This window comes from Cupressus sempervirens, chromosome 6 (assembly GCF_028749045.1).
Source record: "Cupressus sempervirens isolate cs-2001-9-10 chromosome 6, ASM2874904v1, whole genome shotgun sequence".
Lineage (NCBI taxonomy): Eukaryota > Viridiplantae > Streptophyta > Pinopsida > Cupressales > Cupressaceae > Cupressus > Cupressus sempervirens.
In genome coordinates, this window is record NC_143123.1 from 431,398,955 (window position 1) to 431,471,043 (window position 72,089).

Below are 72,089 nucleotides of genomic sequence, written 5' to 3' on the forward strand. Positions count from 1 at the left end.
CTTTTATGTCCATCAATATGTTGATAGCTATAATCACAGCCATTCAGAAGAAGAAATCATAGCCATAATCACAACCATTAATAAAAGTCGTAATCACAGCCATTGAGAAGAAGAAATTATAGCTGTAATCACAACCATTAATAAAAGCCATAATCACAGCCGTTAATAAGTGGTGAGAAGAAGAAATATGACTACTTGATTCTGCTTCAAAAAAGTTATAATCACAACCATTAATAAGCGGTGAGAAAAAGAAATATGACTACCTTATTTTGCTTCAAAATGTCTTTACCCTATTCAAAATATCTTCTTCTCAAAAAAATTGAAGATATATTAGATACCTCAATTCCTACGATTTTCACCTCCATCAAGTCATATGGTAAAAGATAGAAATCATCACCCAAAATACAAATCAAGTCACAGATACCAATATTTTATGGTTGTTTTTTTATTGCTTTGATGGGTTTTTCTATCTAGGATTTTTACTATCTTTAGAGATTTACATTTTGTTGGTTTGCTATCTCTACTATCTTTATGCTTTTTTTAAATATATTGGTTGTATTTCTTCTTTTGCACCTGTGCCTGTTCTGTACCCTCTATGAGCCCTCCATCAATGAGTTAATTGGAGGTTACAAGATTCAAGACATGATATATGCCATACGGGCTCCCGTTTTTCACCTTGGAGTATTAGCGCGGATGATATGTATATTTATTTTGCTCATAATCAATGGATCTCAGACTCTACTCTAGTCTATCAACAAATTTCCTTTGGGTGATGATGCCAGTCAAAGCAGTGTTCGCTTTGATTCCTCCAATTATGCATTGGTCGTAGGTGGTTTGTGGGAGAGTAGAGGGAAAAAAATAGTTTGACTTCTTTAGTTTGACATGTTCATGTGACATCATCAACTGGCCGCACATCAGGTTGGATCCACCAACTTGTGCAGTTTCCAACATTAATGATTCAGTGATAACTACCATAGTTATTCAATGAGAAGTACTTACTAATGACAATTACATTTTGACGATAAATATCAATTATAGTTTTACAGTTTCTAATGATCACTTTAGGTTGACAACTGTAGTTCCCCATTTTAACCCTTGATAGACTTGCACTCTATCATCAATTTTCAACTACAACTACAGATTGAAATTAAATACTTGTGGCTGACAAGTCGAGTTCTCCATTTTAACCCTTCAACTACTTGTAGTGTGTCATCATTTTTCCACAAAATTAGATATATTGCTACTGAAAAAATCTTATAAATGGTAAATCTATCATTAGCTCTTCACACACAATAGCCTCACAGAAATCGAGCACACAAGTTAGTGAATTTGTTCTTTCTTTTTAATATTCTGAATACGTTTTGTTCAAATGTATCATTTTACAGCAGTTCCTTTCAACAATCAAATAATCTATTTATTTTATTTTCTGCTCTGTTATATATGTATATAACTTAATATGTCTTATCGTATAAGTTGATTTGCTAATTTATTCTATTCTTCTTCGTTTACAATTCTTCTTCCAAATAAAATTCAAAGCAAAACTGATGAGAATATGGATTGCGTGCTTGAATCAATTTGCCCATTGTTCTCTTTACAACTTTTTTTTTTGCCAACATTTTTGCCATATTAGATTTACATTTTTTTGGTTTATCTATTTTCTATTTTTTTTAACTATAAAAAATAATATAATTTTTTAATCATTACGTGTTATCTTTACAAATTACTTGTAATATATTATTGAAAAGTATTTTTACTCATATAAGATATACATACAAAATTAATTTAAAATTAATTAAAATTTTTACTTTACAAAAAACTTTTAATATATTATAAGACCAACTTAGATATTAGGCAGATTTATCTTTTGCCATTTTAGATTTATGTTTTTATGGTTTTTCTATTTTTCTGTTTTTAATTGGTGTAAAAAATGTTATAATTTTGTAATCATTAGGCATTATCTTTTCAAATTTTTATGTATTTATTAATTGAAAATTAACTTTCAGTCATATAAGATATACGTAGAAAATAAATTTAAGATTATTTTTAATTTTTACTTTATAAAAAACTTTTAATATAATTTATTTAGTTTGTTAATTCTTAGCTTTATTTAACATCTATTTATCTTCAATGGTTTAGGATTTCTTAAATTATAATATAATATTATTTAATCACTATTTTTTTTTTAATACTATTGAATTTGTTAATTTAATATAAATATTTTATTCAAATAAATCACATGCATAGAATCACAATATCTTCACGACTAATACTATATTGTTTTCTTTCAAATTGTAGGTATCTAATATATTGGTCAAACAATGCATTTGACTACTTTAAAGGTCATTATCCAGGTACTTTATATCGATTGTCTTTCTTCAATAATATTTTTAGTTATTATTATAATAAATAAATTTCTTACATTGTATTCTATTTTTGTGTCATAATATAGAGATTTGAATTGTGAAATTGATAGTTTACATGATATAAATTTCAATTATATTCATAGGTTAGATATACAATGGACTTGTGCTGCAATGAAAAAAATACAAATATCAGATACAAAAGACACTGTACATGGGTCACCTCCATCAAGTCCTATGATTTCCATAGGTTCAAATGGGTACATAGAAAAACCTATTGAAAATGTAATGAAAAACATGTGTGGCCATTTCACAGAGATGGTAACTGATATTGAGAACCTAGCAATGCATATACATGATGTTGAGGAGATAAATGTCAACGTATCCAGAGAAATGGCATCCTTCATCCGAAAAGCAGCTTGCAAAATACAAAGCATTGAAGTATTTGTCAAAGAGAGCTATTATGATTTAGTGAACATTCAAATATTACGTGAAGACTTCTTAAATTACTTGAACATGTAGATATTGTAATAGGGTTCTTTGTGTTCGTGTAGTTACAAAAATCACAACTAAATAAATTGTTCAACTCTTAAATGTTATGTCATGATTTCTTACATCACTTGAACAAGTAGATATTAACACCAAGGCTTCTTTGAATTCATGTACTACAAAAGCTACCAATAAATAAATTGTTGATAATGTTTGTCACACCAGATCAATGTAAATTTACTTTTATATTATTATTCATTATTTCTATATGAGTATTACTTAATCAATTAAAAAGTAAATGTGTCTCTCATAAGTAAGCATCTATTCTACAAATACAAACACATATTCAAATAGATAGATGAATTACTTAGTCATGAATTATATAGAAGTATATACTTAATTATATTTTAATCATCCGTATTAAAATATACTTTGTTTTTTATTATTATATTTTTTCAATATCAGTTATGGGATGTCCAAAATGAAATTTTGAATTAGAAGACCAATGTAGACTATATATAAGAGAATACCAAAAAGAGTATCGTAGAAACTATCGTAGACAAAGAAGAGAACAACAAACATGCTCTCAAAGAGAAAAGCAAAAAAGAAAATGCAATCAAGTTGATAGAGAACGATATGCTTAAAAAGAAGAAGAATCCAAGTGTAAATCATTTCGAAGTTGACAATAGTGAGGATACAAGTCTACAGAGAAATGTTCATCAAATGATACCTACACAAATTGCTAATTCTCAAGGTCAAGAAAGACAAGAGGATCATGCTGAACCAAATGAGACTGCCCATCCTCACTTGAATGAAACTATTCAGTTTAATGATGAACATGAAAATTCAATCTCCATAGACTATGTTCCAGAAACACATCAATAGGGAAATTTATTACAAATGAATTTAGGTGTTCAGTGTAGTGTCCACAATGTACACAATTGTAATGGTTCAGTTCAATTTGATTTCAAAAGATTCCAAATGCAGTTTAGATCTCAATTGGATAGTTTTAGAACCCCAAAGATGTGCTATATATATATATATATTGGAATCAAAGTATCTTGAAGTTCTGAAGGTCCTATATGCAATAGATGTAACAAGAAAGAGGAATTCATAGATTTTCATGTTCAAACAATATGGATCCTGGGCCACAAGTAGAGATTTTATCAAAATTGACACAAGTAAAGGAAATGTTGATTGCATGTGTAAGCCCAATACTACAAGTGACCATGCAATAGGTGGTCAATATAAATGCAAAGGTCACACCATAAGTTTTCCTCAGAATGTACAAGTAGTTTAAAAAATATTGTCACACACAATAGAAAATTTTCTCATTATTATTGTTAGAGGAAGGAATCAACGTGGCACAGATTATAATTTCACTATCAATAGAGATTGTGTTTACAAAGCACTAAAATATAAAATAGAGCATGCCAAATTTTATTCAGATGTTATTATTGATGAAAATGCTCTCAATGACCTACCAAGGAATATAGATGAAAATGTATTTTTTAGATTAACTACAGTACAAATGGAATTTGACTTAGATACCAATGAAGTCACATATGTCGATCTTATATTGGAGATTGATGAAGGTAATACAATAGAGCATACTACATCAATGGCTTCAAAACCACCAAATGCCCAAAGAGAAATGGAATTAGTTCAAATGTGGGTTAATAACCCTGATGCAAAACCAACAACATTGATTGATCGGCCTGGTATTGGTGCTTCTCCTATCAATGAGTATGTAACATCAGGTTTACTAGACATGACATTTCCTACACTATTCCCTGATGGAAGATGTGATTGGCTAGAACCACAAATGAGGCATGTGCATCTACATGAAATTGTCAAGCATTTATTATGGTATAGGGATCATAGGTTTGGTAAACATCCATGATTTATATATTTTATGATGAACATGATAACGAGACACCGAGCACAAAATTCATCTGTAATGTTTGTGAAAAGAAATATCCAAGACATGCCCATTACTATCAATGAGCTACGTGAGCATATCGAACTAATGCCACAATCTCATTTAGCTGATAAGTTGATGCGGTTTGGAACAACATTAAGGGGAACATGGTCATACTAGACTAAATGTCACGTAGAATTGATAGACATGCTTCACCAAATTAGCACTTCAACAATATTTTTCACATTAAGTGCAATAGATATGCAATGACCTGACCTACATGCTCTCATGTTCGGAACATGCCCAACCAATATGCGAGAAGCTCAAAATTGGAGAAAACAAAATATCAACTATCCTCATATAGTTGCACATTACATGCATTTAAGACATACAATATTCATAAAATAAATTTTAGAAAATGGAATGAATGTCAAAGACTTTTGGTGTAGGTATGAATGACAACATAGAGGTTCTCCACATGTGCATAGATTTTTATAGATCAATGGTGCTCCCAATATGGACATTATTGATTGCTCAAATGAGGAGGAATGAAGAACATTTGAGCAATATTTTCATCACATTATTCATGCATGGAATCCTAGAAAAGATCCACATCAAAGAAATATGCAAGTGTTCTCATATTGGTTTTTTGTGAAATGTCTTTTTATTATGTAACATATTGTTTCAAAACTATATTTATATAATGAACATATGTCAAATATCTTTATTTTCTTGTAGGCATTCCAAAATTTTGAGCAACATCCGTGTCTAAAAAATACAACACAACTTACCAATATGGATATTGATAATGACTATGAATAAATACTAAATTGTGTTGAGTGTCACACAGTTTCTAGAGAGGGTGCATGTCTACGCAAAAAACAAGGAAAGATGGTTTGTAGGTAACTATTATAGTTATTGATATTTGTATCGTCTAACATATTATTTATTTAATGAAATAATTAATCATTCGTCCCTCTTATAATGTTTTTAGATATCATGCTCCTTGGCCATTGAATCTTATTAGATCTAAATTATACGAAGACATAAGAACAGGTGAAAAATAAAATGAGCCAACAAGAAATGATGATAGAGTGAACTCACATAATCATCACATATTGCAATTATGCAGAGAAAATATAGATTGGCAACTTGTTTTGTCCAAACATGCAATCATAATTACATAGAAAAGTATGCATCAAAAGATGAGAAGAGCTTTGAAACATACCACCAGATGTTGATGCATCTTTCAAACATGGAAAACCTTGATGATTTAGCTGCACATGCATATAGAAGGCTTCTAACAAAAACTGTCATAGAAAGGGACATTTGAGCTCAAGAAACATGTCACATGTTGTTAGAGCTTCCACTCATGGAGAGTAGTAGAAGATTTGTCAATCTAAATGTCTTACATGAAGTGTTCAAATCTATAACTTTGAATAATGAGAAGAACAATGATGACAATACAAAATGTTTCATTGATGGATATAAACAAAGGCCTCTTTCTATGGAAGGCATTGCACTAATTGATGTAGCAAAATCATGGATATATAATTCTAAAAGAAAAAGAGAAAATAAATGGGAGCCAAGAGAAAAAGTAACTATAGTTAGAATTTTTCCAAGATTTACATCCATACCTCCACATTCTTCACTAAAATGGGCAAAATTCTATTTTACATAGTTATTACTATACAAACCATTTTGTGACATAGAAGGGGATATTGGTGTGAATATTGACTCCATAATAGAAAAGTGGGACTCATTCAGTTATAATGCTTACTATTCAATTATAACGAGTCATACTATTCAAACAAAGGGCTCTTGGTGGGCCCTTACATATATTTCAAACATATCTTACTTTTGATTGTTTAATGACGAGATGCAAACATACATGTGTTTGACTTCATATACATACGGGAAACATGTATCATATATGATTTTATACAATGCAAAATGATGACTTAGAATTATAAGATTTTGCCCACCTTGTTTGCGTACAACATTTTTACTTTTTTTTGCCAACATCAAACTACAAATTGTTTCATCCGTTTTTAGGCTTATGTATGAATAACAACTTAAAGTCCTTCCTAAATAGAAAAAAATCGAATTAGCCAATTCATGTGTCTCGTGAGTATTTGCACATTTATCTTCCCTTGATGATGGTAGTGTCAAATGGATTTGTCTTATTTTGGAGATCATTGAATCATGTATCAATTAAATGCTTTTCTAATTTTTTTTAGGCATGATAATGAGCCAGTCAAATTAACTTATTGTATTTGTCGTAGCCTCATACTATTGTAATCAGTTCAACATATCTAGTGATTAATAATTTACATCTCAACCAATTAGATCTAAATTTTTTTTCTTCTAATTTTAAGTTTTGATTTTTGGATTGTTTATATATGAGTTTTTTAACATCTAAATTTCTTTAAAATATTTTACTTGAACTTGATTGGCTCTTATATTTGGGGTCTTATAAGAGCGATTTTTTTGGAAGCACTAACCAAAATTTTAGCATTCACTTACAAAAATAACATTATATAAAAAAAATAGTTGTAGGTTTGTAAATATTAATTTTATCACCAATCATTCTAGTATTTGATTATATTAAATTTTAAATACTTTAATTTGTGAAAGATGACAATTAACTAATGTATATATTAAAATATAGTATTTGTGAAAAAAGGTATAATAATAAATGAAAAGGTAAAAATCTAATTAAAATAATCATATCTTTCTTAAAATACTTTGTTATTAGACTAAAATCTAGTACAATTATTTTATAATTATCTAGGGCCAAAATTTCTAAATCTTAATACTATTTATTTTATAAATGTTTAGTTATCTATAGTAAAAATAAAATATTAATGTATTAATATATCAATATATTAAAATACAATTAAATAGTTATAATAGTATCATTGTATTTATGTGAAATTTAGATTTTTATATTAAAATTTTATCTAAAATATATATCAAATATTAATCAATTAGTAATAAAATTATATTTAATATTATCAATTTTTTATTTCAATATTCTAATTAATTAAAACTATTATAATCTACGGCAAATACAAGCCACTACATAGCTCTTTATTATCTAATGACATATTTGCATCTCGTTTACACTTCTTCCTATGCTCATTTTTATTTTACATGTAGCCAGGAATCTCCAACAACTTGCTGGTTACTTATGCATTTGTTTTATTTAATAAAATGCTAAATTTCTTTTTCCTGGGTTGAAAACTGGGTAGCCAACATGCCATAGCTCAAATCTATTTTTTTGGGTTTAAGACTGGGCAGCCAACATGCCATAGCTTAAACCATCAACAAATCCTGGGACATCTGGTAATTCTTTTGTAAGTAGATTTTGAGTTCACCTAATTATGATGAGTACACTAGTTGATATTTTGCTTGAATCAACTATAAACCTACAATTTATCATATTATTTCTGAATAGAGTATACACCTGTCAGACTTCTCTTCTCTTAACCCAAAACCTATAATACCATTCTTGCATTAACCCGATACCATAGTGTTGTTCTATCTTGTGATGGTATAAACCCTATACCTCATCTTGTCAAGTATATTCAGTTGGTCTTTGTGTCTGTTATTGCTGAGTTGAATTTGATTTAATGAGTAGTGTAACATGAATAAGTCACATTAACGAGGTGTGGTGGTGCAAAAATAATGAACACTTTGTTTAACGTTCTAAATGCAATATGCTCAATTTGGAGTTGTGGAAGGAGGGGCCATAGGCGTCACAAAATATGAAGACTGGTAAAAATACATTTCAAAGAAACTATAAAACCTGTATGGTATTAAAGAGAATCTCTTGCAAGAAATAGAAGCATCTTAGAGATCCAATTTTCCTTATCTTGATTTACATATGTGGAAGGAGTTCAAGGGTTTGACTTGATGAAATATTTTACTAAAACTGATTTCAATTTCTTCTAATAGTTGCCTTTAAGGCAGAAGTTTTTTTTGTTATTTTCCATCCAGCTCTCTTATAAATGGGTTCTGTAGAGCCAGTTTGAGGCAAAATCCTATTTATTGTAAAGAAATAAAACCATTTTACTCTTACATAGAGCACTACAGCATGTAAATGGTATTAATGTCATTCCAAGGTCCTTTACAATGTATTATGCAAACACCTATAAGCATCCCATATCTGTACACTTTCTAGTTTCTACATAGAACAAACTCACAATAACTAACACAAAAATAATAATAATGGCTTAATAGCTCACCATATTACAAAGTGTAAGCTTTATTTTTCACCAAATATATATCGTGCCAAAGATCAAACTTGTCTTACATTTGTTCTTATTTTGCACGATAGTTATTTTAAATGTTTTAACCTACAAGATCAGGCAAGTAGAGTTCAGTATTCTTATATCTATGTTACCAGATTCGCCTCTAGCCCTGGCAATGTCTGGTTCGATTCACTGCATATTCTGGTCCTTTATCAAATTTGCTGGAGTGGGACCAAATTCATCGCAAGTTTTCAGAAAGGGATCCGTGCCAAATTTACCAGAATTTACAGTGACTTTGACTAAATGCATCAGAGCCAGGCCGACTTTGGTATAAAAAAATGCTTTTGACTTTTTATATGTTTTTTGTTCAATTTAGTCTATATGAAGATGAATATGAAAAAATGAGATTATTTTGGTATGTAAATAAAGTGCCAACTGCCAAGGTCTTATTCCTGTCTATTATTCTCTCACTCTCTTTCCAATTTGATTGTCATACTTCGTTCTATTTGCCAATGACCTATATATATATAAAACTATATAACTATCTGGTTGTGATTAATGTTTTCACCATCTCATTTTCATTGACAGACTTTTTATTTTGGCTGCTGCATTTTGTATTCCTGTCGAATCAGTCTGCATTTGCTTGAGCATGCAACCATCTGCATGTGTATAGTGTTGGCTCTGTAACAGAGGATTAATAGTACTTGAAAAGCATCTAGTGTTTCAGTTCACCCTTAAAGAATTTAGAGTACTTTGATATTCTTCCATTTGCATTATGTTGGAGCAGCCATAACTTGGACTGGAGTCATAAAGCCCAAGGCACATTCATTTCATGAAAAGATCTATGTTCTATGTTAATTTTTGTAAGTGATGAATCTTATAGATCTAAAATGAGATTTGTGGTGATGCATTTTTTATTTTTAATATATATGCTATGTTGCTTTGCTATTAATGTAGTGGTGTATGAACTTATCTGATGCATATGTGTGTACGTGTGCACGCACCTACATTATTTTGTATGGACGAACCCAAAACTACCTCCAATCCCAAATCTTGAACCCAAATCCGGACTCGAATCCGAACTGGCAACTTAGTCTTTTTATATATATTTAAAACATGACTTGGTGTTGTTGGCTACTCTATGAAGACATGAAAATAGACACATCTAGAAATATGCATCATTATTGACTCATATAATGCAAAATGCTGACTTAGAAGTTTGGTTAATGAGAAATTCTGTGGCAATTATCATAATCTAGTATAAATATTGGTTCCATTTTGCAATCAAGAATAAAAAAGTACAAGACTTTTGCATACTTTGTACCATTTTGTTTATAAAAGGTATCTTAAATTCTTTTGCCAACATTGAACTGTAATTTTGGTTGTTTCATCTATTTATTTAATGTCCTTGCAATTTTTTAGGCTAATCTATACATTATATTTTAGAGGCTGCAGGAAAAAATCTAAATTTCTAAATTTCTATTATGCTGATGGATTTATTAAGATTAGATTGAATATTTTGTGTTGCTAAACCGCTCTTTTCATCAAGATTATTTTATTATTATTATCAAGAGCAATACTAGGGTGCTCACCCCAAGGAACAAAGGCCCAAGAAAAGTGTCCCCTTTTGAATGATGTCATGTCCCCAATTTTTTGGTGACAGTTCGATTTAATTAATTTAATTAATCTGGTTGTCCAAGGACGACTAATTAGTTATTTTAATTAAATAAATAAATATTAAAAGATGACCTTGTATTTAATAAAGTGACTTGGAAAATATTTAATAAAGTCACTTGAGGGATAAGATCGAAAATGTTCTAGAAGTCTCTGGAAAGGATGGAGAGAAAAGAATAAATAGGCACCCCGGGGCTCCATTCGAATCAGGCAGTTGTTTTATCTCTTTGATTTCAGATTGTGATTTAATCACAGGTGCATTGTGGAACCTAGGGTTTCTGCAATTGTCATAGTTGGCCATTGAGAACGATAATTCTCAATTGGTACGCAATTTTGAGGGTGTGAAATATCACCTGAATTATTGCAGATTGGAGGTGACATCACAGTCATTTCATCAGGACGAAATCTGTGGCCTAAGGCCAATTTTGAGGATCGTTGATCATTGGGAGATTAGTTAGAGTGGAATTAATTGCCGTCTACACAAATCATCGCAGAACTGGAGAAATTCGAAAGAAGCTGGAAGCACATTTTTATTCATAACTTCTTACTGCGAGGGAGTCTGAATTTATGTCTGAGAGGGGTTATACATTAACCCTCGGCAGTCCAAATCATACCAAGTTCGGCACCCAATACCAAGCAGATTATTCGCTGAACAGGCCGTACAGGTTAGAGCCGTACTAAGGTTCATGGTCACAAATTTGTTTATTTTCCACAGAACTGATTGAGAGTTTCAATTTAAGCTTTAAAGGACTATCTAATATCCCTAGGCGGTTCAGTCCATACTAGTTTGGGCGCTGTTTTTGGAAGTCTGTAAATTATATTAAAATTGCACAGGACTGTACGGGTACAGTAGTGTGGACGGGTTGAGAGGAGCAGGTCAGAATAGATCAGAGGTCTTAATCTGACCATTATACAGTTCATATTAAGACACAGGGACTTAGCATGCAGTCTGAAGTTTAAGAGGAACAGAATTGTGCGGGAGCAACCCATCCTTCATAACTGATCCAAATTCCATGCAATTTGGGGCTTCGTCTTCCTTGACACCAAGCGGATTCAGTTCATGTCAGATTAGGCATTGCTTGAAGGTTGCGAATTATTACAGCAGTATTGGTAGGTGGGTCAAGAACATCTTGAAGATTCACTTCAGATTCATCGGCACTAATGGCAAGGATTATGATGGCCAAGTCCAAGCCTGTTCCAGCTGGGAATTAAATATTGACTAGAGTATTCATGTACAGGTCTATTTGACTTTAGAATTTCCTCAGCAATTGGGCAGCGCGGACATTCTCAGGTTCTTATGTTTGCATATCAATTTTTAAGATTAGGCCAAGGACATAATTGAGTAATCATTAATTGTAATAAACAGACATATGAAGGAGGAGTGATTTAAATAATAGATGTTTCAGTATTCAGCATTATGGCAAATTTTTAGGTTTACAGCTATATCTTTACATTTCTCACCAACTATTTGTAAATTTGTCTTAGTTAGTATAGTACGTTTGGGGCACCATCTATTAAATAGTGTTAGTTCTGTAAACAATTTCCGACAATCAGGAAATTACTTCCAGCAGTAGTATTCAGTACATGCCCAGTTTTGACAAATTGTTTTAAGACTAAGCATTGGGTTTTAAGTGACCTTATTAGTCAGGGTCATTTCAGTGGTATCAGAGCCTGTTTGCAAACTATTTGACGAATTGCCACAGTACATTGTTGGGATTTAGCGACCTTTAAAGCTAGGGTCATTTCAGTGGTATCAGAGCGGTTTTCTTGCCATCCTGTGGGGTGAGAACCGAATTACATGGGTGATCAGCGCTTTACTTCAAACAAGATGGACAGGTACAGCACAAAGTCTCCAAGGACACAATCTCGGACAAGTAATAGACAGAGTATTCAGAGTCGGAAATGTGGAAAGGAGGACTATTCAGGTATTCAGGATGAGCTCAGAAAGATCAAACATAACATGTCTGAATTGTTGGTTAAACACCACCGTATGCTTGACAGGCTGTCCGTCCCAGCTAAGGTGAATAAATCAACCGGATTTCGTTTTGGCAAATCTTCTCACAAAGCATTGACTGATACAATGAGAGATGTTACGAGGAACCTTAATGAGGAGTTCGAGAAACAGGTGTGCAATCAGCTAGAGGTTTCAGTTCAGCCTCAGGAAGAAGCGGTGAAGGACATTATGCTGATGGATAGTAACTGTCAACTTGACACTCAAGTTGAGACAGTTGAATACGAGCTTTCCAAGGGTGATGTCTCAGGTACTCAAGGTAGTTTGGTTCCGACAGTCAATGATTACAGTGAAGTAAGTTCAGATGATGATAAGGATGTTGATGATGAGATACCAGGTAGGAATGAGAAAACACTGAGTATTCATGATTTTGCTGAGAGAGAGTACCAGGCTCAGTTAGATGCTTCGTCACATGCGGATGAGAATGGCAGTACTTCACATGATTTGTCCAGCCAGCTGAAGGTAAGCAAAGATAGTATTGTGGCTTCTTTATCTCATCATGACAGAATGCGGGAGATGTTAGAAGAGCACATCCAGATGATTCAGTTACAAGGAAGACATAAGGGAGTTCAGGCAAATTCTTCCTGCTGTGACTTACATGCAATTGGTGAAGGAATGGGGACGACGAAGCTGAGCTATTTGCATCTTCTATCAGACCGTGACCATCTTCTTAGCCTTACCAAAGATTATTCAGATGCCTTGAGGAGGAAGGAGGAGGAAATTGTCAAGCTTTCTTGCGAGCTTGAGGACACTCGAGCAACTTTGGCATTATAGGACTGGGAGAGGCATGGAAATGAGCATGGCATGGAGCTGGGCTTATTTTCATGTTACATACCTGACATTCAGCTCCCTGCAGCAGAAGGATCATATATGGTAGCTGATAATGTTACGAGTTCATCTTGCATTCACATCCAGGATACAAGGACAATGGCAGACAGGTATGTGAAGTTAATTGGTATTGGTCACATTACTCAGGTAAGGAGTTTGCTTGAGTTACCAGCTGTTCCTTGTTTACGAATATGGACTCAAGAATGTTTCAGCAGCGTTTGGGATTCAATTGACTGGAGAACATTTAATAGTAGCAATGTTTGTTTGAGTACTATCATGGATTTGATTAGCAGAATACACGGTGTTGTCTTTCCTTGTACCAGCAGTTTGTCCAATGTTGGTATTAGTCTTTATGCACCGTTGTTGGGTTTGGTTCATATTTCCAGTCGACCATTCTTGCTGAAGGGTGTTGAAGGTTTTTCATGTACAGATGAGTCCCAGGATCGTTTTGACCTTGATGACATCCGGGAGAATGAAGTGAACAGTTTTGAAGATTCAGCTTCCTTGACAGATTCTTTAGGTACAGAAGAGCTTGACAACAGAACTACGGATTTTGACACTCTGGATGTTGATATGAGTTTTGAAGTTGATCCGAAAAATATGGATGGTAATAATCCAGAGACCAGTATCTTTGAAGATACTCCTTTAGGCAATGCGTCAGAGGGAGTTTATAGAAGACAGTCTAGCCAGAGCCATCATGTGATTAGCCAGTTGAAAGTTAGTGAACGAGACATTGCTATCGCTTGTGAGCATTTTGATACTGCTCGTCAGTTGTTGGCTGTTACTGGTTGGGGTTCTTCTATGACAGATGAGTCCAGCGGTGGTTACTTTTCTTTGGCAGAGATTCATGCCTTGCATGAAGCTGTTCGGATTTTGAAGCAGGATTATTTACGATTGGTAGCCGACCGTGATCACTTGGTTGAGTGGGGGAGTACAGCATATGAGGCACTCTTGGATCGTGAAGAGGAGGTGAGTGAGCTTTCCCAAGAGCTCATAGCGACTACTGAGGCGTTAGAGGACACACAACGAGATCTACAGAAGTCGCAGTTTCAGTTGAAGGAGGTGACCGTGGAGTTGGAGCATTTGCGGACAAAACCAGCCCCAGACCCAGTTCATTTGACTACTGAGGTGGATGATGGTAAGTACACTTCCGCAGTTACTACTAAGGAGCATATTGTTAAGGCCGACACATATATTCAGGATTTGGTAGTAGCTGGTTCTAATGAGTTCGGGATACCGGTAGAGTCAAGTCCCCAGATTGATTCTTCTCAGATAGTTGATAGTGTGGTACAGTTGAGTATGCCACCCTTACAGGAGGACCAGTTGTGGTGTAAAGGGGAGTATGTTAATGTTTCCTCATATAATTTTTACTGCACTGAACCGTTCATGGAGTATTTGATGGATAGTGCAAGTGCTCATTTGGACTCGCATGAAGTGACAGAAGGTGTTCTCATCCATGATACTAGTGTTATTTGCAGATTGGTTGAGAAGATTATAGGGGTCCTTGCTACTATGCTACCTCACAAGGATCTCGAGGAAGGGTTTGTTGAGCGGAATGCACAGGATCCTATCCAGCCTACAGTCACTCGGAGTCAAAAAATGGAGCCATCTGTTGATTCCCAATTCAGTGATGATGAGCCAGCAGTAGAGTTTGGAGGTTCTTACCGGCATTATATGGTAGGGTACGCTCATCATTTTTCTCTTGACACAGAGATAGAAGATTTTATTTCACGCAGATGTAGATTGGCTCCAGTTTCTTACCATCCATTAGGGGATAGATTGGCACCTTCTTTCGAAAAAAGAAGTGGTAGTAGCAAGTTATTCAGCCTGCAGCATCGACACACTCGGAGCAGTTTTTCAGAAATTGGATTTGATGGTAGTGATTCAGGTACCTATAGCTGTTGTCATATCTACAGTGCAGTTGGGTGCAGGTGTCTTTTTGACAGGGGCTTGAGTTTTGATAGAGTTGATGTTTCAGTTGGCTTGAGTTCCGCAGAATGTTTTCTTCTACCGGCATCTACAGTTGGTTTTCAGATGATTTCATCAGAAGTGTCAGTTGTTTGGATGTTGAGTACAGTTTCTCAGTTACTGGTATTGATGATTTCTCCACGGGAGTATGATGCGGATTGGGATGATACACAGATTTACATTTGGGATCCAGGCAGACTGATTGGGTCATGGTTCAGCCATTGCTTGGGGACAAGCAATTTCAGGAAGGGCGGACTGTCATGTCCCCAATTTTTTGGTGACAGTTCGATTTAATTAATTTAATTAATCTAGTTGTCCAAGGACGACTAATTAGTTATTTTAATTAAATAAATAAATATTAAAAGATGACCTTGTATTTAATAAAGTGACTTGGAAAATATTTAATAAAGTCACTTGAGGGATAAGATCGAAAATGTTCTAGAAGTCTCTGGAGAGGATGGAGAGAAAAGAATAAATAGGCACCCCGGGGCTCCATTCGAATCAGGCAGTTGTTTTATCTCTTTGATTTCAGATTGTGATTTAATCACAGGTGCATTGTGGAACCTAGGGTTTCTGCAATTGTCATAGTTGGCCATTGAGAACCATAACTCTCAATTGGTACGCAATTTTGAGGGTGTGAAATATCACCTGAATTATTGCAGATTGGAGGTGACATCACAGTCATTTCATCAGGACGAAATCTGTGGCCTAAGGCCAATTTTGAGGATCGTTGATCATTGGGAGATTAGTTAGAGTGGAATTAATTGCCGTCTACACAAATCATCGCAGAATTGGAGAAATTCGAAAGAAGCTGGAAGCACATTTTTATTCATAACTTCTTACTGCGAGGGAGTCTGAATTTATGTCTGAGAGGGGTTATACATTAACCCTCGGCAGTCCAAATCATACCAAGTTCAGCACCCAATACCAAGCAGATTATTCGCTGAACAGGCCGTACAGGTTAGAGCCGTACTAAGGTTCATGATCACAAATTTGTTTATTTTCCACAGAACTGATTGAGAGTTTCAATTTAAGCTTTAAAGGACTATCTAATATCCCTAGGCGGTTCAGTCCATACTAGTTTGGGCGCTGTTTTTGGAAGTCTGTAAATTATATTAAAATTGCACAGGACTGTACGGGTACAGCAGTGTGGACGGGTTGAGAGGAGCAGGTCAGAATAGATCAGAGGTCTTAATCTGACCATTATACAGTTCATATTAAGACACAGGGACTTAGCATGCAGTCTGAAGTTTAAGAGGAACAGAATTGTGCGGGAGCAACCCAGCCTTCATAACTGATCCAAATTCCATGCAATTTGGGGCTTTGTCTTCCTTGACACCAAGCGGATTCAGTTCATGTCAGATTAGGCATTGCTTGAAGGTTGCGAATTATTACAGCAGTATTGGTAGGTGGGTCAAGAACATCTTGAAGATTCACTTCAGATTCATCGGCACTAATGGCAAGGATTATGATGGCCAAGTCCAAGCCTGTTCCAGCTGGGAATTAAATATTGACTAGAGTATTCATGTACAGGTCTATTTGACTTTAGAATTTCCTCAGCAATTGGGCAGCGCGGACATTCTCAGGTTCTTATGTTTGCATATCAATTTTTAAGATTAGGCCAAGGACATAATTGAGTAATCATTAATTGTAATAAACAGACATATGAAGGAGGAGTGATTTAAATAATAGATGTTTCAGTATTCAGCATTATGGCAAATTTTTAGGTTTACAGCTATATCTTTACATTTCTCACCAACTATTTGTAAATTTGTCTTAGTTAGTATAGTACGTTTGGGGCACCATCTATTAAATAGTGTTAGTTCTGTAAACAATTTCCGACAATCAGGAAATTACTTCCAGCAGTAGTATTCAGTACATGCCCAGTTTTGACAAATTGTTTTAAGACTAAGCATTGGGTTTTAAGTGACCTTATTAGTCAGGGTCATTTCAGTGGTATCAGAGCCTGTTTGCAAACTATTTGACGAATTGCCACAGTACATTGTTGGGATTTAGCGACCTTTAAAGCTAGGGTCATTTCAAATGACTTGAGATGTTGGAACAATTCTTCAATTTCTTACGCTTACACTAACTAATATTTGCAATTGAACTATGTAATGAAGGTTATGCACAATATCACCTTGCTATTTATGATCCTATCAATAATACATAGGCTAAAGCAATCTGGTTTATATATACAGTTCCTATTTCTTTGTTGTTTTTCATATAAATATACTATAGATTATATAAGGTATCAATCCTTGATAGAATGTGATATTTTGTTACTTTGTATGAACTTTTCTGCTCTCTCTTTCTATATATATTAAGCTTATTGCTTCTAATATCTCATTGACTGATCCAGTTTATATTCTCTTCATATAAAGATCCCCTGGTAATTGTGTTTTTAACTTTTTTTGTTCCCTTTTCATTCATATCCTAACCTCTTTCTAATTTAATTTTTATCTCACTTTTATATCTGATATTTTCCTTTGAAAGACATACCTTTCCACAAGAGAGATTCCACTTCCTTAATCGTACCTTTTTGTTTTTCTGTTAACTCAAACCAATATATTAATCACTATCTTTAAACATATTTGATCATTATCATACCTTTTCAAACTGACACTCTTGTGTTGTTACATATGAACTGCTCCCTTTTAGCTTATGCTTTGAGTTGCCTTAGTATGAATTTGTTGACTTCAGTAGATACAACACTATTATATTGAACCATCCAAACATACATACATATATGTATACACACACGTCCATATGTACACAAACCCCTAAAAAACCTCACACGCCCACATGTCGGACTCACATACCCACATCTGTCCACACACCTGAATCGGTAACTTGGGATAGAACAATATTATATATTATTTTATTAATAATAAAATTTGTTTATATATTTCTTAGTTTTATAATTATATTCTAATTATATTGCAATATTATTTATTTATTTAATCTTATATTTTTAATTCTATTCTCATTAACCTCTATCTTGAATGAGGGGACATCACAAAAGGCCATAGAGGAACATGCCACAGCTGGCCACATACAACACACATGCCAAACGATAAACAACATGTAGCCAAAAGGCTACTTACAGAACAACAGGTCACAACTGGCCACCTACAACACATAGGTGAAAAAAAGCTATTAACAATACATAGTCACAAGGCTACAAACAAGAGTGGGGAAAACTAACCACCAAACCTAAAAACTACAAAACAACTGCTTGGCAAAAATCCAAGAGGGGGCCAAGACCCTTGGCTTTAAGAGATCTCAAAACCCAAAAGTGTTACCACCTCAATAAAAGACAATTGTAAGGATCTTGTCAGACACTGCACCTCCAAGGGAGACCTTGAATGGTCGAACATGGGTAATCACAGATTCTCCAACTCCAAGAGAGACAGAACAACTAGTGCAAAAGATGAGACCCTGAACTGGACCACCACAACCGTAGCCACCAGAATGAAATCACCACCTTACCCATAGGCACAATGTCCAACTCAATAGGACTGTATGAGTACAATTATAATCTGATAGCAGTCTTATTAGCAACTTAACAACAGAGACACACAAAGAGAAACAACAATTAGAAGTTCAAATTCCAAACAAAGATTTTAGGAAACACACATTCATACTCCTTAGTTATCAGAAAATAACCATAATATTGAGAATGGTAGTGAATATAATGCCAAGAATCTATTTAGAACAAATTTTCAATGAGCCTTTTGTTAGGGCTTTTACAATGTCTTGATTCTTTAAAGGTATCAATCTTCACACCCACAACATAATGGACTCAGAAATACCCAAAGTCCTCTTGACACAATACTCAACCCTACATTGTCGACTTCCAGATTACATGCACCATAAGTTTGGTTTTAGAGAAATCATTAACTCACTTTCTCTTTGATCAAAATTCCATCAATCAATCACCAACCCGACCATCATAGGAAAATAAACTTCTCATATAAATCGGCATGGAGGTGAGTAATAGGCAGGTGAGAAAATGTTCAGCTACAATAGGAAACTTGCTATTGTTGAGTAGCATTCTACTTCCAATGGTCTACTTGTAGAAACACATTCTTTATGTCCTTGTATTAACAGGAAGTCTGAGATCCAAACTAGAGCTGACTGAAACTATCAAAACTGAACAAGAACACAAAACAATCAAAATTGGAAACCAATAATTTGAGAAGAGCATGATGCTCCTGCAACGGACTCCCTAGAAAGAAAACAAGTCACAAGCTCTTGCTTATGAGGTCTACAACTAAATAACCCAATTTAATGAGTTCAGGTTTGGTTAGCCAAGAAGCATCTTCCAAAGGATTATCTTTCCACTTCACTAGATACATGTAGTATTCATGCTCATAGGTCTTTTTCCACAACTGTCTACCAAGAATGCATTCTATATCATTTGGAGCAGATGTAGATCCCTGTTCTCAGTGTTTGTTAACACTGCCTCTACTGCACCTCCCTCTCTCCTTTATACAGATATAACTCTGCTACATTAAAGATGGATTAAATGCCAAGCTCTGAGGGTACAGCTATTTCATATACATTATCTAAAAACATTTGGTGGCCAAGTATCTTTTTCTTGTTTTTTATGCATCCCCCTATGGCCCTATAGATCCTTCTCTAGCCATTTCTCTTGTTCTAATCCAACCTTTGGTGGACATGTCACCTAATCAGCATTTTGCTTCTTGTGTTAGCAACCTCACTAAGGGGATTCGTGCCCTCTTTACTTACGGTGTTCCAAATGCTAGTGTTGCCTGGACTATTGTGCGTTGATGGATGGAAGATCATTCTTCCTCCTCTTCCAAGAGTTTTGAGTGAAGTTTCTACCCACCCTTGATGTGGGTTAATAGTTGTTATGTTATTGTTTTGTGTGCTCTGTTATGGCCTTTGTTGTCATTGGTCTGCTCTTGACCTGTTGTGAGTGGTTTGTTTGGGATGTCATTATATAGGGTCAACACCCTTGTTTTGTTTCTTTTATAATAATATTTCATAAAATTATTTATTTATGTTCTCAGTAGTACAGATAGCAACAAAGTAAACTGATATATATGCTATGAAGTAGGAGCCCTTAAAGACAATCCTAATTGAGTATAAAATGTCAATTTATTCATGTCTGCGATTATTAAAATGGTGCGATTAGATAATGATAGGAGATGCAAACGATCAACTAGAAGAATGACTAGAAGTTTCTCAAACAAACCAAAATGATTGTATTGTGCACATAGACTTACAGGAAAAAGGGTAGCATTTCAGGCATAAAAAGATAGAAAAAATCCAACTAGTAAAAAATATCACTGATGAGAAATCTAAATGCTTTCTTGTATTTGTAAGCTATAAAGCATCCAACATTACCCAATACAGCACAATCCTTAAGTCGTAAGTGGAAGACATTAAGCCTACAAAAAGAAGGACAAGGCGAATAAATTAATGTACAAAATCCCTCAAATCAACTCAATAAAAATTTCCACTGAACTTTTTTTTTTTTGTAAAAAAATATGTCTTAGCTTGCCTTCAACATTGAACCTTTTTATCTTATTATTTGTCAGGTGAAACCTAGACTCACAATGAATTATTAGCCAGACTAATGCTTGACATATGCACTTCCTGTCTAGGAAGAATTATTTTGATTTGACATTGAAAAACCATATAAATTTTGCATAAGTTTCTAAAAATAGAAAGGCTTCATTGCTTTAATCATGTGTGGGTGGCATAGTTTTCAAAGCAAGTTTGCAGAAAAGTTTGAACTTTATATATTCAACTTCTTTGCTCCATATAGCAGATATATTTTTCTTTGTTGATTGAGATAGTATAAGAAATCTCAAACTTGTGGCCATCACATTGTAAATTACACGAGTGGAGTCCTTTCATGTAATATCATATGTGTGTGAGTTGAAAACCAGTCCAATGGTGTGTATAATACCAAATAATTTGCATAATGATTAAAAATATATTCAAAAGTATAGGTCAATTAAGAAATAAATTTTCTGCTTTTGTTTCTTCCTGTAATGCAGAAGTCTTCTACTTCACATGGTTGCACGTTTTCTTCAAATTGTTTCATTCTTTAATAATTGAAGACTTTGCTTGTCAACATGGTATTAGCTCAAATTGTGGTGCACTCCGCACTTTTTGGTATTGATGCTGCGCAAAGTGCCTTTTCTCATTAGATTGGGATTTTATTTTAGATGCAAAAGATAGTCCTAACACACATGTGAAGGATTTTAACTCCCCTCAAAGGCAACATGGTTGCCTCCTCCAAGGGATCCTTGGGGCAGGCGTGATGTCTGTAATTTCAAACTACTTGTATTCGTCATGGACAAGTAAAGATTATGATGCGGGGTGGCAGGCCTTGTCTCTTGTACATAAGTTATATAGGAAATTAGAATTAAGTGAAACATGGCAAGATTCCTCAATACATGATGATTGACGCACTTAGTCCATTATCAGGACATCCATACTCCATGCAACCAGTATTGTTCTGATAATATCTAAAAGTGATCAACCATTTGATTACTCTTAAATGGTACCACAACCATGTTGACTTCACAAAGAACCGGTAAGATGAAAGTCAGCTAGGCCCACCCATCATCATGTAACCATCATTCATGATTGCATAAGAAGTCATGAAATTGCATTCATATTCCATTCATTCCACATGTTTCATGCCAGCCATATGTGTCCATATTCCACTATCATTACACAGCCGTAATATAATTTTGATTATTTTATCTCAGCCATGATAATTACTAGAAAACAATGAAGCCTTTAAATGAGATGGTTTCCTAGTAAAGAGAAATAAAGATATCTAGTGATACCACTCGATATCTATTTCCATATTTTGCATGCATATCTTAGATGTATTCCATGCTCACATCCATATTTGTGTTTTCATCAGTAGCTGATTAGAGAACTTGAATATCTTGATTGACCAAATTGATGGCTTGGATATCTTAATTGACTATGTTAAGTTGATTGGCATAATAAATAATTGATGACCCAACGAGAAATGCTTAGTATAACAAACTGATTTGTTTATGCTTGAAGAGGTATGATTTGGAAGAGATACATCTCGTCAACAATTAAGAGGTGTAATCCATTCGATATTGCTAGATATAAGATGGAGTTTGAACTCACTCCACAAAACATTATCAAATACTAAATTTTATCCTTTATGGATTTGCTTTGCTTAGAGTGCATTGTCTTACGACATCTATAGTGCAGGTTCATAGAGCCTTTATTCAGAGATGATATCTCCACCATGCATACTTTTATTGATTATATCAGACACAACCATAATCATTGTTGAAAGGACATAGCTACAGGTTAGAGATGATAACCACATCACTATAGCTATAACATTTTTAGACATTGCATATATTAAGTGCCATTATCAGAAACAACAAATATAGCAGAATCAGTTCTTGGCGAAGCAATGGGAAACTCAAAATCGACTAGCCCAAGTAACAGAGATATGGACACATTCTTAAACATTGACTTAGAAAACAATGGACAAGACAAACATTTGCAAAATGAGAGCCCAAAAACAAAATCTACACCTCTTGATTCAAGACCCAAAATGCCCACTTTCACTCAAATCGAGCAACTAGGATGAATTGATTCTTCACTCACACAACTACAAGCGCAATTTAAGCAAGATTGGATACATGGTAGTTACAAGCTGAAATATTATTAAAGATAGGATAAATTTATTAATGTCCAACAAGAGACCACCAAAAGGGTGTAAGGGAGTAAAAGCATAAAATGAAGGCAACTGCCAACTATAGGAGCAACAAACAATGTTTGGAAAAGGAACAAGCAAGAAAGCAAAAGAGACAACGAGGGAAAGATTGGAGGTCCTTCCTAGGTGGGAAAAAGTCCAGCACCGAAGGATAAGGTCCAGGGCATGGGTGAGCCTTGGACAGTCTCAAAGTACTGTTGCAGGTGGGGGGCCATTGCTGAGTGGACCCGCTGCAAGGTCTCACAAACCTAATGTGACTGAAGTAGGAGGATCGAGTGGTCGCTTCGTGCCCCGAGAAGGAGACACCAGTAAGAAAAAGGAAGTGATAAGCTGGTCCGAAGTCTATATCAAAGGGAATAGATCCTGCAGAGTGTGGTCACGTGGTCGCATGGCCTCCTAGAGGTAAAGAGCAAGACATCGCTGATCGATGTATCTAAAGAAAGATGAAAAGGATTTGCACTCTTTGAATAGTTAATGAAACCTCCCCCTAATCTTGTAATAAGTGGGACACTAGAAGATGAATTGATTCTTCATTTCGGCCTCTGCCAAGGCACAAAGGCGGAAAATCTAGTCGACTCTATCAATCTGATGATTTGTTTGGATGTGGAGTCGGTGGGAACTGACTCTAAAGGAACCAAAGAGAATATCTACAATTAAGAATGAAATATTTACCAAAAATGAAAACTGAAAAAGGGTATTCAGAATTACATCAAAAGAGAGACACTGAAGACCACAACAAATCAACCAAGGTTGCAGCTAGGATGTAAGAAATCAACACATGCCCATAGTTAAATTTGATAACCAAAAGAGAGGCTATTGGTTCTTTACACTCCATAAATAAATTAAAGGATCGTGGCTCCTTATGGTGGACAACCTCACATCACTGCAAAGATCATGCAGAAAGGATGACAACAACTAGGATTCACTAAAGGTTGGGCCCATAAAAAATGAAATTTGTTTCTTGCCCATTAAACACCTAACAACCACATTTAACAAACAAAAAAAAAGAAAGGAAGATAATAAAGGACATCTTGAAAAGACACAACACCAAATGAGGCTTGGAGATAATAAGGAAAAAAATCAAAGAAGAGAGACAAGGCATGGGTTTAGAAGCCAAGATAAATTTTAATTTTCATAAATTCCTTTTTTGATGTCAAAATGGACAAAGTCTGCAGTAACCAACTCTTTCAAGTAAATAAAGGTGTCAATTTGAAATCGCATCATGAGTATGAGGACATTAAAAGTGTCAAAAGTGATTCCAACCCAAAAAGTAAACCGCCTTTGGAACACAAGCAAGAAGGATTCCTAGCTACATTTAATGGACCTGCTCCAAACACCATTCAAGTCAAAGGCAATCTTGAAGGGAAAAACATAAATATCCTATTGGATAGTTGCTCAACCCATAACTTTATCAACCATATCTTGGTCAAAACCCATAGAATACCAAGTTATGATCAAGAGGATATTAAGATCACATTTGCTATTGGATCAACCATAAACTACGACACTCTTAACCCCCAAACTTGCCATCACCATTGGAGATTATGCCTATACATTTCACTAAAATATCATTGAGCTTGGAAAAATTTACATGATTCTCAGAGTTCAATGGATGAAACAATGTGAAAATTTCAAACAAGACTTCCAGAAGCAGTCTTGAAATTCAAATTCGAGACCTCCAAAATAAGATAGTTTCAAACAAGACTTCAGAAGTAGACCTTCAAATTCAAAGTACAGGGGCCAAAGTACACTTTGTGTGGATTATTAAACAATGATACTCCCAACAATTAAAGTCAAATTGCGGTAAGGCTAAAAGCCAGACCACTTTCCTCCTTTGTGAATCTCTTAATCAAAACAAGATTCTATGCTTTCTCCCAACTCGAGGAAAGCATACAAAGGCAGAGAAGGAGCCACCTACGTAGGAAAAATAGGTCACATCAATCAGTAGTTGAAAGTCTTCAAGAAGAAAGATAGGATTAGATACTGCCTCAATTACAAAAGTATTAAAAAGGGAATATTGATCAAATGCTTGTGGGCAAGTATTTTGAACAAGGGGAGATTCTGATGTCCCTATTTTCAAACTACTTACATTCTTTATGGATAAGTAAACATTATGACAAGGCGTGGCAGACCTTGTCTCTTGTCCATAAGTTATGTAATATATTTATAAATAAATGAACCATAACAAGGTTCCTTGTTATACGATGATTGCTGCACTTAGTCTATCATTAGGAGACTGATAGTTCATGCAGCCAGTATTGTTATGATACTATCTAAAAGTGATCAACCATTTGATCACTCTTAATCAGTACCACAACCATGCCGACTTCATGAAGAACCGGTGACATGATGGTTGGCTGGGCCTACCCATCATCATGTAACCAGCATTCAAAATTGCATAAGAAAGTCATAAAATTGCGTTCATTTTCATGCCAGCCCTACATGTGCATATTCCACCATCATTGCACAATCATATCCCAATTTGCATTATTTAATCTTGTCCATGATAATTAACAAGAAGTCATGAAGTCTTATAAATAAGATGATTTCCTTGTAAAGACAAACAGAGATAACCAGCGATACCCACTGCTTGGTATTGATTTTCATATTTCACGTGCACATCTCAGACGTATTTAATACCTACACCCCTATTTGCATTTTTATTCTTAGCAAATCAGCTATAAAAATTATTAAATCAGATTGAGTTGATAACTTGAATATCTTGATCGAACAAGTAAGTTGATGGGTTAGATATCTTTAATCGACTAAGTTAAGTCAATTGGCATAATAGACTAATGAATGACATGAAGAGGTACAATTGTATAAAAGACCGATTTGTTTATGCCTAAAGAGATGATTTGGAAGAGACACATCTCTTTAATAATCAAGAGGCAATCCATTTGATATTGCAAGATATAAGATGGAGTTCAAACTGCATAAAACATCATAGAATACTTTATATTATATTTTACCCTTTGTGGATTCCCTCTGCTTAGAGCACATTGCCTTGCGACATCTCTGGTGCAAGTTCATAAAGCCTTATTGAGAGATGACATCTCCACAATACATAATTACATTGATTATATCATACACATCCATCATAATAGTTGCTAGGGCATATTTACAGATCAGAGGCAACAACAATATCGTTGTAGCAATAACATTTTTAGACATTATATATATATATATATATATATATATATATATATATATATATATATATATATAATGATTGTCTGCAGAATCATTTTATCACATAAAGTGATAAGAGATAGTCTCATTGTATTTGCACAACTGCATGTCAGACATAACAATAGTTATTACCAACTTCACACTTATATCAGATACTGCAAATATAAGATATTGCCATTTTGCATCAAATATATTTTACAACTGGATTAGTATATCATTAGCTTCAGTTATCTGTATCAATTCATACTCTGCTAACATAGCAAGAAAAGAAAATCGCAGTGATTTTCCTTGCAGATCCAAAAGGGGACGTTGCAGCAGATTAAATGCAATTTGCATTCTTCTTCAGAGGAAATTTGTCAACTATCTTGTGCAGTTGTGAAATATTGACAAAAGGAAGCTCTCTCTAAAAATGTCATCGTTTCTGAACCTGACCCTCAACCTATGAATATTTGTACTGAGGATGTAGAAGCCATCGATAAACAACTTTACTACCCAGATACACATTGAGCTCCATGCCGTCCAAATCAAACTGACTAGTGAAGTCCATTATCTCCTGCAGGGAGGAGTAAATTCGGTTATCACTGTCCTTTAAAATCTTGTTGAGCTTGTCCTCAAACAGCTTGATATGCTCTGGTACTCTATAACAACTGCCTTTCAGAATCTTCCTTGCTCTAACTTCATCCTCCAGTTGTTTCTCAAGACTCCCAACCTTGTTTTTGAGAGCATGAATTTCATTGTAAACCCAACTATCCAAGGCGAGAGAAACATCAACTTTGTCCTTGGCCTTATGAAGGAACTACGGGGAGGAAGGGATAGCATCAGGCTAGACATCCCCATTATCCACCACAGTGGTACTAGTATTCGCATTTTGGTAGTTATCGGGATCCGAATGATTCCCATTAGAGTCCATTACAGGGTAGTCCACCAAATTCTCAACCGGGGAGTCGAACTTGCCGTCACTACAAGATTCTTCTTTCCCCAATCCTTTACTTTTCCCTTAGGGTCATCTTTCCAAACATTCCCTTGATCCCCAGTCTCCATCAAATCTGTCGACACCTCATCAGAATCCTCCCCAGTCTCCATCCCATCTTCACTGTCATCCATCAGAACTTTTCCTTTCTTTGCTTTTGAACCCCAAGGGGATTTTCTCTTCACTCCACTTGACATGTCACCCTCCCCCATCTTGTTATTCTTTATGGCTGGTTTAGGGGTGCAGGCTTTACAATATTCTGAAAAAAGCAGAATCAACCCTTCATGCAAGAGTGGCTTACTCGCCTTTTTCTGGTGCTCTATCAACTATTGTTCAGGGATTTCAAAATGTAAAACGGAAAGGAGATCCTATCACCATAACATAAATGCTTCAAAACACAAAATTGTAACTATGGACCTTGGAATACCTGCCATCCAAAGTGAAATAGACCCTAATACAAATTAGCACCTTCCTCCAAATAGGCTTAATCTGCATGCTAGAATAGTAGTCTCGCTCTTTAACCATGACATTCCTTTCCTCATCGTTTTTGGGTAATGTAGCAGCAACTTCATCCAAAACCTTCCTTTCCTTGTAGAAATGCACACCTTCATAGGGGAGATCAGAGATTTTCGAAATAAAACTAAGAGTAAGAGGGAATGAGATATCATAGATGGTAGCAGTATCTCCTTTCCAGCCCTTAAAGAACTCTGAAGTGGTCTCCGACTTAAACCCATGCAAGCATTCCATATAAATGGTGACACCCCCTTTTTCAAGTTGTTCCCAAATAGCCGACATCTCCTTCTATTCTTTGCAAGAGCTCGGTTCCTGTTATTTTGGAGCACCAACCATATCTTTGCTATCACAGTGATGAACTTGCTCTATGTTATCAATGGGAAAATTGAAAATGCCCTTTGCTATACAAATGGTAATAGAAAAGCCCAAAATTACCCATAAAATGTGCGGGCCATGTTACTCTGCAGAGCATACAAACTCCATCTCAAGTTGGTGATATCATGAAAATCAATGCCCATACTTGTCATTTCCATCATTATTTGGTATTTTTCCCATGACACTATGTGGCAAATCTACCTTAATTATTTCCTTTAGATCAAAATCTATTTCAAGATTTTCTTTACAATACAAAGCTTGGTTGGCACAGACCGCTAGGTTAGCTATCCGATCTGCTGCCATGTTGGCGTCCTGGTAAGTGTGAGTAATGATAACCTGATCAAAAGTTTTAATGATTGAAATGGCTTCTTTAACTATGTTATCGACTATCCACGTTGGCAGGGATTTGCTAAGAAGACATCTAACAATGTTGTTAGAATCCCCTTCAATCCACAAATTTCTACAATAAAGGGACTTAGCAAGTTTAATGACTTGGAGAGCACCGTTAGACTCGTCTGGGTACCTAAAGGGATTGTCACCTCTCCCATACATAAACTAGTCATATCCTTTATAATCCCTCTGCATCCGGCTTGACCAGGGTTGCCTTTTGCAGCCACATCAAAATTGGCCTTTATCCATCCTTCCAAAGGGGACAACCAAACCACCTTGTCTCTGTTCCTTCTAAAGTTGTAGTAGAAAGGAGCATTTAAATTGTAACCCTCATTATCCAAATTACTATCTTTCTTGATGGAAATGAAATTTTCCTTAATTCCTATGATGATCTTTTTCACAACAATCCACGCTAACACTTCTCGATCTCTAAACACTATTATTTTGTTCCTTCCAAATGTCTTAGTAGAGATGGGGAACAACCATGTTCCAGACAACCTTGCCATTGTTATTAGATGCTAGGCAAATCCACTAAGAAGTGAAATCCTTGATATTATCTGGGAACGCTCAATTTAAATTCGAACCAGCCAAAATAACTTCCCAAACTTCTCGGGCAAAAGGACAGAGAAAGAACATATGGAAAGAGGTCTTCAAGTTATCTTTGCAAAGGAAAAACTTGTTTGCTAATTGAAAGCCTCTCTTACAAAGGTTTTCGAGAGTAAGAATTTTATTTTGAACCATAATCTAGTAGAGGATACCAATTTTAGGAGTTAACCCTTTAAACAACAGGAAACCCAAAAGGAAGGATTCTCATTCAGAATGAGTTGCGAGATGCCAGAGGAAACAAAGTAACATCCATTAGGATTAAAGGCCTAGACAAGAGAATCGGGGTCATCCATATTAATCCTCCAACCATAAAGCCCCTTTTGGATCTCCATAAGTTTTTGATTGATGGAGATAAGATCCACCCATTTACCATTTATCCATTAATTTGAAACCATACTACAATAATCACTTTTGCACAAATTAATCAAATCTCAATCCTTAAAACCTTCTAGCAACAACTTTTTACTAAACCAAGCATCCTCCTAGAATTTAATCCTTTTACCTTTACACAACCTCCAACTAGCCCTGGCACCAGCCAACTATTTAGTATCTTGCACAGAGCTCTAGATAAAGCATCCGTTATCAACATTCGGTGAAAAGAAGGCATCCTGAGAGGGAGAATTATGAAGGTATTTCCTTTTTTATATAAGGTTCCATTCTTTGTCTTCTCCATACATTCTCCATATCTGTTCAACCAACAAAGACTTATTAAGGAGTTTGATAGGTCTGATACCAAGACCCCCCTTAGCCTTCGGCTTGCAAATTTGATATCTAAAAATTAAGGGCATTCTCTTTCTTTTGTTGTCCCAAACCAAATGAAGTTCTTCTGAATCCTTTCAATGATATTGACATACTTGTTAGGGATCTTAAAGAGGCTTAAAGCATAAGTGGGGAGATTCTAAAGGCAAAATTTGAGCAAGGTAGCTTTGCTAGCCTGACTAAGCAAATTACCTTTCCATCCCGCCAACTTACAATTAAATTTATTGATAATGCCATTCAAAAAGGACTCAGGAGGTTGTAAACATAATGGAAGTCCTAGATACGACCCCAACAAGGAAGCAACAAAGCAACCCAAAATTCTTGAAATCTTCTGATGTTTATCCTTTGGAGTATTCACAAGATAAATGGAGCATTTGTCCCAATTGATAAGCTGGCCCATCGCAAGAGTGTAGGTATTCAACGCAGATTTAATGTTGCAAGCTTCCCTAACAGAAGTCTCCCCCAAAAGGATTGTGTCATCCTTAAATTGCTCATGAGGGCAGGATTGAGGGTGAGAAGATAATTTCAACCCATGAATAGCCCCCTAAACCAACTCAAATATTTCCCCAGGGAATTAGCCATAATAGCGAACAGGATAGGAGAGATTTGGTCTCCCTGTCTAAGGCCTCTAGAGGGTTTGAAGAACGTAGAAAATGAGCCATTGGCAATAACAACTGAAGTAGAAGTGGAAATGCATCAGTTAATAATGTGAATGGATCAGATCTCAAAACCAAAAGCTTAAAGCACCTTTACAAGAAAAGCCCAACCAACCTTGTCATAACCCTTAGAAAGCTTCAATTTCATCAAAAAGCCCTATTTATGAGATTTAACCAGTGTTACCCTGGGACGCGCCCCTGGTATATTTTGAGCCGTCCCCATCTCAGAAACGTCTCAGAGACTTTGGGACACCTAGGGGATTTTGACTTTGACTTCTAGAACAAATTAGACTATGACTCTCAAAGCAACACAAATTTGGCCAATGAATTCTGTTGATTCTTATATTTTAAGGTTCTATTATGTATGAGTACATGTTTTATCCATGTTTTCATAAAAAATATTTTAAATTTCTCTATAAATTTTAATTTTCCCTATTGTTATATAGCCATCCCCCCGTCCCCAAAATTGGCAAAAAAATTTGTCACCCGAAAACTCATCTTGTGCTGTCCCCATCCTGGAAACTCGGGGGAACATAGGATTTAATCAAAGAATGAACATTTTCATGAACCACAATAATTGAATTTGGAATTTGCCTGCTTGGCACAAAACCATTTGCTAGAAGGATATAAGACCCAGCAAAATCTTCAGGATGCATAAATTGAGAATTTTGGGAAAAATCTTGTAAAGAGAATTGCATAGACTAATTGGTCTAAACAATTCAACAAAATCCTCTCCAACTCTCTTAGTAATGAGCACCCAAAAAGTGACACTAACCTCCTTCAATAAGCTTCGGGATCCATAGAACTCCTTAATAGCATCAGAGACATCTTTTCCAATAATATGCCACAATTTCTGGAAGATGAGCATTGGGAAGCCATCAGTGCTTGGCACTTTGTCCCCTTCAAAAGATAGAACAACATTTTGGATTTCAGTTGAAGAGGGAATTGCCTCAAGAACCTTGTTCTGGTTCTCAGACACCAACTTGCGAATAGAAGCTAACAAAGCCTCTTGATCAGTCCGACTAAGTTGCCCATTAGCAGTGAGAAGAGAAGAGAAATACCTCATTATCTCCATGGAGATATCTTCATCTTTGTTAACACTACCATTAATGGTGTTGAGGTGGGTAATCCAATTAGCAGCCCTATGCTTGATAGTAGTCAAATGAAAGAATTCGGTGTTCTTATCACCTTCCTTCAACCAAATGTACTTGGATATTTGTCCCCAGAATGTTTCCTCCATCGGAATGATATCATGATATTTCACAAGAAGCCCATTTTCTTTATCTATATGTTGGTTAGAAGAGCCATCCAATTGAATTTTGTCCTGGCAATCTTTAAGATCCAATTGTATAGCAGCTTTAGAATTGAAAATGTCCCCAAAGGAATACTTGTTCCATCTTCCCACACAATTCTTGACATTACTGAATTTTTTAACTACCCTAAACATGGTCGTACCATCAACCTTTATATTCCACCAAAATTTATGAAGATTTTCAAAGTTCGGATGAAGGATCCACATTTTTTCAAATCTGAAAGGAAAGTTTTTCTTCCTAGAGATGGGATTGGCAGAGAAAACAATAGGGAAATGATCAGATCTTATCTTTGGGAAGGAAGAATGGAAGCATAAATACCCATGAATCCACTCATGTGAGATCAAAGTCCAATCCAAGTTCCCTTGAATCAACTCATCTCTCACTCTCCTATTTGACCAGGTGTACATGGTACCCCTAAGCTCCAATTCCATTAGAGCTTGTTGGCTTATGAAATCCATTAGATCTAATCTTCCATCCTGCTGATTCTGACTTCCACCAATTTTTCCCCATCATTTAGAGGCGTATTGAAATCCCCCGTCACCAACCAGATAAAGTCTTTGAAAGAATTCCTAGACATAGCAAGTTTGGTCCAAATTTTTATCCTGACACTTCTTATTAGGAGCATAGATATTCGAAACAACCAATGAAAAATTGTCTCTAATACGATACATCTTAACAGTTACCAAGTTACAATTAGTGATCAAAGGAAGACCAGAAGGTATTCTGGTTCCAAAACACAGTTGTACCTCCAGAAGCTCCATCAGAACTACTTCCAAGAACCCCACAATTCTTAAACACTTTAATCTTCTCAACTCTTTCTCTGTCCATTTTTGTTTTTGAATAATCACAACATCTGGTTTGTGATCCCTCACAATATTCCTCAAAAGATCCTACTTACAAGAGCTGTTCAGCCCCCTAATGTTCCGTGATATTATCTTCATTTTTGGGGGGTGAAATCTTGGATGGTAGCTTGCTTACCATCTGCAATATTCTGCAAGCTCTCAATCTCACACATTGGCTTTGCAGATCTTCTCCCTTACGAATTCTTAGGGGACCCCACATCTGCTTTAGATCTTCCTCGGTAGATATCCCAGAAGAAAAGGACGAAAGAGGGTCTGTTTCCTCTTTCTTTCTATTTCCATTTTTTTGGCTTGCCTGTTCAGCTTTCTCAGATACATTTTCTTTAAGCAAAGCCTTCTGGTTGCTGGAAGAAAAATTATCTTCAGAGAGGGAAGACTTGACAAAGTCTACCTTCTCCAGATCCACCAATAAGTTTATATCCCTTTCCCCCAAAACAGGGCAGTGCTGGGCATTCTGAAAAGAATCAATGATGTCTTCACTAGCACTCCCGAGAGAATCAGCGACCCTTGAAGGCTTGACCGGAGTGCAGTTAGTTACTTATATTTAGTTTATTGTATAATATGCACCTAGTTCAGATAAGTTCACTTTGGTTCTCATGTCAATTAGTCATGTGCCCCATGCCTTGTGCACTTAATCTACACTTATCTAGCCTTAGTTGAGTTACATTCTTGCTATCATATTAGTTCATCTAGTTATCTCCCTCCACCTATCATTCTAGCTCTAATAAGATCCATCTATCATGGATGTCTACCTTAGTTTCTACCTAAGATGCATTGCCTTATTCTAGATAAAGACGACGTAAATTATAATAGAAAATCATGTGTTATTCAAAAGATTCATTATTGGTAAAATCCTTTTGCCTTTTTATTATTTTTTTATTTAGATTTTCTTGTGAAGTATTTTTGAGTTTGATGGTTCCTAGATTTGCAGAATATATTACTATTCCTATATGACATCAAATCCAAATCCATGTTCAAATCTGTTCCCATTGTGAGCTTTGCATTGCTAGTTTTATTCATTTTGTGGATCCTAGTTGGAGAAATTTTGTTTGTAGATCTCAAGCTACATCATTGAAGTGTCCAAGGCCAATGATTAAATTCAGCTTCCTTAGATAAACCAGAGCTCACCATTGTTTTCAAAGCAGACATAAATGTAAGAACTGAATTTTTTTTTCATCCATTGTAGACCTGTTGAAGTCACCTTTTTTTCTAACTTTTTGGTGCATACATATTTAATAGAATTTGTGAACAGCTCAATGTTCAAAGCACTATGGTACAAAAAGAGTGTGGGTTTGGAACCTATCGATCCATATAAACTTATTTGATTTGAGGCAATCAAAAGAAAATGCTCTGTTTATTGCCAATGGCAGGCTAAGGCCAATGGCCAAAGCATTCTATTTTGTGCAGCATAAAAATACTTATATTTGTTCTACATATTTTAATTTTAAAAATAGAGTTAAAAATGAAAAATTGTAAGCAAAATTAAATAATGCAGTGAAACAAAGGTGTGTTTTCCATGCGTGTGCCCAGCATTTCCAAGAGAGGGATGTCTTTAGGACGTGGGGATAGGGACAGGACATACCCCCTCCATCCACCACTGCCACTTGGACATCCAGAGATAGTGGAGACAGTCGGGCATCGCCTAGTCATCTAGGGTCTGCCCAAGCGTGTAATATATGGCTGATTGGAGGACATTTTCCAGAACATCTTTAAATCTAATATGGGCAATTTATGAGGGGTTGTAGCTGATATTGCATATATTATTGCTGATTACACTGGCTGACCTAAATAAAAATCAGAACTGGGGTTTCTATATTGGTTTTTTCATGTTTATTATTACTGTCATATTTATCAAACAATTCATTATCAAATTCCATTTTCATATATGGTTAATTTCATTGTATAAGGTTTCACATAAACAGTGGTGAATGACAATATCACTGTCCATAAAATATCAATAATAATCAGCAGTCACATTTAACATATTTGACACACACGATTCATATCTTAGTATTTAGTATTTGCAATTTTGTTATTTAACTAATTTGTCAAAGCTTCATTTGGAATGTAATTATTATACATATTTTTATAAATAATTTTTCAAGTACTATATGCATATCAACACCACTCCCCCGCAACCCCTCAATATAATCCCCGAACTTAGGTCCTTGTACCCCATACCCTACCATAGTAGCCTACAACCCCAAAAGGGTTTGTGGGGGGCATCTCTACAACCCCTCGCCTCCCATTAAGGTGGCAGCAAGAACATCTGGCCCCATGGTACTTTAAGAGAAAATCAAAATCTACCAGCCCACCTCAACCCACCAGCTCTGCTCATGCCATCTCAATCAATGGTACCACCCTTCTACAACTTAGTAGCCTAGAAGGTGATAGGCACCTTTATGAAATGTTGAAGGAAAACTTTGAGAGGCATTTTTCTACTCATTTCATGCTATTTTTCCAAACATCTTTCTTGAAATAGGATAGAACTTTGTTCTCTTTGCGATCATGTAAGTGGTTTTTTGTTTAGAGTACTTGATTTTATTAAAATTCAGTTTTATTAATGCCTTTGTGTAATGTCCCCTTCTTTTCTGTAATCTTTCAAAGAGCTTGGTTAGCCTATTTTCCCATCCTTATAGGCTAATAAGTTAATTAAAAAGGGATGCCTTAGAGTCACAACTTTATTTGGGGTGAAACGGGAAAATAAATATTATTTAATGGTTTAAACTTTATAAGGTTAAAGTCACTTTATATTATAAAGTGATATTTAAATTATAAGTGATATTATAAAATCAAAGTGACTCATCAAATAAAAAATGACTTGTATCTCACATTGCTAAAAGTAAGAGTGTTCACCAACTTAAGAAGCTACATTAGAAGAGCTCTCTTAGGATTATCAGATGGAATTACAACAGTTACATGCAAATATATCAATATTGCAAACGAATAAAACACACAGAAATAGAATAGAAGACACAAAGATTCAACGTGGTTCACCTAATCTTGGGCTACATCCACCAAATGAAGTCCAATATTATTATCTAGTGATTCAACCCGATTACAATTTGCAACCCCTTGCAATTCAATACCATTGCAAGAAGCTATTCCATTATCATATGAAAATCCTAACCCTGAGCCATTTTAAACAAGACCTATGTTGGTTACAAAATTAGGGTTAGAATGTCATCCAATAGAAAAAATAACTCCCAATACCTTTTATAATAATAAAGTCAATTTTGGTCTTGTAGGGCGTTGGCTCTCAACTGCCCATGGACCCCGCAAGGAGTGCTGCCTCTTGACCCCATCTTAGGGGTGCTGCTTCCAAACCCATAGAAAAATTTGGAGAGAATTGCACCAATGAAAGTTGGGAAAAATTAACCTCTTATCTATCTATCTATATATGAGTGATTAGGCTTCACATAACAAAAAGCTCTTCATTTATTTGGGGATATGTTACGAGATTATTTCATTGAAGGTTTCTCTTGTTGCTAAGATACAATGATTGGATTGTTCTAAGGATGGACATCCTTGGAACCAGAACTCTTTCAAAGATTTGTGGATTGATACGAAGTTCACATATGGACTTAATGAAAGCAGCTTTGGTACAAATAAGAACCTATAAATCAGATTGAAGGTGGTATGAATAGTGTCGTTACAGTGTCACAACTATAATAGATGTGAATAATGTCACTGCTACAATGGTTGTGAACAGTGTCGCTGCTACTGTGATCACGAACAGTGTCGCAGCTACAATGATTGTGAACAGTAATGCAACTATAGTATATGGTCTCAGTTTAGGGGTTATTGCTTTCATCTTTGTCATAAGTGGAGGGCCATCGTTTCCAGATTTTGTAGTCTTTTCCAAATTATACTTTCAGATTGTAAGAGAGCCATTATTTCCATTTTTTGACACAATCCTTTCTAGATTGGACCATTTCAGATTTCCTTGAGCATTGGATAGCATATTTGAGTTTATTCGAGATATGCTAATAATCAGGTTATGCAAGGTCATTTTTACAACATGAAATACTATGTTTTGCGAAGTTATCAGTTTGATTTATGATTTTAATGAGGACTGTAAGTAGTTGTTTCAAACTTGATTCTATGCATTACAATGGTCATTTATTGATTTTTGTAGTTTTTCTTGCTCATGCTTCGTTGTTCTTGCATTTCTTCATGTTATATTGTCATTTGTCTGGTAAAATAGGCATTTAAACATCAAAAAAGAACTCAAAAAATTTAAAGCAGACTTTGGAAACCAACTGTTTGATGAAATGTCGTTGGAACAAAACTAAAAAATTTAAGGCAGAATTAGCAGGGGATATTTTAGTGGTATCAAAGCATCTAACCTGCCAGACAAATCAGAGCATAGGCAGGAGTTGGCTCATATTCTAGAATCTTGGGAGTGCTCTTTACCCTAGCTGGGAATGCTGCTTTGGCTGGGGCATGCAATGATTTGTCTAGGAAGTTTCTATTTTTGTGGGTTATGTTGAGTTGGTGCAGCATACTTTTGGGGACAATCAGGTTCCTTGGTGGAGACAGTTTGGTACAATTTCTCATGGCCCAAGTACATTTTTTTTTGTGTGGTTTGTGGTCCACAACCAGTGTCTTACTTGGGATAATTTATGTAAGCATGGTTTTCAGGCCCCCTTAATGAGTGTGTCGTGTCATAAGAGTGAAGAAAGTGTCTCTTATCTCTTTTTCAATGCTCCTTATCTAGATGTATTTGGCACTTGTGGTGAGATGTGTGGAATCGAGCTTGTTGAATTGTCTCTTCTTTGGTTGAGTTGTTTGTTCAATGGGGCAAGGCCCCTGTCAAATCTTCTCTTCAAGTTGGTGTCCTCCACGGGGCACTCTAAAAATCAATATAGATAGGTATCCTTGGGGAAACCCAGGTCCTAGGGTATTGCTGGAATTGTTAGAGATAGGTTGGGAACTGTTAATTTATGTTTTGTGTTTATAAAGGTCATCGTACTAACAACTTGATGGAGGCTATTTCTATTTTATATATTGTGGAGCGTGCTAGTGATCTTGGATGGGGCAGGCTCATTTGTGAATCAGATTCGCAGGTGGTGGTGCATCTGTTGATTTGGCAACATTATGAGGGTGCGAGATGGCAATTAGTTTTGTTTGTTAACCAGATTCTTAAATTTGTGTGCTTTGGATTCTATTATTTTCACTCATGTCCCTAGAGAGTGGAATAGAGTAGCAGATTGTTTAGCCAAATGGGCATTTGATCAAATGCAAAACTGAAATGTTGTGGATACGGGTCAATTACCTATGGAATTGTCTCAACAGTTAGATAAATTAGTGGATCTTGATAGGTCTGTTTGAGGCCCAGGCTCTGTATTTCTTCTTGCTTGAATACATTTTTACCCCTCTTTTATTGATAGCTCAATTCAATCCCATCTATTTTTCATCCTAAGAACTTCTAACTTGAGGCTCAAACAGTTAGATAAATTAGTGGATCTTGATAGGTCTGTTTGAGGCCCATGCTCTGTATTTCTTCTTGCTTGAATACATTTTTACCCCTCTTTTATTGATAGTTCAATTCAATCCCATCTGATTTTCATCCTAAGAACTTCTAACTTGAGGCTCAATGACAAGATGTATGTGTAAGTAACAAGGGTATGTATTGTTACCACAGCCAAATGGCATGTCACGAATATGAAGTGGTTTCTTTTTAGTGGGTTTTAATATTAAACTATTTTCACCTCTTTGACCTTTTTTGGATTTTAATTCAATGCAAGACTTCTCCGTAGATCCCAATATTTGAGTGCTATATAACCTCTTCCTTATGTTGCAGACAAGATGTTCTATTGGTTTTCTTCCCATGACTATTTATCCCCTACATGTCCCTTTCTTAGACCCACTCATTTTGAATTGATGGGTACAAGAAGGATCATTACAAGTTATGTCAAACTATGATATTTATATCAAGTTTGAACAGTTCACTTTTTGAGTCAATTCTGTTGACCCATATTTCACGTGTAGTTATTCAAATGAACCTCTCATTAGAATCGATAGTCCAATTACAACTGATTGCATCTAGGTGATGTTCATCAGGGTGAAGCATCGTGACTTTCCAAGAGATCACCCATCCCCATATTGTTTTGACTCAAAACACACTTGCGAATTGGGTAGCAAGCTAACTGAGCTTGATCTTGGAGGAACTTTATGGTCTTGCCACCTCATTTGCAAGTGTGCTTCAGTCAGAATAGTACTAGGATGGGTGACCTCCTTTGAAGTCTCGATGCCTCATCCTTATGAGTATCACCTAGATGCATTGATTTCCAAGGGGACCATTCATTCTCATTTGAGCTGGATTAATTTGAATGAGTACTCATTAGATATGATTCAATGAGTGACTGAAAAAGTATGCAACTGAATCTTGATATAAATATCACAAGAAGTTCTAGTTAAATTATAGAGAAACTGAGGATTCTCAACCAAATTTGCAGTTACTTGCTCTTTGAGTTAACCTTTCAATGAACTGCACTTTTGACTAAAATTAAACTCCACATCATCATTGGTCTGAACGAAGAATGTAGAAAAAAGGTTTGCTTCAATATATTCATTCACATTCGCTCTATAGCAAGTACATAATCCACTAACAGAAAAGGATGCATATCCTCAGTTGACATTTTTGTAATTTACCAGTCCTAGTGGCCATTATATTACCTTGGCCTCTCCTCCCTAATCTTCCTTTCAAGTGTGCAAAAGAGTTTAGGAATCAAATTTTGACTTGCAAGTTATGCTCTGGAGTTACTCAAAGATTGTGTCAATGGGGTCAAGTATAGAGCGAGGCTGTTAACAACATTTCTGGGAGACTTTTACAACCGGATAATGTTATTACTATTAATAAACAGACAATCAGCAAGCAGGATTTTTTCTAACAGACAATTTTATATGCGAGAAGAGGCATTTCTTTTCCAATTTTATTTTATTTTCCCAATCACAAAGTCTGAAGCATGTATTTCAAATAGGTTACATAAAAAAACAAATGAAGAAAAAGACTTAAAAGGGCACTTGTGTTTTATACATTAAGGTGAAACTTGTACTGAATCCCACAAGTATTTGATGACTTGATATTGCACAATATCAATAAGGTAAAACCAGATGTCAAATGGCAATCTAAAAGAGATATCTACATATAGTGAGCCTCAAGAGCATCATTATTAAGTATAGACTATGACATACCATACCTTACCATAATTCTCGTCAAGAGATATCCAATATATTCTTTTTCCATCAGCTGCAGTAAAGTCAAAAATAACAAATTGAACATTGTATACTGGCTACCTTCAACCATTGCAGCTTTGGATAAATATAAAGTGCAACAGCACACTTTGACAACAATAAATAGTAGGAGAAAAAAAACCAGTAAAACAATTTCAAAGTGGCATAAATAATTGAGCACGTCTAATATAACATTTTTTTGTTTTGTATGATCATGATTTAGAATTTTTTCTTGCTTCAACAAGAGCTCTTTGCCAGCGAGAGTCCCTGCCTTTTGAGATCATCTTGAAATGTTTAAAGTCTAGTGATCTACAATGTTTCTCGTGTCTATTGTATGAAAAGAGAAGTTATAAATTTAAACAAATTTACCTTAGAGCTTTAATTAATATTTTAAGATTTAGTTTTACAAAATAGTGTTGTGAGTGGCTATAATTAAAAATTATAGAACTTAATGCAATGTATAAATTAATTTTTTCTTCAAATATCAATATTTCAACTTATTTTAAAACTTCTAAAATTAGTGATAAATATTTTGTTAAAAAATTATTCAATTTCATAAATTTTAGATATTTATTTATTCAATTTTAGATTTTTATTAGCATTTTTAGATTTTTAGATTTTCTTTAGAGAACATTATTAATTTGAACTATGTTGGTAAACAGATTTGTCATTGTAGAAATTGCCCAATGGAGTGTATGTGGCAAATCGTTCACAACAGTTGGATAGGCCCTTGATATCCAGCCTTCCTCTGCATTTAGAGGGGCAGCTCCCTCGTAAGATGAAATTTTAGATTTTTCAATAAAGATAAGAAGAACTTAGAAAATAGGAAGGAAAACCATTGACAACGAATGCACCACACACCTTCAACGTTTTTCATAAAAATGATTTAAACTATTAATGAGAGCTATCAAGGACTACGCTTGAGAACTTTCACCAACACAATGCTAATTCAACCATCCACAAATACTCACATCATACCATGAAAGTAATAATAGATGAATCAACACTTTAACAATCCAGATTCCTTGGAGAGAGAATGCTAAATGCACTTCCTTTTATTTCTTGCACCAAGGAAGAAAGAAATAACTGATTACACAAAAACAACAATTGTACACACTTCCCAAAAATTGCTTTATGATCAGAGCATCAGTGTTCCCCTATATCCAAGCCCCAAAAAGTCCTTTATTACATTGATCTCCAAGAATTTATAGCCAATCTAGAATAACCAACTTTTCGGGTTCGTAACTACCCAAAAAGTTAGAGTTTGGACTACTTAAATATTATTCATAACCAACTCGAACCCTTGAAGCTTAACTACGGTTAGAAAAAAGAAAAGAAAACTAGAGTTAATTCTAAAGTTGACCTTCAATTTCTCCTTCAGTTTAGTTTTTCTCTCTTTTCATGCTCGAGCCAAGGCATCAACTTTGGCTTTTGCCCTCTCATGGAATGTTTGGAGTTCCTCATCATCAGATTTTTTTTTCTTATGATGATCATTCTTGTCAATTGATGATTCAAAATACTCTGGAAGCTTTTGTGCTGGCATAACCTCCCCAAGAACCGAGGATTCACAGCTACCATTTTGATCACCAGAATTCTTCAAGCAAATTTTGCAGGTATTTTTTGATCTATGAGCATCAAACATCATGCGTTTATCTCTGTCTAAAAGACATCTATATGCCTTCAACTGTGGCCAAGAAAGGTAGATAGCAAATTAGAGGTCATTGATTTGGTCAAGTCAGAGCAACAAACACACCCTTTGATGTCAAACAAAGAGCTCAGACACAAGCTTAAATGCACCCTCTGCTTTGGGATGCTTCTTTTTATCTGGATGCAATGATAATGCAAGTTGGCGATATCTTCTTTTAATCACATCAAATGGCTTCATGCTTTGCACTAGACTAGATTTTATTAAGCAATTATTATTGTCATCGGGTAGCTATGCCTCTCTGAGGTATTCTGTCAAACAGATTCTATGCATTCTGATGTTTTCAATGAGCCAGCTGCATGCTAGGAAGATGTGAGTTACTTTATATTCTCTCTTTAAGAGCATTGATTTCTCAATGGTTAGAGAAATGTTTCATCCTGCACGGCTACTTATCAACTATGGAGTGTGTTAAAACGACATGTTCCTCCCTTGATTTCATGCTAGCAATATTTCAGACGTAGTGAGAATTACTTAAAAGCTCCACTCTCCACCTGCGGCTTGTTAATGTATTCTTCAAACCATTATTGTGTTGGTTGTATCTCAACACCATCTATGAGCATATATGTGAGATATACCCACGCTAAGTGTCAGTGTTCCCTCCTTACTGCATGCAAGATGAATGTGGACATTTTCTCAAACATTTGGAAACTTCCTCTGCTCCTAACTTTCCTTGCTTGCGGCTTTATCTTTGTATCGTTCTCACTTCAACTGCGCTATTTTGGATTGGTTGCTCTTCACTAGGATCAATAGATAGAATGTTGGCATGCTGCCTTGCCGTCATTGGAGTTGCCAATAGAAACAATCTTACATTCTGGGGTAATTATTCCACAAGCTTTCCATTCATTGTGCGCATAAGTGAGAGACATGATAACTGCATTCCAATCCTTGTGAGTAGTGAGTGTTATCTTTGTGTTCTAGTATGTGATCTTCATTAATGATTGTAAGATCATCATAACCATGTTCAAAAATCTCCCTAATTGCATTGCCAAAGCGGTGTCTTTGAAAATTGATAATCATCTCTAATTGTATGACTTTGGTTTATTACTTTGGATTTCTCACAAGGTTTATAGTTTCAAAATGCATCTTTGTAACACCTGCAAGAGTATTGGTGATATAATGGCTCCCGTGAGTCTTTATGAAGCTTTTGCCAAACGTGCCTCTTGATTTATGCCTGAGATTGAAAGTTACGTCTCTATTCTGCTTTGGTAGCTATCCATAGACATTTTTACTGCACATTCTTCTTGTGTAATGATTTCCAAAATCTCTGTCAGGAACCAATTTTAGATTGCATCTTTCAATCTTTACTTCCAGCCGGCAATTAATTGGAAGTTGGGATTTAAGTTCGGGTCAGGATTAGGTTAAAAAGTTTGAGTACGGGGAGAGAGAATATGGCTAGTACGTGGAGAGAGAAAAATTCATTGTGAAAACTCAAACCCTAACTCAAATCATGTACTTCTCTCTAAAGGTTCTAGTACATGGAGAGAGAAAAGTACGTGGAGAGAGAGAGTGAAAACCCAAACCAAAACTTTACCCCGTACTTCTCTCTAAAGGTTTGAGTACGTGGAGAGAGAAAAGTACGGGGAGAGAGAAGATTTTGATTTTTCTTGAGGATTAATCTCTCCCTTTCTAATTAATTAATATAATTAAACTCTCTGTAAAATATTTGGGTAACAAATTAGTATATTTTATTCGTAGAGATTTGAAAGCTTTAGATTTTAAAGAAGATTTGAATTTAAAAATTAAAAATTAAAAATTATTTTTAAAATTATGTCAATATTATATCAAAAAATATATGATAATTCATATTATTTTACTTTTTAATATAATAGAACGAATAAATTAATACTAATTATATATTTTTATAAACATCCAAATTTAATCATTTAATAATGATTATTAATAATATTTTAAAAAATACTCTTTAAAAAAAAAAAAAAACTATCTTCAAAATAAAAAATTATTTACAATGTTGTAAATTACTCTTTATATTATAAGAAGCAAGTTATTGCCAATGTCTATGCTTTACAATGACTATTAACGACATTGTTTTCAAAAACTAAATTTTAAAATATTTAGTGACAAAATTGATGGGATGCGCAGTAAATTTCCTGCAAACACAAAGCACACATTTATTACACAGAGCACACATTTATTAGATTATTATGACTACCTTTTTTTCACTTATTTTCAATTTCCAAAAATTCGATTTTTGCCAAGAAATTAGCAACTAGCCAATCACAATTAAGGATTTTGTATATCATAAATGAATTAAAAAATACAACTTTACTTCTGAATTAAGTCTTTTCGTGCATGAGGGCTAAAAAGACATGGCAGGGGGACAGTTCCCTGCCTTTTCTATAAGGCAGGGACTAATAAGATGGTCATTTTATAGTTCTAAACTTGAACTCTGGACAAAACTTGGGAAACATAACATTTTATTCAACAAGTGCATTGTACTTCTCTCTTAATTGAATTTAGTTATAATGTAATTATATATTTATAATAATTTTTTGAATACATTAATTTTAATTTGTTATAATATTTACCATAATATTCCATTGTTTTTAGTGAATCAGACAACTCTTAATTAATTTTATCGATTTATAAATGTAAGAAAGGTGCTTGTCTACTATATAAAATACTAGAATAGATATCTTAAATAAATCTATCTAAAGAAATATAGATAGATATCCACTACAAAATAAATATAATTTAATTTACTACATCTAATATAATTTATATTTCTTTTATTTCCATTTATTTAAGTTTTTACTAACTTAAGTTTTTAATTTTAATTTCTAAAAAATAGATGATTTATATCTCTAAATATTATAATTTAGACAAATATTTAATGTGGTATTTATTAAATTATTTTTAAAAATATATTCTATTTATAATAAGATTTAAACTTTTGACATGTAGATGGTTGTCAAATTTAACTTAGAAGAATAAAAGTTAACATTAACATGCTCACACCATCCCACTCCACCCATTCTGCCATTGTAGAATGCTTATCGACATTAATTAACTAGTATAGATATCTTAAGTAAATCTATTTAAAGAAATGCTGATAGATATCCACTACAAAATAATTATAATTTAATTTATTACATTTAAAATTATTTATATTTTCTTTATTTCCATTTATTTAGTTTTTTACTAACTTAAGTTTTTTATGTTAATTTTTTAAAAAATGGATGATTTATATCTCCAAATATTATTAATTAAACAAATATTTTATGTGGTATTTATTAAATTTTTATTACAACTTTTTTTTTCTATTTATAATAAGATTTAAACTTTTGACATGTAGATGGTAGTCAAATTTAATCTAGAAGAATATAAATTAATATTAACACGTTCACACCATCCCACTCCATCCGTTCTGCCCATTTTGCCATTGTAGAATGCCTATCGGCATTAATTATATAATATTGTTTAAAATAATTGGTTTTGATTGATAGATACCAAAAAATTTAATCATGTAGTATACATATCTTAAATAAATCTATCTAAAGAAACGCCGATAGATATCCACTACAAAATAATTATAATTTAATTTACTACATCTAAAATTATTTATATTTCCTTTATCTCCATTTATTTAGCTTTTTGCTAACTTAAGCTTTTTATTTTAATTTCTTAAAAAATGGATGATTTATATTTCCAAATATAATAATTTATATGTATATTTTATGTTGTATTTATTAAATTATTTTTAAAAGTATATTTTATTTATAATAATCTTTAAACTTTTGACATGTAGATGGTTGTCAAATTTAACCTAGAAGAATAAAAGTTAACATTAACGGGCACACCATCTCACTCCCTCATTCTACCATTGTAGAATGCCTATCGACATTAATAATTGATTTTGATTGATAGATACCAAAATTTTTAATCAAAAGTGATTACAATAGTATGTAAAAAGTATATATGTGTATGTATATGTATAGTTTTTAAATATATTTAAAATATATCATACTATTAACAAGTGTTATATAATGGCTAAATATTGTAATAAAATAGTATAAAGGTAATAAAATAAAATAATTATAAATTTATGTTAATATTTAATTTAAAAATTTAAAAAATAAATAGTTAATTTTTTATATAATTAATTAGAATTTTTTATTTTTAATTAATTATTTACAATTATTGAAATTTAAGAATAGAAATATAATTATAATACTTAATAAAATATTAATTATTAAAATATTACTATTAATTAAATATATTCTAATTAGTTATAAAACTGTATAGTTTAATTTTTAATTAGACTTATTAAAAAAAATATAGCTTATAAATGATCCTAATCTTAATTTTATTTCTAATTAGTTTTCATTTGATTAAATTATTTTGTAAAAAATAACATAATTTTAATTTTATTTTATATTTTATGTTTTAATTATATATGATTAATAATATTATATATGATGATATTATTTATATTATACATAAATCAAAATTTTAATAAATTAATATAAAATACATTATAATTGTAAATATAATATTTTTTATATCTAAAATTTTAATACATTAATATAAAATACATTATAATTGTAAATATAATATTTTTTATATCTAAAAACACAATGAAATATAAATTTTAATTTAAATAATCATAAAATAAAATTTTAACTAGTAATCATTAAAATGATAATTACTACTTGAACTATATGATTAATTATATAATGGATAAACCATTTACAAGTTTGAAAAAAAAATGAAAAAAAAATGCAGCAAGTAGCTTCCTAAACTTAATAGTCTTACAAGCATGTAAGTAAAAATGACATGGTTTGGAGACTAAGATGACATTGAGAGGAGACCTAATCACTAATGTGATCTGTTGTTGATTCACTCACATAAAGAAGACAAGTTTTATAATTGTGCCTCAACACATTTATAAGTGTCTATGGACAAATACTAATAATATAGCCAAATATATTATTTATTAAAAGTAAACTACATTATATATATAGTAAATAAATTAACTACTAATTATAAAAAAGATAATTACTGTTCGAACTATATGATTAGTTATATAATGTATAAACTATTTACAAGTTTGAAAAATAAAAATAAAATAAATGCAACGAGTAGTTTCCTAAACTTAACAATATTTCAAGCATTTAAGTAAAAATGAAATGGTTTGGAGACTAAGATGACATTGAGAGGGGACCTAATCACTAATGTGGATTGCTCAGGTGTTGATTCGGTCACATAAAGAAGACAAGTTTTATAATTGTGGGTCAACACATTTATAATTGTTTATGAACAAATACTAATAATATAGCCAAATATATTATTTGTTAATATTTTGTATCTTCATTGATAAACTCTAGTGAAGATACACACACACACACACACACACACACACATTTTATAATTATTTATATATTAGAGAAAGAGATAATATATAATTATAATGGTTAATATTATGAATAGACATATTCCTAAAGAGATGTGTCTATTCATAACTCTTTCTTCATAGAAATATATTGATAGTTGCATTTGAAAAACACATACCAAATATCATGGCAGTGCTAATACATTTGCAACAGATCTTAGAAAATTAACATGATATCAGAGCCATCTGCAAATGTAAGATATAGAATGACCAATTTGCATAACAAACAAAAAAATTGTTGAAAGTTAAGCGTCTAATGAATGATCTCATCAATAAAATGGTTGTTGCATGTAAAAGGAATGCACACCATTGGAAAGTGTTGGCTATATTATGCAATGCAAACTTGTAGAATATTAATAAAGCAGAAAGATAAAGCATGTGGTAAAAAGGTGGTCTTTGCTACTACTTTAGATAGTTTGCCATCGCACCAATGTAAAGAAAAATATCATGTGGAACACAAAAATAGTTTAGTGTCTTCAATACCATGCATATGTGTTTGTGGAATCATATTTTCTTAGTGTTTTCAATATTGACTACGTAATATCTTCATACAGAATATCGCGTGTGTTCATATTTTTTCTACTTTAGTATTCACTAAAACCTTTCTCTCGGGTCTTCAAAAGATCACGATAGATTGATTTGAGACTGTTAAGTCAGGATAATAGGTTTTGGTTAAACATGACATATGTGAACAATACTTTGTTGCGATAGTAACGCGTATCAAGTTTAAACACAATAGGAAGATTATTGATGTGAAGTATTTGATAATTAAATCATTATTTGATGACATAACTTTTTTTTTGGTTTGATTCGGTTTGAGAGGAGAAATTTAGCCAATTTTGATTTGTTATTCTTGTGGGTACAACCACCACGAGGGTTAGAGGGTCTCAATATGAAAGAAAATGTAATGAATGGGAAGGCCTTCAGAGATTGGAACTTGTAAAATATATGAAATATATTCAAAGGTGTGCCTACCCTGTCACCACATATGACATGCAGTACAAAGGCAAGAAAGAACAAGATTAAAAGAGAACTAGGTGGATGAGTTAAAGCAAAGATAATACATGAAGGTGCACAATACCCATGGTGCACAATACCCATTTCATGATTTTCTCATGTACATAGCATTTCTAAACTGTGGGAAACCATCATGATGTGGCTAGAGGCTTCTAGAACGTGGAACTTAGGATGAAACTTAACAAGAATTAGGAGGTATGCCAAATTTGCAAATATAATATGTTATATATATTTAGAATGATATTAATTGTTTATATATATGTCATTTTAAATATTATATATAATTAAAGCATTACAAATTCTCAATTTTTTTATAAATGTGAAATCATTTTTATGATCGTACATTTGTGTGTGTGTGTGTGTTTCTAAATTCACAATTGAGAATTATAATATGAATTATCACAATCATAATGTTTTTAAAATATAAAGTGACTAAAACAAGGGGGTCAACCCTTACAAAAAAAGCTGGTAACCAACACACTACCAGCAAACACCTACACATGACCAGCAATAAGTAAGCAAAACTATCAGAAGTCTAATATAAACTAATTGACTAACGTTTAGGATCGTATAACCAAACATGGTAGCCAAAGACTACAGAGCTTAAACAAACTATACAGTTTCAAATAAAAAACTATTGGCTCAAACAGGCCAACCCAAGTCTTAGTAACAACTGTGAACAACAACTATGTTGCAGTAGAAAACAAACAAAAACTAGGAACCATAAATCCCTTAAACACATTCAAAAAATTTCTTTTCCTTTCCTGGCCAGAAGGACCTGGGCCCAGTCATCAGCAAGAAACTTTTAGAGGAGCTTATTATCTTCCATGTCCATCCTTGAATCATCCTTCTCCTGTGCCAGCAATTGGAGGGTGGTAGCCACTACATGAGTGACCTTCAGTGCAGATTTAGAGAAAGTATGAAATCCCTCCTCCAAGGTTCTGACTCTTTTTTCTAGCGGTGCAGTCTTTTCATTTTGTTCCTCCTCTTTTTTGTTTCCATCCTTATCAACCTTTCCAGGTCCCTCATTAGTCTTTGTCAATTAATTTTCATCTTGCAAAATTGGAGGGTTAGTAAAAAAATAAAACTTTTCTTTAACGAGGGAGGAAATTGTGATGGGAGAAGTGTTCACTTTGTTATTGTCTTTAGAAAAAGTTATGGGCTGAAGGGTGAAACTGGACGAAAAATGAGTCTCGGTGGTAATGTCTTTGCTAGTCAACACCAGGGTATTACCAGCAGGTGCCTGAGAATTATCCGCCAAGTTTTCACTTTTCTCTTTTTTCCCTTCCTCATTATCTCTTTTAGAATCAGAGAGATTTTGCTCCTCCGGCTCCCTTTCCTTGCTGTTGGAACTCTCCTCTTCCTCCTCTTCCAACCTATATCTTTCGGATTTCTGCTTGTACCTAGCGTGGGATTTAGCCAGCCTTCCCAACCTTCTCCTACCCTTACCACCTCCCTCCTCTTTTGACTCCTCAATTTCCACCTCTACAGTTTTTTCAACCTTAATTTTTTTACAACCCTTTTTTTCTATAGCCAACTCCAGTTTTTTCTTTTCCTTAACATCTCCACTGGGGGAGGGGCGTAGAGTGCTGATTTTGGTACCTATGCTGGTACTTGGGAGGGAATTTTGATTTTGGCACTGGTTATCAACCACTATAACCCTAGGGGGACAAAGGGTGAGGTGAACTGATAAAGTCTAAAAATCAAACCTTGGTGGATAATGGTAAAATTTAGACCCTTAATCCTTTTTTCCCTACCATCATTAGCCATATCCTCCAAAGAATGTAAGAGAAAAAACATAATAGAAATGAAATCCCTTTTTCTAAAATGATTGAGCAGTGGAAAGTGATAGTAGTAGTAAACTCTAAACTTGCCTTCAAGTGCAAGGTATTTCATAATCACTAGGCAGACATCATCCCACAGAGCCAGAAGCTTATCTCTTCTGAATCCTCCCCTATACCTCATTGGTTCTTCATTTTCCTCAAAAAAATTGCTCATATTGGCCTCGTTTGCAGTTTTTGTGACCTTCTGCCATTTCCCCCCCTCATGGACAACCCAGTAGCAATTGCAATCACTTCCTCATTAACTTGTAATGTAATGTACTTTATTGTGACCTTGCACTCATTCTAACTGTTCTCAAATTAGAGTGCACAATTTTCAATATATCCCGCCATTGCCTGCATATAGGGAAGAAATCCCTCCTCCTTCAACAGAAACCAGGTTGCCATTTTCTCTTTAAAATTTTCAATCTTTGATGGTTCTAGTCTATTCAAATCTCCACCCATCTCCTCCTTATTGATTTTCGACCCTCTAACCTCAGCAATTCGCATTTGAATTTCCTTACCGTCAGGATTCTTGTAAATATTAATCACCAATATCACAAGAATTCTACAATTAACACCAATAGGGGTTTTAATCATCTCCTAAACCAGTTTTTGGGTTGCGTCGAAATCCCAATCAAAATTATGATGAGATTTGCATGTACTTAGCATTATTATTCTCATATCCCTGAATGTACTGACAACCTTGGTACTGAAAGCTTTCGTACTTTTGAAAAGGAAGTAATTCAAATTTTGCCTTGTGTTGTGTTACCATAATGGTGAAATAACTGCCACCTCAAATCACCTCCATTTATTATCCAATCAGTATGGTACCATCTTATCAACTTCGCCTTAAACTTTCCATTAAATTTAGCACATTTTGTCTTCCTAGATATAATGTTGCCAAAATTGGCGCTGATCTTTATTTGCCAAATCATGCTTAACTTTTGCTCCCCTCCTTTTCCTTGTCGATCAAGGCCTTCATTTCTTCCTTTAAATTTTCTAAGTTTCTCCAACATGTCAATTTCCTTAATTCAAATCCCATGGCGGCGACAACATCTGCCACCCTATTTCCTTCTCTATAAATATGTTGTAATTGGACTTTCTCCATCCCATCTACAATATGTCTTATATCCATAATAACATTTAGGATATTCCAGCTAGGTTTAGAGACTCCCTTCACCAAATCAATGATTAATTTGGAATCCCCTTCTATGGTTATTTCCGTTATCTGCATTTCCCTTATCAATTGCAAGCCCCAGAGCAAAGCCATTACTTCAACTAGATTATTACTTCCTCCTCCAACATTCCCAGAATATACTAGAAGCACATTTCCATTTCTATCCCTCAGCACACCACCCACTGCTCCTATACCCCCTTTTGCAGCACCATTGAAATTTAGCTTTAGCTATGTTGAGGTTAGTGGCTTCCATTTTGTTTTCTATCTCTTTAATACTTTGGAGTTATCAAAATTATTGAAACCCTCTTGGATACCCAATCTCTTTGCTATTTGTTTTTCTTTTCCACCTGGTTCTTCCTTTGGTAGCTTGCATTTAGTAGTCATTTAACAATTTTTGCATGATTCCCATGATAACCTCCTATGGTTTTTCCTCCTTCTGAAATATTCTGTTGTTTCTTTCTTTCCAAATGTGCCAGCAAATATAAGGAGGAACACCTTTCCATAGAAGTATTAGTTTAGAGTGATAGAAGTGACAATCCCAGTTTTCCACAAATTGACTTAAGTTATCCTTCAACACCCAACATAATCCCACTTTCCCCCAAACAAACTCCCATTTCTTTAAAGTATATGGGCATTTTAGAAATAGGTGGGAGATATTCTTCTCTTCTCCTTTGCAAAGATAACATCTGTTTGGTACCATAAAACCCCCTTTTTTAGATTGTCCAATGTTAGAATTTTTCCATGCTAAACAGTCCATCAAATTTTTTTTTTTTGATGAGGAGATTGCTTATCCAAACTTTACTCCATATTAGGGGGTGCAAATCTTTACTCCGTAGATGTTTGTAAGCCAATTTTACTGTAAAGTTGTCACTAGGAGTTAAGTCCCATACAACTTTACCCTCTTGAATTAGAATTGGGATTCTTTGTGCTTCCATCAATTCTTCCAGTTCTTTAAGGAATTGAATATCCTCCTAAGAATATGTATCATTTTGAAATTTATTCCACCTTCTTCCTTGGTCAATATAATCCACCACTCGTCATCCTATCAACTCCTTCAACTTGTCCATTAGTTTTCTAAATTTTTTGTAAACCAGTGGTTTCCCTCCCATCCAACTATCTTCCTAAAACCTTATTTTGTGCCCATTACCCATGATCCATCTTACCCCTTCCCTTTGTAGCCCCCTGCTCTTAATAATATTCATCCAAATTTTGGAACCTCCTAGGAGATCATTATTAAATAGATTATGGGAGAATAGGGAGTTTGAGAGATATTTTTCTTTCATGATACTACTCCAATCAATATTTCCTTCTCCCAATCTCCATCCAAATTTTGCAAGGAGAGCCTCATTTAGGTCTCAAAGTCTTCTAACTCCCAATCCCCCCTTTTCCTTCAGTTTACAAACCTTCTCCCAACTAACCATGTTTAATTTGTTCTTTTTTTTGTTCCTGAACATAGAAAGTTCCTCTGTATTTTCTCTATTTTGTCAACCATATTTTGATTAATCTTAAAAATTGACAAAAAATAAATTGGAATACCCTGGAGGCCGCAGAGAGTAACTGTAATTTACCAACATTACTCAGAATCTTCCCTTTCCATCCTGCCAACTTCCTTTGGTTTCTTTCAACAATAGTGTTCCAAAATTCATTGGTCACCTCCCTAGTGGATAACAGTAATCCTAGATATGTATCCGGGAGGTTGGCTGACTGACAACCTAATATGTTTCTTATCCTCCTCTGCATAATAGCCTCAATATTGAAGAAGTAAAGCTTACTCTTAGAGTAATTTATTTCCTGCCCTGAGCTTTCTTCATAGTTTCTAAGTACACTTTGCCAAGCCTCAGCTTCCATAATAGAGGATTGCCAAACAGAAATGTGTCATCCACAAATTGCTATAACACTTTAGTATCAACAATAGTTGCAAGTTTTATTCCTTTCACACATTCTATGTTAACCAATTTAGAAAATGATCTCCCCAACACCTCTGCCACCATAATAAAAAGATAAGGAGATAATGGATCACCCTGTCTTAATCCTCTTTCTGCAAAAAAATTACCCCAAGGAGATCCATTTAGAAGGACAACATACTGAACCATCCCTAACATCATCTTAATTAAGTTTATAACTCTATCATTAAACCCCACTCTTCCAAGCACATCATAAAGGAAATCCCACTTTACCTTATCATATGCCTTAGATATATCCAGCTTGAAAGCCATACTAGGTTTTTTTATTTTTTTCCATAGAATTTATAATTTCATGTGTAGAATCATTGCATCTAGGATTTTTCTACCCGACACAAACCCCTTTTGTGGTGTTCCTATAATACTTTCTAGGAAAGACTTAATTCTATTCACTAGCACTTTTGCAAATTTCTTATACACTATGTTACAAAGGCTTATTGGTTTCAAATCTAGTAGAATCATTGGTGTTGGGGTCTTGGGAACGAAGGAAATAAAGGTTTATTTATCCTTTTTAACATCCCTATTTTGAAGAAATCTCTAGTAGCCCATATCAGTTTACCTTTAACAACCTCCCAAAAATGCTGGAAAAACATTGGGGGGAAGCCATTTGGATCTGGGGCCTTAAAGGCTTTCATTGAGAACACAACCCTTTTTACTTCCTCTTCTGTGATGTTACCTAAAATGTAATTATTTTCCACATCTCTGAGCACCTGTGGGATTTTATTTATCAAACTTCTTCTGATAACCTAATTTCCTATATTTTTATTCTTCTTATAGGCCTCGCATAAATATTCTACTGCATGTCTCCCCATCTCCTCTTGCTCTTTATATTCTCTTCCCCCTTCTCCTTCCAAACTATTTATCATGTTTCTTCTTTTATGATTGGAAGCAGACCTATGGAAGAAGGCAGCGTTCCTGTCTCCCTCAGTTAACCATTGAATCCTCAATCTTTGCTTCCAATAAATTTCCTCCCTTAAAATGATGTCCTTCCATTTTTTTCTATATTCCTCCTCCTCCTGAGTAACAACATCCATATTATTAACCCCTACAATCTCTTTTTGCAGCTTTTTAAGTTTTTCCTCAACTTCTCCTTTTATTTTGAACAAATCACCAAAGGAATTCTTAGCCCAATCCTTAACATTCCTCCTAATATTGTCTAACTTTTGCATTAGTCTGTACATAGTAGTACCATCTATTTTTATATTCCACAATTCTTGGATACAATCTTTGAATTTTGGGTGGGACTGCCACATAATTTCATATTTGAAAGGTTTGATCCTCCTCTTAAACTATCCTCCCAATGAAACATTAGAGGGGAGTGATCAAAGACAGTTCTTGTGAGATTCTCCATAAGAGAATTACCCATCGGTCCCAATTCCCTGTCACCATTAATCCATCCAATCTTAATTGGATTAGATCTCTTCCTTTTCTATTATTAGTCCACATGAATGGGTTCCCTCTCAAGTCAACATCAATAAAATCCATTCTACTCATAAAATCATGAAGATCTTGCAAGCTTTCAGGGTTGTTTCTTTCTCCCCCTATTTTTTTTGAGTGATAGAGGGGGGTATTAAAATCTCCCATACACATTAGCTATTCATATTTCATGGTATTTATAATCCTTTCCAACTTTCCATAGGTTTCCTCCCTCTCTACCTTGTTATTAGAAGCATAAATATTAATAAGCCCCCATTTTTTATTGCTAGTTTGGAATTTCATTATTATAAAAAAATTGTCATTCCATATTTCAGCCCCAATCATAGAGCATGGGTTCCACATGGTTGCAATACCTCCTAAGGCTTCCTCAACATCCATATGTACAAAGGTAGCTCCCAGCTAGACATGACTAACTAGTCTAACAAAATTAGTACTAGACATTTTTGTTTCTTGAATTAACACACAATCAACTTTTTTCTTGAAATATATATTGCTTTAGAGCATATTGCTTCTGGGGGTTATTTAACCCCTTTAGATTCCAAGAGATAAATTTCATTTCTTACCTCTTGTTACAATCTCTAGTGTAAGCTGCTTACCACTGGCCACGTCCCTTGCTGCTTGTTTGTCCTAGTTGCTCTACTAGACAGTCTTCTCGTTGTCCCACAAATTCCTACATCTGGTTTCTTCCCCCACCTTTTCTTTCTTTTCTGCACTTCCCATTCCCCATTCTCACTCTCTTGTAGTGAGATGGAGCTTAGTTCCTTTTCAACTTTCTCCAAACTTGCCATAACCTTAGCAGCAATCTCCGTTGGAGAGACCTTTATCACTCTTAAAGGAGTGCACACCTGTTCCTAGGTACCATAGTCTACCTCAATATGTTCCTATAAGAACATATCATCCAAACTTTCTGGTGAACTAGGAAGGGAGTGGTGTGCCACTATTTCACCCTCTTCCATAATTTCTCCTTCCTTAAGCCCCCCCAGTGCTGAACTTATTAATTCCTCTATCTCATGTCTAAATGTGTATTCTTCCATTTTCCTATTCTCCTCTAGAGCTTCCCTTGCTTCAGGTACACTCTGCCTCTCAACTCTCTTAACTGGGATATCCTGAGTCATGTTATCCTCTATATTTTGGACATCAACACCCCCCTCCTCCAGTCTTGGGGCATCCGAAGGTTCCCCTATAGTCTCTTTAACTATTCCAAGGGATCCAACCTTTTGTTTCTCTTTTTGCATTTGGATTTTACAGTCAACTATAAGATGTCCAAATTGCCCACATTTCTGACAAAAAAGCCCAACATTCTCATACTCTATGGGTTGGTACTTCTCTCCCCACTTAAGTTTAAGGGTAACTACAGCCGAGAGAGCTTGATTCAATGCTACATTCACATAGAATCTGGCATACACCAGCTTGGATTTCTGCATTGTCACCTTATCCATAGTCACAAAGTGACCAAAAGAATTTTCTATCCACCTTAGTATCTTCTCATCCCAAAATTCAAGTGGTAATCCAGGTAGCCTTACCCAGACAGGAGCTAGCTTATTGGATTCCACACTAGCATCAAAACTTGGGTGCCACCTTGTTAATGTAAGACATTGTTTCCCATAGTACTAGGTTCCTGAGAGTATAAAATTGAAATCCTCCTTTGCAGAGAATTTAAAACAGAAAAGGCCACTTGACATAGTAGAAATATCAACACTACCCATTATCTTCCATTTTTGGCTAACCCACTTGCACACCATCTCTATCATGGGTCTGAAGGCCACAAATCTTCCAACCATACAAAATTTTAAACCAGAGGCAACACAGTCCACCCAATCGTCCAGGAGGGAGATCACTGGCCCTGTTGGGTGGATATTTTGCAACCGACAGTTTTGGGTAAAAATTTAGTCACAAAATAGGATGACCAGCCATAGCGTGCGAGACAAAGTCTTTCCTACCTTAAAGAGAAGGCTCCCTCTTCTCGCCGTTCCTTGGATCAACTCAAGGTAAGCAAGAAGTCGAGAGATCTTAAATAGGGTGTTACTAATATCCTTTCTTCTTAACTTTAAAGAAAGGATCCACTTACTCGTAGAACGAATAATGGGCAAGGTAAATCTCTAACTACACTTCTATCAAGAGCTGGAAACAGTGATACCGATAAATTTTTACTAACTCAAAGGCTAGCTAAAACATACCGATTTGGCTCTAAGTTCGATCGTACTTCTATATGGTAAAATTTTTACAATTAGGGCACAAAGACTCCTAAAAGTAAGAACAATCTAATTATTTTGTGAATTAAGATGAAAATACAAGCCACAAACAAAGCTTCTTACTATGGATTTTCACAATTGTTCCTAGTCAAAGCTCGAGCTTCAATTATTTCTTAACTCTCTATGCTCTTTTATTGAACACACAATAATAACATGAATCAAGACAATAGTCACAAATTATAGTCAAAGCTTCTAATTTGTTCTATCACAATTTCTTCCAGTCAATGCTTCAAATCCAATTGCTTCTTTTATTTACTTTTCTCCCAAATTCGTACTACACAATCAAAGTTATGCTTGCACAAATGTGGTAGAGCTTTCTTGCATACAACAAAAGATAATTTTTACAATGACGGGGCACTCCTTTATATAGGCAAAGAAGTTGAGAAAAAGGGGGAGGAAAAAATGGGAGCAACTCAACCAACTTTGACCAAGTCTAACTACAAGAGAAAATATAGGGTTACATGCAACTGCACGTGCAACTCATATTACATCTTTCACATACACATGTAACTCGCATTACATGTAATTACACTTTTTCATGTAATACATCTTCTCCAACTACAAACATGGAAGAAGAAGAAAGAAGATGGAAGAGAAAAGAATAATTCTGAAAGGCCTTGTACTTGACGATGCAATCTTAGATGATAACAAGATTGGGAGTTCCTGTACCTTGTACTACTGCATTCACGTTGATAACCATAGTGTTGTGTCTTTTGACAACCTCTAGCTCTCTTTGATGAATTGTCCATTATCATGTGGAAACTTGATGTTATCCATCTTTTCTCGCTCAAGTTGTCGTGAATTTTCCTTTGTAGATCAACACAAACTAGAGTCTTTGACATTTTGAAAACCTTCTTGATGATGTTCGGATGCACATTCGAAACAACTTTCCATCAGCACCTTTAACTCCCTTTTTTTTTGAAGTAAAGTGCTTGGCACATGGGAATGTGTGTAAATGGAGATTGCCGATTTTCAAAAAGTGACTTAGGCTTTCAAGATGTCACTACACGAAAAATGGATTACATGTAAATGCAACATGTAACAGAAGGTGGAGGGTGAAATGAGATGCAAGTGTGAGTGAAAGATACGCTTTACATATATATGCGGATGAAGGCTAAGATGGAAAGCATGGAAAGATACAGAAACATGTATTTGCTCATGAAGGTGTGAATGCACATGGAAATGAGAAAATGGTATCTTTTTGACTTTTTAAAAAGTGACTTTTAGTCAAAATTGGACCTTTTAGATGCAATTACATGTAAGACATTTTGTGTAATTGTGTCGTGCGAATGAAAGCGAAAAATGAGATGGATGAAAACGAAAGTGGAAAATGGGATCACACGCATGTGTGAATGGCGAATGAGGTGAAAAACATGTAATCACATTTGTCAGATGAGATGTAAAGTGTAATGACATGGAAATGGAATGTGAAAAATGATAATGCTTTTGCATGTAATGAAGAAAAAACAAGTTTTTGGAAAAAAACTTGCAACTTCTCCAAATGGAAAAAAATCAGCAAACAAAAACACAAAACCAGAACAAAAGAAAAACAACATAACTTTGAAAACAACTCAAAACATCCCAAAGTGCAATGCACTCCAACAATGAAATTTGAATTTGAAACTTGGGGAAGAACCAAAAACATCAAAATGAAGGAGAAATTCATATTTAAAGGAAAAATGCACATTCTAAGGCAAAGATTCTTACAAATGGCATCCATTCAACGATTTCATGTATAAAATCAACAAAGATAGGTATGAATTAAAATGCATGAAAGAAGAGGTCCACTTACATGAAGATTAAGTGCCAAAAATGAAAGAAAAAGAGCTAAAATAGCAAGTTTTATAGTCTTAAGACCAATTCTCCCGTAAATTCGGATTTTCAAACAACCTTTTGACTTTTTTAGCACTTACATGTGATGGACATTCAATGGTCGGATTTGACATGAAAGTGCCAAATAAATGGTCTCCAAAAACAATATCATGCATTTAAAACTAGAAAACAATCCCTTTTGATCAAATGTATGAGTTGAAAATGCAATTTTTTGAGTTTTTTGAACAAAAACATGACTTTTTTTATTAAAAAATTTAGGCCGTTTTTGCAAAAACGTGGCAAAAAATTGCATGTTTTAAAGCCATTTTTGACTTGTGAATGCAAAAATGACTTCCCCAAATAGATATACATGGATCCAAATGCAAAAAAGTTGCTTTAAAACACATTAAAGTGGATTAAAACTCCAATTTTTCGGGCATTCTAAGCAAAAACGTGTTTCTCCAAGCAAAAACAATTTGGTGTTTTAACACTAAAATAATGATCACAATTTAATAGAATTAGCAAATAAGGTCAAAATGATTTGATTTCAAACAAAACATGTTCCAAATTTGAAGATTTATGAATTTTTTTGTAAAATTGTGCCCTAGCTCGGGAGTTTTGAACACATTTTTGGGTGCAATAAACTAATTTTTGATGAGGGCAAAATGATCACCTCTCCAAAACATTTTGAATGCAACTGATTTCATCCAAATCCATGTAGACAATTAAAAGTTATGATCAGAATATGAGGTTTTTGCAGCAAGAACATGTTTTCTTCACATCATAGGACATTTTTATGTTCATTACATATTTTAAAACATGTTGGAAGACAAAAGAGAACCTTTTAGAGTCCATTACATGTTTTAAAATATGTCTTGATACATAATCTCACTTTTTGAGACTCTAAAATCTCACTTTTTGGTGTCACTTACATATTTTAAAATGTCTCACATTTTTTATGCACAAGCATAAAAATTCAAATTTTCATGTTATTGCATCAAAAAGGTCCACTTTTACAAACTTTTGATGTAATGGCATGAAAAGTATCCTAAAAGTGAATTTTTAGGTGCAATAGCATGAAAAGTTTTCACTTTTTATAGATTTTTATATACATTTGCACATAAAAAGTCCACTTTGAGGCATTTAAGTTATGTATTTCACTTAATTTTATAAAAATGTCATCAATATGGGTCAAAAATAACATTTATGTATCATATTAATCGATATAATACATAAACATCATATTAAAGTGACATTTATATAAGTATTTGATTTAAAAATAAAAAATTTAAAAAGTAACTATATAGTTCTATAGTCACTTTAAAACTCAACTTAAAATTATAACATAAAGTGCACTATAGTCACTTTAAGTTATAAATTTAAATGAAAAGTAACTTCAAAACATAACAAAGTGAGTAAAATGTTATATTTTCAAAAAGTGAATGTCAAAATGAAAATATAACATTATATTTTTAATTCGTGCTGTTGCACCTAAAATGTCCACTTTTGAGGCACTAAAATGACCATATCTCTTGACTGACAACTCTGATTGACCTCTAGGTTAGACTGAATCGAAGAAAAAAATGAAAAGCATGACATGAGCAAAACCAAAGAACTAAAAACAAACAAACACAAACTCAAAAGCAAAAAATAGACTTTGAAGGCTTAAAAAATCAAGCAAAGGCTCGACAGAAAGCAAAACAAAACGACTTGACGAAGGCCTTCAATAAAAAGATTCAATGTATCAATTGGTACCAATTGGTTGATCAATACTAACCAATTAAATAATAAAATAAACTCAAAGAAATGTGAAACTAATTTGAAAAAGTTTCGTACTATTACCTACATTTTGTGGTGACAAAATGCAGGACAATAGCCCCATTGGCATTATGAGCTATCCTATGTTCCTCTTTAGAAACATTAACCACCTGGGATCCCACAAGAGCATTCCTCCAACCTCCCAGGGTCCCATTTGTCATCTTCTAACCACTTACCACTGAGCAGCCCACTGAAACCCCATTTTCCAATAGTTTAGGGTCAGAAAGATTCCTTCCCACCTCCTCCATGGACCCACACCCATCAATCATGACCTCCAAATTTTTGTGCAAGGTCAACACCATTTGCAAATCAAGGCAGGGTGGAGGGTCTGAAGGCTTAGGGCCCGCTATGGACAAACTCAATTTCAAAACTTAAACTTCAAAAGAGCGGCAACTTGTAGAGAAAATATAAAATGTAGCAACATCACAATCATAATGTTGTTGTTAGTGATAGGCATGAGTTAAATTACTAACAATCTAATTGACATTCTTATTTGATTTAAAATTATATTTAACTTGATAATATTTAAGAAATACATAGAGATTCATTATGTGAATATATTATATTTCAATCAAACATTTATCTATATTATTCTTATTTTATTTTTATAAGAGTTATGTATCTTGATCTTTTCTTTTGAGAATGTTATTACAAGACAAATAGAGATTGAGAGGGAGACTGATATTTTAAGCAACCTTGAAAGAGATGGAGCAGATAGATGATATGATTCATTCAATCTTCGGTAATCTCAATTACATTGACTAAGAGGGAGTAAATCATGTTGTGATGATTCTCCATGATCAATAAATTCTAGCATACAAGAGGAAAATGATTCATAAATATGTATCTTATGTGATTTTAATGGGCCTACCCCCTATATATATCATGAGGAAGTGATGACTTCCAAATGATGTCACTTGTATTTGCAGAAGTTACTGTAAGGTGACGATCTTACAATAACTTGTATCATGAGATTTAAATTTGAGTAAATGGTGAATGTCTTGCATCTCAACATTTTGGGAGCCCATTACGAAAAATTAATTGTTGAATATCATTTGATATTGTAGGAGGTCAATACTCTTGATATCAGATGTGATATCAAAACTTTTTTTGAGTACTTGGTGAATATCATTGATATTCTGGGAAGCCAGTACTCTTGATATCAAATGTGATATCAAACCTTATTTGAGTACTTGGTGAATATCATTGATATTCTGGGAGGTCAATACTCTTGATATCAAACCTTATCTGAGCACTTGGTGATTATCACGTGTTGATATTCTGGAAGACCAATACTCATGATATCAAATGCAATATCAAATGGTGTAAAACTTTTGCGATATCAAATGAGATATCCTTAAAATTTGTCATTCTTAAAATACCAATGATGTAATATATGTCTTGTGTTTATCCTCCTTAGGTAAGAGGTAGTGTTAATATTTTGTAGCTTTGTTCTGATAAACTCTAGTGAAGATATGTATATATATTTGATATATGAGATATACATAAATATATATGTACAGTACATATATATTTTATAATTATTTATATACTAGAGAAAGAGATTATCGATATGTAATTATAATGGTTAATATTATGAATAGACATATTCCTAAAGAGATGTGTCTATTCATAACTCTTTCTTCATATAAATATATTGATAATTGCATTTGAAAAATACATACCAAATATCATGGTAGTGTTAATACATTTGCAGCAGATCTTAGAAAATTAACATTATTTATTAAAAGTAAACTATATATGTGGGTGTGTGTATGTACACACACCTACACGTATATGTATATATGTATACATATACATATATGTATATGTATATGTAGATAGATGTGTGTATATACATACATATATACATATACACACACACACACACACACATATATATATATATATATACATATGTATACATAGTATGTATATGTATGTATGTATATATGTATGTATATACACACATACACAAACAATTCAAAAAATATTAGGAAGTGGAAGTTTGAAGAATTTTAAGGGATGATGCGAAAGAAGAAAAGTAGTCATTGACCAAGCTTCTCAATGCAGGGAAATAATGGTTGTGCATAGGCACATTAGGGGCAAAGAAGGCATGACAAATACAATGTGGCATCTTACATGAGAATAACAGAGGACAAATGAGTAGCTTTTTGTTTCAAGATGGGATGAAAGAAAAGAAAAGAACAAAGTTCTTCTGCAACCATAAAACTAGAATAGGTCATAAAAAACAAGATTTAGAAGCAAGCAAAAAGACCTCAACATTCCATCTAGAGTTCAAGGCAAATTTGAGCTCCATTCCTAAGAAAATGTGGAAGACCAAGCAAGCAAAGGTAAGACAAGGTATGGAAACAAACTCTACCTTTATACATGATAGGATTATATCCCTACTAGTAGAAAATGATGAATGAAAAGGATTTAGTAGCACTTATGAGAAGTGGGTCTTTTTTCATGAAGTGGAATGGAGAGTAGTTGACCATATCGAGGGCTCAATCTTGGTGCAAAAAGCATGGGACCTCATGCTCAATCAAAACACTCCTCAATGGGTTTTAAATCCTTTTGTGCTCATGTACAAAGGACAAGGAGTTGATTTTTAAACTATGATTCTTTTCTAATGGATGAAAAGTATTTTTTCATTAAAGACTGGTAACCAAACTTTAATATGAAAACAATAGTAACAAGAGATGTTCCAATATGGATGTGTTTATACATCCTCCTACATGAATACTGAGATCAAGGAACCCTAAGAGATATTGGTAATAAACTAGAAGTATTTTGAAAGTGGATGAATCAATATAAACAAAAGACTATAACATTTATGCACCCATTTGTATCTTATGGCAGGTGATTCACCATTGTATCATAGAGTATTGAGTTAAATCTTGGCAAAGGGGTGTGGAGACAGAGTGTGGAGGTTGAAGATTTACAATAAAAATGTGCCTTGTGTAAGGAGGGACATATGAGTGGAGAATGCTTGAGGAATACCAAGGGGAAAGGTTTGGAGAAGAATAAATTAATGGACAATCCTCACCCTCATGAGTGATAGAGTTCTCAAAGATGCATTGCAAGAAGCACTTGTCCATAAAGAGGATGGTGCAACCACACAAAATAAAAATCATGACAACAAAAATGTGTGAAAATGAGACTAAGGGAACCAATGTTGATGACAAAATTGAAAACTAGGAAGAAGATGGGGGTTGTTGCAAATTATTGACGATAAAATAGAATGGTTCAACTATTTCACCCTCCTCACTGTAAGAATTTGCCTACTAAAAAGAATGAAAATACCAAAATAAAGAAGCTCAATTTATAACACAACAAGAGAGACAAAATGATATGATCCTCAAATGACTACATTCAATGATGATCAATAATAGAACCAATAATGTATACAATACATGTAGATGTGTTTGAATACATAGGCAATACATGATAACTTAAAGTGATGCAAGAGATAAGATAAAAACCACACAAGGTGGAATTAGATGTCCACCAAAGTTAAATCATCCTCCATTATACAACAAAGTGTGTGCAATGTTGCAATAATGAGAGGGTGCAATAGTGCAACAATGAGAGGATGATAATGTGATAAGACTACAAAGGGTGGATCTCACAAACAAAGAGGTATGAAATAACAACTAACTCCACCTAATGTGAAAATCACCAACACCATGTACTAAAATAAAATGAAACCTCCTATGTGTACATGACAACTAATATGCAAATGTATTATCCTAAGTAAACTTAGTAATGTGCCATTAGTGATTTATAATTACACCCCCCCTTACCACATTAAGTGCAACTCAGGGGAATGCACTTAAGCTCACAAGGCTAGATAAAAATGCATGATGGGTCATGACTGCTAGGCCATGTTAGGTACCCATTTACAAAATGAAAAATCAATGCAATCTCTCATAAAGTGGAGAAAGAGGGGAAACATCATGGGAAAAACCTTCCTGCAAAAAGAGAGGTGAAAAAACAAACAAGATGCATGGATGCATGGAGTAATCAAGACCCCCTCATTAAAACATACATCATGTATATATAATAGATAAGTATGAGAAGGATAAAACACCATACGGGGTAAAATTCCCCCCCATAAGAGAGAAGAAGTAGAAGAAGAAGATAGACTAGGTTACCCTGCCTCAATGTAGAATGCCCATTAGCAATAGCTATTCTAAGATGAATGTAGAAGTTGGTCCATGAATGTTGAAAAATGTTCCCCCCCTTAGGAAGAAATAATATCATAGTTGTATATGAGACACCTCCTCAATCTATAGGAAGAAACCTCAAGATGAACAATGTCTCTGAAAACTTGTTAACTATCTCTATGTTGATACCCAAGGCTGCCCCTTTCAACACTACTAAAAAGAACAAGTGTGGATCAAATAAGGATAGATCTAAAAAATGTCCAAAGAACCAAGTGTCTCCCATAATGATAAAGAGACCTCCTACAAGTGTTGTACATAAGGATCCACAATCAAATCGACCTCAAAACACTAATCATGTAGATAATAAAAAACAGGGCCAAAGTGTTCCCTCACAACAACTAAATAAGGATAATCCTCATCAAAGAGAAGATATATATGATCAATGATGTCTCTTGTGTCTTCTATGTAAGACTCCACAAAAAAACCAATGATGTCAATTAAATAGTGATCCCCTATGATTTAAATACAAAGTATACTCAATTGCATTGAATCACATAGACCTAGCAATGTAGCAACGTATGCATGTCGAATATGTTGATATTGTGACTTTGTCTTTCATTTGTCTGAAGCATCCCCCACAAGAGAACCTATTGAATCACGTGTCTTTTTTACCCAACAAGTTTTAGTGGAATATGGAGTGTCCTCAACCTTGAGTTTACCAAGAAAAGGTGTCATCCTACATTTTTGGGGTTAAGGTAAATGAACAATTTGAACAATTGTCAATGCTATTGTCATGCCTAAAATTTTAGGGCAAAAAAAATTGAATTTTTTTAATTTTTTAATTTTTATAAATTAAACTTAGGGAATCGCATATTCACATATACATGTTGCGACTAGGTTATCGATTAGTCATGTGTTCGAAATACATCTACTTAGGGTCTTTGAGTAACAATTATGTTTGTTAGTGAGGTATGTATTGATACTTACTTCTATCACCAATTGAAGATAATCTCTTTAATTGGTTGATTTACTATAGAGTAATATACTTAGCAGTATCATGTTGCATTAACATTCCCAATTGGACCTTAGGTATCATGGGAGTATATAATTATGATGAAGGTACCTATAAGACATGTTGGATTAAATGGGTAGTCCTTGTTAGGTGTTGGGGTTAGATGAATCATTTCATTTGAAAACTTAATATCACAATATCAATAAAATTAATGGGAGATCTATTAAAGTTATGATTCACCATTTGCTTACATTTATTAGAATTCAAGTTAAAACATACTTGTTAAATACTATATTCCAAAAGAGGAATGAGACCTTGTTGTGTAAGTGTTGATATGAGATATCAATTCAATTTTACAACCAAATCTTATAAGTAAATATTTGCATTCATAAATGTGGTACACAAAGTCCTTATTTAATATAGATTCACGAATTGAATTAATAACATGGATACGTAGATAATAAATATTGATATTCACTCCACTAACATTTGCTTACATTTTATATTATACAATATGTCCATAGGATTTTGCCTACATAATTGGATCGCATCATATAACAACTTCATTTTTTTTACATATCCATTTTGATTTTCGTATTTCCAAATACAAGGTAATTGAATAACTAAATTCTTACGTACTTAAATCCCCTCTTTATATACACATACAATTCATATGGTATTGACATGTATAACATTTTCGTGCATACTAAATATTACTATACATGTTATTATAACATACACAAAATATTTTTATTATTTACTAAACCATAATATGGATCCTAACTACTTATTACTCATTGCTACTTTATAAATCTTCAACTATCTACTAAACAAAATATACTAATCTACTTACTAATGAGTAGATATTCTCTACCATCTACTAGTTACAATGTACTACTAACTTGTTAACTGAGTAAAAGCACAAACTTGTGTCACCTTTTATAAAGGAAAAGGATATCAGAACTTAAATTGTTGAACTTTAATGACAAAAAAGGGACATTTGTATTTAGAATTTGAAGATGATGTAAAATAATGAAATGTATAAAATTGTATGAAGTTTATGCATGTAATTTTTTATTTTTTAATTGAGTGAAAATTTTAGCATTTTTTTAATTTTTAAAGTCTATTTTTAAATTTTTTAAAAAATGCTAAAAATATAGAGTTTCGTTCCCACCAAACAAATATATCCAAATGATCATATTTTGGTATGATTTTGAACTATGTTATAGTTGACATGCATACGTAGTGGACAATTTTTTTTAAAATATTGGACTTATATGTTTCAAGTTATAAGTGTTCAAAGTTGAATTTATCAAGAATTGACAATTTTTTTTCCTGCCAAACTTTTTCTATCAAATCTACATATTTTTAAAAAATAAATTACACATTCTTCAAGATGACTCTCTCCTCTAGAGGTACACATAAAGTTTTTCTTTTTTGAACATAATTTACTTTTTTTTTTCCTTTTTTTGAATAAACATCTTCTTGAATCTTAAAAGACCTACTTGTAATATTTTATAAATATAACATATTTCAAATAATCAATATACTACAAAATTTATATGTCCATAATCTTGACTCCAAGATCCACAAAAGCATATTTTTAGTTTTTGAAAGAACTTCATTTTGTATAGATAAATTAGTATTGAAAGTGAAAAGTTTTGAAAAATTATATCTTTTGCTTGTGTGGCTGCCACTTAGGATGACACATAGATAGTTATGGTCGAAATCCTTTTGATCATAACCCTTTTGGCCATAATGGTTTCAGTCGTAACTCTTGTCGGGCCAAAAAACTGCTAGTGGTTACATTGATGGTTTCATATAAAATAATTTGATTTTTATTTCAATTTATAATAACTGCACAATAAATTGTAAAATTTAAAGGAGCATTTTCAAAAATAAATATTTTTTGAAGTCGTATTTATCAATTTTTTCATGGAGTTTAATGACAATTACAAAGGATGGTCAATAAGGTTTTTTTTTTCCGCCTAGTTATTTTTATGTACTCTATATTGAAGTATTGAATTATATTTCTAGTGGAATCTAAATTAAAATATTTTCTTGTAGGTCAAAGTATTGAATGGGTAATAAAAAGGCTAGATCAAGGAAATATGATAGAATAAGAGATGACAAAATGAAAGCTCATACAAAACGTAATCAATACCAACCTATTGAAGTTAACGAAGAAGGAAAGATTCATGAAGAGGATGAGATTCAAGAAGATGAACAAATTGGTAGTTCTAATGATATTAATATATTAATAGGTGTAGGAAATTTGATGGATTTGGATGAGGACCTACATTTTAGTCAAATTCCATCTACACAAATGGTAAAAGAGAACACTATTAAAAAGCATTGATAAAACATGTGGGATGAATATTTCAAAAACAAAAGTATATTTGGAAACACACAATTATTTGTCAAATTATGTAGGAGAAAAGATATGAGGCTTGTTTTGGAGTTGTTGGATGTTGATAATAGCAAAAACCATGCACATAATGTTAATAAAATAATAGTTGAAAATTTCCAAACTGCTTAGAACAAAATTGACAACACAACTCGAGGAGGCGATTTGAGCACTGCACATAGAGCATTGATGACTATTATATCTAGCATTAAGTTGACACATAGAGAACAAGTATGTGGAATTCCTGATTTATAATAAATATCTAGAAGAACTATTCAAAGATACATTAGGAGGATAAATATGTTAGATGAAAATATTGAGAATAATCGGGTGAATATTTGTAGAGTTCCTTGAAAAGACAAATTTTTTGAAGATGTAAAAAGACAAGTTATTGAACTTTGGACTACATTGGCTCGTGTTTCTTCCAATAGATGTGACATTATACAAATTAAAGATCAAGAGATAGGGGCAAAAATTGAATATCCAAAACAGTTTATAGATATAACACAAAGTGAATTATTTCTAACATTCAAGCAAGAATTTTCAAATGTGAAAATATGTCAAAGAATGTTTGAGAGCCTATGTCCTTCCTTTGTATGCATAAATAAGATATGTGAAATTTGTTGTTGTCAAAAATTGTTGAATTTGGTCTACACTTGCAATCATATAAAAAAGTTATGGCAGTACTTGATCCAAATTTGGTCATCCCTAGTAGTATGTCACAATTTGTGAAGTCTATACAATGTGATAAATTAGAAGATTTAGATGAGTTCAAAGTACAAGGCATCAAAAAACAATGTCTAGATTGTGGATATTTATGTAAATTTTCACTGCAAATTGAGAATATCAATGAATCAACACCAATTTCATGGATGAGATATGAATATGAGACATACCAAAATAAGACAGGAGTTGAATCCAAAAAAATTATATTGAAGGAGAGTGAATTGCGGTATGAGGAGTTTATGACCAAGTTCTATCCATTGATATATCCATGTATCCAACATTGTCATGGTGCACGATGGCAAGCTAAATAATTTTGTGATTCAAAAAATTATTTTCCACTTGGTTGTATTCTTTCAGTTGTAGATTTCTTTAAGAACTATACATTTTCACCCCAAACAAAGCTTCAAGGGAAATATTTTCATTCTGAACAAGTTGCAATATTTGTGCAAGTGACTTATAGACATGTACAATTTGAGGTGGATGAGATAGAAATTTTGGAGAAAAATGAATGCATTATCATCAAGGAGGTTTATTTCTATATTAGTGATATAGAGTTCATGATAGGAGCTATGTCGCTCATTGTTTTGCAATGTTCTCTGAAGATTTTAGAAATCATGGAATAAATGTTTTAGAGAAATGGATATGGTTCGATGGTTGTGCAGGTTAGTGTACATGTGAACATTTATATTTAACTTTAAATTTAAAACTTATATTGATTTGTACATGTATTTCAATTTGATTTATATAATTATTTTTAATCTCATTTCATGAACTCATAGGACAACTTAAATTTGCAAAAGCATTTAATTGGTTAGCCATGCAACATCTTAGAAGCAATGTTAGGTTTTTGTGGAACTTCTTTGAAAGTGGACATGGAAAAGGGGAGCACAATGAAGTTGGAGCATGTATAAAGTGCACACTTTGACAACATGAACTTGCAGGTACACCTGTACATACATTTAATGTGTTCTTGATCTACTTATAACATATATATGTACATATTCTGTCTAGAGATCTATCTCTATATATACATAGATTTAATGTATTTTAAATTATATATATATATATATATATATATATATGTTACACATTCAAGTAATATGATAGAGAGTGTGAATGAAATTATTGAATGGTGCAAAGATCATTTTGCTACTCGAGATACTGAATACAATAAGAATTTTTTTTGGGAAGTGAAAGGTAAATATTATATATATATTTGTTTGATATAATACACATGTGTATATTCTTATAATTTAAGTTTTTGATTATATATTTATTTTGAAACTTAACATATACTCTTATAATTATATATTAATTAAATTATCTATATTTGTAATAGACATAGATCGATCTAATCCTTACAATTGCCAAATGATTTTTGGTATTAGAAGTTTACATTAAGTGGTGACTATAGGACACTACAAACCTCGAGTGATTAAAGTATGAGAGAAATCATGTTTTTGTGATGACTGGATGAAGGAAAATCCAATGAGTGGATGTGAAAATATTGTGAATGGATATGTTTCACATTGGGATTTGAAGGACATAGTCAGAAAGCCTCCTTTTGAAGATGTTGACATTGACATTGGCATTCATGATCCTATATATTTAGCTGATTATGAGCGTGTTTCTGATTTAGTTATGGCAAGTTTGTGGCATATGTAAATGTATATGACACACATGTATGTTCATTAAAATAAACTTATATATATTTAGTTTTTCACTTTATAAACATGTCTATTTTTATGTACATGCAGGAGATATTTTTGTTGTCCAAGCCTTAGCAGATAATATAGAAAATGTAGACTATTATCTTCTAAGATGTACAAAAGCAAAACATAAGTTACTAGAAGTAACAATCGATTCTAATGGACAATCATATCCAATTGGATCAATTGTTGTTGAAGGAACATATTATCAACAAAACAGGATAACCAATAGTCGTATTGAATTTATTGAATACATGCTCGGAGAAAAGGTTTTAGAATACATTAACCATGTTATAGCAACAAAGTTTTAATTTGATGCAATAAAAAGAAGAGGACATCATGGAAATCAAAAGTGGAAACTATCTATTGAAGAACATGAAAGATTATAGAGATAATAAAAATAGAGAGGATCCTAATAATACAACTATTTGTACTTATTTTCTACATACAACTCTCATACTTTCATATTTACTACATACACATCATTTTGGATATATGTTTTATAAATTTATATACATTTGATCATGGATCTTGGATATATGGTACAAATTATGAACATTCATTTTTATTTATGTTTTGTGTATGGTTTGATGTATATATATGTATACAAACCCTTAAGACTTCCCCTTAAGACAACCCATTAGGACTTCTCCTTAGGACCTCTGCTTAAGACTTCCCTTTAAGACAACCCCTTAAGACATCCCATTAGGACTTCCCCTTAGGATCTCCCCTTAATAATTCTCCTTAAGACAACCTCTTAAGACATCCCATTCTAGGACTTCCCCTTAGGACCTCCCCGTAAGACTTCCCCTTAAGACATCCCATCAGGACTTCCCCTTAGGACCTCCCCTTAAGACTTCCCCTTAAGAAAACCTCTTAAGACATCCCATTAGGACTTCCCCTTAGGACCTCCCCTTAAGACTTATCCTTAAGACATCCCATTAGGACCTCCCCTTAAGACTTCCCCTTAAGACATCCCATTAGGACTTCCTCTTAGGACCTTCCCTTAAGACTTTCCCTTAAGACATTCCATTAGGACTTCCCCTTAGGACCTCCCCTTAAGACTTTTTCTTAAGACAACCCCTTATTATTTCCCATTAGGACTTCCCATTTGGACCTCCCCTTAAGACAACCCCTTAAGACATCCCATTAGGACAACCCCTTTATTGATTAAATACACTCTTATTAAATGCCATAGCACTTATTACATTCTTTATGTTTGTATGTATTCTTTGTGTTCTTATATGTATTAAATTTAGTAATTAAATGTTGTAACACATGTATTCTTTACTAGTACTCTTTATGTTTTTAAATACATGCATTAAATTTATTGATTAAATGTTGTAACACATGTATTCTTTACTAGTAGTCTTTATGTTCTTAAATATGTATTAAATTCATTGATTAAATGTTGTAACACATGTATTCTTTACTAGTACTATTTATGTTCTTAAATATGTATTAAATTTATTGATTAAATGTTGTAACACACGTATAAAATAACACACGATC

General features: G+C 33.8%; 1 long non-coding RNA gene across 3 annotated transcripts; it reads left to right on the forward strand.

The window, feature by feature from the left end:
* The first annotated feature begins 7,907 nt into the window (after window positions 1-7,907).
* On the forward strand, window positions 7,908-34,713 carry LOC149552890 (uncharacterized). 3 transcript variants are annotated; one of them, XR_016352978.1, is made up of 3 exons: window positions 7,908-8,129; window positions 9,182-9,354; window positions 34,406-34,713. It is a non-coding gene; the product is annotated as an uncharacterized LOC149552890 (long non-coding RNA). The 3 variants fall into 3 exon arrangements; XR_016352977.1 differs by having other exon boundaries at window positions 7,908-8,118; XR_016352979.1 differs by lacking the exon at window positions 34,406-34,713 and adding an exon at window positions 9,615-9,974 and having other exon boundaries at window positions 7,908-8,118.
* Window positions 34,714-72,089: the final 37,376 nt, after the last annotated feature.